This window comes from Perognathus longimembris, chromosome 21 (genome assembly GCF_023159225.1).
Source record: "Perognathus longimembris pacificus isolate PPM17 chromosome 21, ASM2315922v1, whole genome shotgun sequence".
Classification (NCBI taxonomy): Eukaryota; Metazoa; Chordata; class Mammalia; order Rodentia; family Heteromyidae; genus Perognathus; species Perognathus longimembris.
The window spans coordinates 26,530,588-26,602,676 of NC_063181.1; the positions used below are offsets into that span (position 1 = coordinate 26,530,588).

General features: G+C 40.2%; 1 protein-coding gene and 1 pseudogene across 1 annotated transcript; one reads left to right on the top strand and one right to left on the bottom strand.

The window, feature by feature from the left end:
* The first annotated feature begins 10,718 nt into the window (after nucleotides 1-10,718).
* Triml2 (tripartite motif family like 2) lies at nucleotides 10,719-29,439 on the top strand. The gene is given in 8 exon segments (XM_048330518.1): nucleotides 10,719-10,783; nucleotides 17,668-17,952; nucleotides 20,647-20,839; nucleotides 22,106-22,129; nucleotides 22,681-22,800; nucleotides 26,439-26,461; nucleotides 26,617-26,717; nucleotides 28,309-29,439. Coding segments are annotated over 8 exon segments (1,344 nt in total). The 3' UTR covers nucleotides 28,842-29,439.
* A 14,418-nt stretch (nucleotides 29,440-43,857) lies between these two features.
* Nucleotides 43,858-45,110, bottom strand: LOC125339511 (annotated as a pseudogene).
* Nucleotides 45,111-72,089: the final 26,979 nt, after the last annotated feature.

Genomic DNA, 72,089 nt, shown 5'->3' on the forward strand with positions numbered 1-72,089 from the left:
ACAGAGAAGTTCAAGATATTCTAGCTTGGTCCCTAATGGGGAGGCCCTTGTAAACACAATCTACATGGGAAGCTTAAATTGAGAGGCTTGTGATGCCTGGTCTGCCTGGACAGTGAAGTCCATCAGATTCTTTCTCAATGGAGGGAAACCAGATGCATGCACTCATGCCTTTGAGTCTAGCAACTATATACATGCAGATCAGCCTCAGATGCTTGCCTGCACGGGAAGTAAGACTGTATCCTAAAAAATAGCTAGTGAAACCTGGGTGCTGGTGGCTCACAGTTGTGATCCTAGCTCTTATGAATGCCATGATCTCAGGAGAAGGTTTCAAAGCTAGGTGAAGCAGAAAAGTCTGTAGGACTCTGACCTAAAATTAACCTGCCCAAACAGAAGTGAGCCTATGGTGCAAGTGATAGAATGCTAGCCTTGGGCCACAAAAGCTAAGAGACAGGGCTGGAAACGTAGCTTACTGGTAGAGTTGTTGCCTAGCATGCATGAAGCTCTGGGTTTGATTCTTCAGCACCACATAAACAGAAAAAAAGCTGAAAATGGTGCTGTGGTGGTAAGAGTACTAGCCTTGAGCAAAAGGAAGCCAAGGACAGTGCTTAGACCCTGAGTTCAAGCCCCGGACTGCGGTGGTGGGGGGGGGAGGTAAGAGACAGTATCAGGCTTTGAATTTGAGCCCCAGGAGGGCACAAAAGAGAGAGAGAGGGAGACAGACAGACAGACAGGCAGGCAGACAGACACACAGAGAGAGACAGACAGACAGAGAGAGAAAGAGAGACAGAGAGAAAGAGACAGAGAGAGGGAGGGAGGGAGGGAGAGAGAGAGGAAGAGGGAGAGGGAGAGGGAAGGAAGGAAGGAAGAATGAAGGGAGGGGTGAGGGAGGGAAGGTGGGATGGAGCAGGGAGAGAGGGAGGGAGGGAGAGAGAGAAAGAAAGACAGGAAGGAAGGAAGGAAGGGAGGGAGGGAGGGAGGGAGGGAGGGAGGGAGGGAAAGAAGTTAAAGAAGCTCAGTTGTGGCACTTAGTGCAAAGATATTTACAAATGGAGAAATTCAAAGTATAAGCCATAACTACAGATGACTGCTGAGCTGGCAAAGCATCTGGAGGAATAGAAAATGTGAGATTCATCAAGAAAACCTGAAGTTCTATATTCAGGATCAGAGGCCCTTCATAAAGTCTGTTTCCTATACTTTGTATATCATTGAGAAAGCCCCAACATCCTGGAAATTTCTACTTAGAGCGAAAAAATTTCACTATTCTGGGAAGAGAGAATGGAATTAGTGACTTTCTTCCAAATAATGATAGCCACAAGGTCAAGGAGAAGACTAATAACCCAGGGTCAATGGTTGTAGCTATACTTCACCGCAGCACAAATACCAATTTGCTCAAATGTGAGGCCCAAACTATATGAAGACCTGGAAAATATGGTAAATTCCTGCCTTGGGAAGCTAGCCACATGAAGGAGCCAGAAAAGTCCTGATTGAGAATACACACAAAACAGACAAGGATGCTCAGGGCCTGAGTTCAAGCCCCGAGACTGGCAAAAGAGAGAGGGGGAGGGGGAGGGAGGAAGGGAGGGAGAGAGGGAGAAAGAGAGAGAGAGAGAAAGAGAGAGTTAAAACAATCACAGAACATGGGCCTTGCCTCTCATATAAAACTGAACCAGAATACAGGCAGGGGGAATAGGGAAATGTAGGCTTTGAGGACTACAGAGATCATTTTCATTGCTAATGTCAATATTTTCCTTTCTTATGGAAGTATTGGTGGACTTTGGCTTTGTTTTTGTTTTTGCCAGTCCTGGGGCTTGGACACAAGGCCTGGCTCTTTTTTGCTAAAGACTAGCATTCTACCTCTTGAGCCACAGCACCACTTCTGGCTTTTCCTTTTTATGTGGTACTGAGGAATCAAACCTTCACTCATGCTAGGCAAGTACTTTACCACTAAGCCACATTCCCAGCCCAGTAGTGGTATTTGAACTCAGGACCTTGTGTTTTCTAGGCAGTTGCTCTACCAATGGAGACATATCTACAGCCTTCAATATTCTTCATGAACTGAGCAGATGAGAATACAGTTTGTCTCAATGTACTGTTACATCAAATTTTGGATATGTTGGCTTCAAGGTGCCCACATGCTATTTAAATAGAAATTTCTACTCAACATATATAATCTGAACATTAGTAGAAAGATCTAAAATAGATATTAAGGCATGACACCAAGAAAGCAACTAAAAACTTGAGACCATATAGCTTTCCTAAAAGAACTGTGTGTGTGTGGGGGGGGGGGGGGGTTGTATGAGCTCATGTGCATGCCAGTCCTGGGGCTTTGTCCCTGAGCTTTTCTTCTCAAAGCTAGCATTCTACCACTTGAACCACAACTCTACTTCTGGCTTTTTTTTTTTCCCTTTGGTAGTTAAATGGACTTTTCTTCCCAGGCTGGCTGTGAATCATGAGCCTCAGATCTCAGCCTCTGAGTATCTAGAATTATAAGCATGAGCCACTGGCACTTGGCTAGGGCTAGGAGAATATTTAGCATGAAAAGCCTCAGTTGTAATTACATCAAGCACAAGTGAAGTTCCAAGTTTACTTAGCTATCAAGCATCCTTGAAATTGTAAGACTGGATTAGAATATCAACTGTTGGAGTAGAAATAATATGTTTCTACAATGCAAAAATAAAAAAGAAAGAGCTGTTTCAGTAAAATGAGAAAATCACATTGCTTCAAACATAATTTCTTTCCGCCCAGTACATTAAAGCTTGGTTCCAAGTAAGAATATTTGAAGGTCAAGTATATTAACACTGCCAAGTGTGCAAATCATTTATATCATAATCCCTCTCCTACCATGATAACTGTGTACCTCACACTATTTTTGGCTCAGTTGAACTAGATAGTGCCTTAGAGATACTTCATTGTTCTATTGTGCATTTTGTTCTTATAACTCGACAGCCTCAACCTTCCAAAAATATCTACCAAATAACTTTCATTTATTGAAAAGCCAGCTCAATAATAACCACATAGATTGTACTTGCAATTTTTAGAAGTCTACGTGTCTTAGGTGTGTATATGTGTGCATGTTTGAAGGGTGATTATGGGGCCACTGACATATGAATAAGAGCTGATTCCTACAAACATGCACATTTTAGTAATTGTGTGGTTTTAGTTGTATAGTGATTATTTTGTTCTAACACATAGAAACCATTATTCTTAGACTATGACTTGGTAGAGTGTGAGGTGTCTTTGATTTTTTTTGTTTTGTTTTGTTTTTGTTTTTTGGAAAACATTTCATAGAGCAGAAATGCCTCTATATGAAGAAATACAGTATTCCCTCAAGAAAATAAGTCTAGGTGTAAAAGGCAAAAAGGCCAGTTGAGTATATTAAGAGCAAATGAAAATGCAATGTCTATTAAGTGACCTGCTTGTATGTAGTTAGGAGGGAAGGCTACTGTAGTCTTTGTGATTGGAAAGCTAGAAAGATTATGGGGTCATTGACATATGAATAAGAGCTGATTCCTACAAAGCCTCTGGTAAGATCCCAGTCAATATCCTGGCAGATGTTTCTGGTCATTATCAAACTTCAAGCACATCTCACAAAAACTGGGGAGAAAAATAGGGTGTGAGCTCAGAAGAGGGGTATGTAAAAAGCAGCATGTTTTCATATGTATGTGTGTGCACACGCATGTGTGCACAAACCAGTACTGGGGCTTGAACGCAGGGCCTAAGCATTGTCCCTTAGGTTTTTTGCTCAGGTCTAGAGGTTTTCCACTTGAGTCACAGTTCAATTTCCAGCTTTCTGGTGGTTAATTGGAGATCAGAATTTATGGACTTTCCTGACTAGACTGGTTGCTTTGAATCTCGATCCTGAGATCTTAGCCTCCTAAACAGCTAGGATTACAGGAGTGAGCCACCAGCACCTGGTCAGGCTGAAGTGTTTAGATTCTCAATGAACAACACTCCCAGCATCCTCAGGGCCTCTCTGTCCTGCAGGGGGTCAGTCACCAGACTTGACAGCTTCCAGAATTGCACAACCCAACTCCCCAATAAATCTCTTCTCACCTATCTACATGTCTGCCCTGTTGGTTCTGTCTGGAAAACACTGACTAATCCAAAATTACATAGTAAACAATTATTACTGTAAAAAGGTAGGCAAATTCAAAAGTCAGCCTGCCCAGATCTGTTGAATTCTCTAGGAAACTTCTCTTTGGAGATGCTTATACATGTTCATGCCATCTTGCCAGGTGACAGTGGGGACACATAACAATAGCACTGCTTGCTCATTGAAGGAAGTATGACCAGGCATTCATTTCACTGTCTACTGTGAACAGCTGTAGACACAAATAGAATGAATCATTTGTAAAATAAATACTTTGCATCTTCAAATGGCATTTCAGACAGTGGGTATAGTGATGCATGCACCTATAACCCAGGCACTTGAAAGGCTGAGACAGAAGGGTGTTGAGTTTGTGGCCAGTGTGAGCTACATAGCAAGAACGTGGGTCAAAAGAAAGAAGAGGATGGAGGAAGAAGTTGGGGAGGGGAGGAGGAAGAGGAAAAATGATAGTATGACTTTCAGCTCAGACAGTGGGTGCTTCCTTGTTGAAAATGGTAAATTTTTATTATTGGTCATGAAAGACAAACATTCAACTGAGTATATTTTCATTTTAGGTTAAATGTTCTGTCAAAGCTCTTCTAGGGTACTTTGGGTTTGGGTTTTGTTTTTGTTTTTTTGTTTTTGGAGACTATTCTCCTGATCTAATAAAATAATTTTTTGTTAGAACAGAATTCTTGATCTGTTTTTGGCATCCAGTATAAGATTTCTTGAAGGAACTGCTTGCAAAATCCATCTTTAATCCTCTTTCTTTCTCCCCTCAGGCCCTGAGAAGCAGTTCCCTGAGATAAGTATCTGTATTACTGTAGTTTGCTATGGCTTATATTGCTGTACTTCTCTACAGCTTCATACCACAAACTTAGTATCCTAAAACAATACCTATTTCTGGGCTCACAGTTCTATGGGCCTGGAGCCTAGCACACCATGGCTGGACGCACTGCTTGGGTAGACTAGGAGGGGAGATTCTTAGAAGTCTTCTCCAAAATTATGCCTACCAGTGTGTGTCCTGTATCTCATTGTACCTAAGGGAGAAATTGCTTATTAAAAGTGCCCCATGAAGGAAAGAAATAAAGAATAGAGATTTACAAATACCTTGCCAGGATAATTAACTTTCCCCTTGTGGTTGTAGGGCTTAAGCACACAGCAAGGGTGGTTAGAATGAATGAGAAGGATTCCTGATAAAGCACAGAAATGATGTCATCATCTTATCTAGTCTCAATTCACTATGCTCTTATCATTCTCTCCCCCTCCAAGCTTAAGGTGGTTCAGAGGGAAGGCAAGCCTTATCCACACAGAGTGTGTGCCTGGCACTTAACTTGTAAATACTCATTTGCCCCACCCCCTCCTACCCTCTCTCTTGGGAACTACTGGGGTTTTAGGTTACATATTCTGCAGCCATTTGTCCTTCGGATCAAATTATGTAGCAGCAGAAAATTTGAGTTCCTCATGTTTTTGATCAACAGTGCTGTCCTGTCTCTCAGCAGCATCCCTCTTCCCAAATACCCTACCATTATCACTACAGTGCAGTATATTGACATTATTTCAGTGTCAAGTGAATTAGCAGAAATAATACCACTGCTTTCACTGAAAACTGTCATCAAATGAAATTGTTACTAATTCCCACATTTTACTTACTGGCAATAAGGTATTTTAGCAGCAATTTTAGTATTAGATATTATTGACATGGTAATGGTCAGAGGAAATCAAGACTAAGCATTTAAGGTAACATCTCTATCAGTAGAAATAATACAACTATTAGGATTTAACAATATGCCTACCTAGCAAGTGCAGGGCCTTGAGTTTAATCCTAGGATTAGCAGAGAGAGACAGAGAGACAAAGAGAGACAGAGACAGAGAGACAGACAGAGACAGAAACAGACAGAGGCAGACAGAGACAGAGACAGACAGACAGACAGATACAGAGACACAGACCACAGAGACAGAGACACAGACAGAGACACAGACACAGATATAGAGACACAAAGACAGACACAGAGACAGACACAGAGACACAGACACAGAGGCAGTCACTAACTTAGTAATATGAAAGGGCGTTTATGTATTTGGCACATAATAAACTGTGATTAATAGATACAACCCACAATGTTCATGCTAAATTTATCTTTACTTCCTTCCTCAAGAGGGATGATGATCAGAAATTATTTGCAAATAATTTTTCTTGGGCATAGTAACAGAATTATTTTTAAGCTTGGAAAAATCTAAGCAAAGTTAGATATATATGAGCTATAAAAATCTTAGAAAAGAAGCTTTTACAATAAGTAGATTGGGAAAGCAGAAACTTTATTTTATTAGAAGTCATAAAATGTTTACTAAAATGATGTTTAAAGCTTTCTCTTAAAATATACTTAGGAAAATTGACTTTAACATATGTCCTTCACAATTTATCTACAATTTCATTTTTGTTTGTTTCATTTTAGCAGCTTAGATTGCTTGTTTGGCTGGTACTCTACCTCTTGAATTAAGCCTCCAGCTTGGCTTTTGGCTGGTTAATTGAGTCCCATGGTCTTTTCTGCCCTGATTAGCTTTGAACCACAATCATCTGACCTGGCTTCCAGTGAAGCTAGGATTCCAAGGCTGACCCATAGGTGCCCAGATCCAGTTTATTTTGATTTTCTTGATTACTCAAATATTCTAGATGACATCAATCAAGATCCATTGCATTTATAGTCTGATCTGTTGAACTGAAATCCCTTTGTGCAATTACTTTTTTTCAAAAAGAAGTTCTATAATTAGGATGTAGTTGAATATCTAAACTCCTAATATCTAGTAATATCTAGACTCAATAAAGGAACACTTGACAGTTCATGCAATATTTGATTTTGAAATACAGAAAGCCTTTAATGTCTCAAGTGAAATACTCTAAAAGTACTACTTATTTCCAAAGGTATTATTCAAATGGAGGCTTAGGGTACATGTGACGTGCATGTGCATGCAGTTGTATAATTTACTCCATGTCTATTAAAGTCCAGGGCTAATTGTAAAAAAATAAAATAATAGTCCATGACTTATGAGTGCTCAGTAGTTTATATCTAATGAGTATGTGATTCCTCAAATGAATATCTGATTACATTTAAATGTTCATCACTGAAGGTGGCCTGCAAGTTTCTCTGGAGATGCATGCCCTACTTCTAGTGTTTACTGGAACCATTGTAACAAGAGCAAAAAAATCTCAGTTACCACTCTAAAACCTCCCCAGCACTGCTGACAAACTAATCTTACCCAAACTGAGCTCTTAAGGGCCATGTAAAATTTAGTGGAAGGTCTGAGGTGTTAAGCCAAAGCTTTTGTTCACACTGCTTAAGAAAACCATTGGAGGTAGATCTGGAGTGGATTTCCCTCACCAAATTGAGAGAAGATAAAGAAAACCCACTTGTTCCTATTGTTTACTTCTTGCCATGCTTTATCACTTGCTTCCTCCAGCTAAGGCTACACAAGCAGAAAGGGGCTTTCTCCAGCCAAGGCTACACAGCAGAAAATTATATTTGGCCAGGGTGGGATTTAACAAATCACCTGTACTGCATTAAGTTCCAGAAAATGAGCACCCTGCTTTTTAAAATATATTTTTGGAACTTAAAGTTTTCTATTTGAATTAATTTTGCCAGAATAATACTTCCAATGGAATCTATTCATACAGCTGCTTTTTCTTTTTACAAAGTCAGTTGTTTGGACAGTCCCTTGTAACATACAATGCCAGTTGTCTTTTAACAATGAACTGCCAGGTCTTGAGAGATGTGCTATTTACCAGCAGTCCCCCCTCCACCATCATTTTTCCATTAGACAAAATTGGTTGTACAAGGGAGTTCCAATTTGACATGTCCATGTATGCATACAATGTAGCTTATGTGGCCTCACCCCTGCTATCACTCTCCCTCATCTCCCCTTCTCCTTTCCCAAACCATTTTCAATAAGCTTCACTGTTCCATTTTACCACTTGGACATAAACTATTGGGACCATACCCATCCACTCCTCTTTACCCTCTCTATTAGCAGTCCTCTTTTTACTAGTATCCCTAGCCTAGCATGCTCATTGTTCAAGAGTTACAAGGAGGTGTTTCACACATGCAAATACAGTAGTTTAGTGGGATCAGCCCCCTTGCTTACTAACTCTGCCCTTCTCCACCATCTCCATTACCCACCAGCTTTCAATGAGTAACTTTCTTCTATCTTCATTCACAGATGCTAATTTTCGAAGTGTGGAACAGGCTTGTCAACTCGTTTCACATGAAGTGTAAAGATAAAATTTATTTAATGATGGTAAGCAGCAAGTAGTTGTGTGTGCACACACACATGTGCACACACACACACATGTGTGCCAATTCTGGGTTGAACTTGGGGCCTGGGTGCTATTCCTTAGCTTTTTCATTTAGGACTGGCACTTCACTACTCAACTACAGATCCACTTACAACCTTTTGCTAGTTAATTGGAGATGAGTTTCACTGACTTTGAACCCCGATCCTGAGATCTGAGCCTACTCAGCCAATGTCAGGCTGCAAGTCTCCAAGCTCTCTCTAATCCCTTGATAACTTAGTTCCACTACTGAATGACTGAAGGAATAAATTCTTTCTAATATTATAGAGAAAAAGTGGTGCTTTGCAAATTTTAGGATAACAACTACATTAATAAAAGCTGAATATGTGCCTCATAGCCACAATTGTACAGTTACTCCTTTATTAACATGCAAATGACTGATAATAAAGCGGTATACAACTGCTTATTGTTTCCCACACCCACTAATTCATCTGCACAATCTTTATCACCACCCCGGGTGCACAAACTCTCATTTAGGAAAGAAATGTTCCTGATGGCTGAAATGGGTGACACTAAATCCAGAGAGGAAAGAAAGGCTACTCTTTCCAGAGAGAAATTTCACTGTTCTCCTGTGCATCTTCATACAAGCTCTCTCTCATACAGGACTCACAGACATGCAAAATATGGGACTAGTTTATTCCCATTTTGCAGATGGTGAAAAGAAAAGACGTTTTTAAAAAATACAAAGTGTAGAAAGCCAAGGCCAGTGGCAGAAATGGAGTGAGAGAGAATATACTAAATCTAACTTCATCAATTAGCTTTCCACAAAGTGAGAAACTTTCTGCTCTCAGAAACTACAGATTACAGCTAACGATAGCCTGTTGGTTTTCAGAATGAATTCACTTTATTTTCTTGGAAGACCGGGTGTCCCCGATGAAACCCTAGGTGGAAGTGATCTCTTAATGTTTCTTTTGAGATTCTTACCTAAGACCAATAGTTTCCCCGCCAAAAATAATAATAATAATAATAATAATAATAATAATAATAATAATAATAAAGTAAAAGCAAGCTGATTAGGCCAGTTGTAAATAAGAAGCCCAGATTTACAAAAGCAACAACTGATCTGCCCCCTGAGGCCAGGCATAATTGTTAATCCTTAAATGCACATGTAAAGGAAACAATAAAAAGGAGAAAACAGATGATTCAGAGATAAGGAAGTGAGCTAGTGAAAGGTAAACCCTGCTCCTAATGGATGGAACAGCCTGGGGCAGAGAGAAGCTGTCCTGGTGAATAATAAAAACTGGGGTCACTACCCCCACCACTCCTGTCACACCCCTACCCCTGTCTATCCCTCACTGAACCTGAAGACCGCAGATTCCTGCAGGTTGTAGACGAACTAGTGTCAGAAGTAAAAGCACAGCTGTTGTTTCTACTCTCAGGAAGCTGAGCATAGACCACTTGGGTGGTGAGAGCCCTGTGGCTAAGGAACATGATAGACCTGTTCAAGGTCCCTAAAGTAAACCTGGGCACTGGTGGCTTATACCAGTAATCTCAGCTACTCAAGAGGCTGAGATCTGGAGATCCCAGTTCAAAGCCGTCTGGAACAGGCAAAACTGAGAGCCTGATCTCCAATTTACCAGCAAGAAACTGGAAATAGAGATATATCTCAAGTGGTAGCCTTGAGGGAAAAAAATCTAATTAGAGTTCAAAGCTCTGCATGCAAGTCTTCAGATAGACACACACACACATCAATTCCTGCAATAGCCTGTGGCTCCATTTCTCTACCACTATTCCCACTCTAGAGCTAGAGCCCTGGGACCATACAAGTGTTCTGCCACTGAGCTAGCTATGCTTTAGCTCCTCACTAGTAATAGTGTATTTTCTTTGACAATGGTAGGAAAAAAATCACATATCTTTCAGGAGCTTTTAAATCAAAAGGTATCTATAAGACTCTAACATTTTAAAAATGATTTTAGCTCCCTGCAATATTACTCTAGCCATAGAAAATATCACATTATGCATTATAATGCCAATTTCAGTTAAATTAACAAAATGGTTGACATTTAACAAGGACAAGGAAGTAAGTGTTAGGTTTTCTAAAGTAGGTAGCCGGTAAAGGAGAACACCATGCGGTCTTCAGGCAGGAGAGAAAAGTTTATTTTGCTGACCTACTCCCAAGTTCAAGGTGCACGAGGTAGGAAAGAGAGCAAGCCACCCCGGGTTGGGGGGGGGGGCGGGGATGCCTTGTGTAGGGCAGGGATGGGGAGGTGTGGCCAGGATGTGACCTCAGGAAAGGGGGAGGCAATCGCCTCCAGGTATGTGGGTTTGGGGGATATCTAGGTAATGGGTGGAGACAATCAGGTTGGGGCATCTGCCTGTAGCCCTCAGGGAGAGGACCTTACAGTACGGTAATATATATAAATTTGGCATCAAATTGAAGCAGGACTGGTAGATGAGGTTTCTCAAATGGCCAGACTCACGTTAAAACCAGAAAGTAAACAAAAAATTCAGGTGGGCTCTCATCCCACTCCACTCCTGCTTAAAGCTAAGAGACTATAATGGGGTCCCCCCAAGGGAGGGAACCGCAATGTAATGGGGTCCGAGGGGGTGGGTATCCCCCATCCCTCCAAGAGTCCACCACTCAGGGACAGTCTCAAGTAAAAAGATGGATTTATTGGAGAAGTAAAAAGTATACTGACCAGGGGCTGGGAATATGGCCTAGTGACAAGAGTGCTTGCCTCACATACTTCATGAAGCCCTAGGTTCGATTCCTCAGCACCACATATATAGAAAACAGCCAGAAGTGGCGCTGTGGCTCAAGTGGCAAAGTGCTACACTTCAGCAAAAAGAAGCCAGGGACAGTGCTCAGGCCCTCTGAGTCCAAGGCCCAGGACTCACAAAAAACAACAAACAAACAAAGCCACCAGTGGTAGAGCACTTGAGAAAGAAAGAAGAAAAAAAAGCTCAGAGATAGCACGGGATCCGGAGTTCGAGCCCCAGGACTGGCACCATAAAGAAAAGCAAAACACAATAAGGGACATGTTGAATTGAAAACCTTTTGTAAGCTACTTAAAGACATTTAAGGTAAGATATTAAAAACAAAAAGTTAAATAAAAATAGAAATATACTTACTAAGAGGCTATGGTATTGCACAGGACTTTACGGAGAAACAAAATAAATGTAAATTATCAGACTACACCTTAGTTAGATTTTGTACCAGACTACAAAGAAACAAAATAAATGTTAATTACCAGACCCCACACAAGAATGACAGTATCTGAGATCTTGGAGGTGAGGCCAAGAAACACTGATAAACTAATATAGCTCTCCAAAATCTGATAGCCTTTGATGACTTACTACTTCTTGTAAACTACTTGAAAAAGCCCTCCATCCTCCACTCCTGCTGTTTCCCCTGAAGGGAATTCTCAGGATTAGAGATAAAAGTAAGTGAGTTTTCCTCAATATTTATCTATCATTAACTTAGTCATAGGTTTCTTCAAATTGCTAACTTGATTTTAGTACCAAGTCACACACACACACACACACACACACACACACACACACACACACGAAAAATTAAAGAAGGAAAAACAAAAAAAATTTTTTTTAAGTGGGATAAAGCAAGATTAAAATTTCAGTTCAGTTGTTATCCAGTTTTATTTTCTTCTGCTTTTGATGACATGGATATTTATTCTGTCCCCTGCCTTCTCTTTTAAGTTTCTGCTGGTTGATATAAGTTTGCTTTCATTTTTCTTTCATAAAATATTGTAGAAATATGCTGAAAATCTAGTTCATCAGATGTAGATGTGAAGAACCTGAGCAGCTGTTGCACCAATGTTGTGCCAAGTTGCAAGACCACCCCCAAGAAGACCACCGAGATTCAGACACTCCGAAATGCAAAAGCAAGGCAAGGGTTTATTTAACGAGCTGCCAACTCGGGCCTCGTCCTACCCACCGACACAGCGGAGGTTAGGAGGAAGCCCCGAGCTGTGATTACACAGGGCTTATAAAGGCAAAGAACAAGGTTACAACAATCAGCTGTGCAAGCAAGATTAGAACACAGGTACAAATCTGATTGGCTCAGGGTTCGATTCTAAAATGGGGTTCACGTGATGGGGCCTGACTTCAAAGTCTGGCACCTCATTTCCCCCTTTTTCTTTTTGGTACCTTGGGAGCCAATCATGGCTCCATTCTGTCCATTTCAATGGCTTGCATGTCTAGGGGATGATATAGAGGTAAGGCATGGGCCAGTAGGGCCCAATGTAGTAACCAAAGAGCCTGTCACCATTTCTTACAAGAATAGTCTCTGTACTTCTGTTTTGCATGCCTCTAGTTTATCCTGCCTCATCTTCCCCAAAACAACTCTGGTCCCTTGATTTTAAAGGGGGGCTGATGGGTGAAGATCATCCATCTTCTGTAACTTCTTCAGGCTGACTCAGGGGCGAGACCTTACCTAGCCAGGAACCTATAACCTTAGTCTCAGTCTTGAGACGAAGGCAAAGCGGCTGAGTTGGGTGCTTGGAGACCTCCCATGTTCCATCACGGTAGTTGTCATCCAGTGCAAAGGGGTCAGCTGGCCTGGCGTGGAAGCAATGAACCCAAGTGGCGATGCCGTCTAGGGTCCCTTCCACCGTGGTTCTTAGGATTTCAGTCCCCTGGTCTGAATAAATGGGGGGGGGGGTAGGGACAGAAGCAGAATTATATACATTATTTCAAAAGGAGTAAAGCCAAGCTGATAGGGAGAATTTCTTACTCTAAGCAGAGCAAAAGGAAGGAGTGACACCCAGTCTGCGCCAGTCTCTAAGGCCAGTTTAGTTAAGGTCTCTTTTAGAGTCCGATTCATTCTTTACCTGTCCTGAACTCTGGGGTCTATAAGCACAATGCAATTTCCAATCTGTCCCCAGTGCTATCCTCTCATTTGACAAACTTACCCTTACTAACCATTATCACAGATGACTGGCAAATTCCTGCCCAGTAGACAGACATGGGCACTGGAAAGGCATGCTCATGAACTATTCTTCTAGGACTTCCCGGCTTTAACTTTTGAAAGGCCAACAGTAGTGACTCTAGGATCTGACACCATCTCTGCCATCCAAGCAGTGGCTTACTGCCTCTGGATGCTCCATCACTTTTGTCCCAGGAGGAGTGACTTTCGACTTGGACTCAGGGCCTGAGTGCTGTCCCTCAGCTCTCCAGCTCAAGACTAGCACCCTACCACTTTGAGCTCCACACTACTCCGTTCCCAGCACTCTGCTGGCTGATTAGAGACAAGTCTCTCACAGGGACCTTTCTTTGCCCGGGATGGCTTCGAACCGCAGATTCAGATCAATGAGTCTTATAAGGGGCCACTTTACTCCAATTATAAGCAACAAGGTGGTCCACACAGAAGTAGTTTTTAAGCATGCTCTCTTACCTGGAACTTATTAAGGGCCAGTATTAGATCTTGACAAACTTGTAGGAATCACCTGTGTTTCTCTGTGGGCCTGCTGGAAACTGTTACAAAAAAACCTACAAAGAAGCTGGAATGGCAATTAAACATTTTGGTAGCCATAATTCTCCTTTTCTCACTTTGCAATAATTATTTAGGACAATTTTACTTCCAAATTTCTTCCAAAAGGCTACAAAAATAAAACAATTAATACAAAAGGAGGAAAACACACAGGCCTAAGAAAAGCTACGAGTTGGAGATCTCCCAAGCTGGCCCACAACCTCCTACAAGGGTGCAGAAGGAATGGACCCGAGTTGGCCCACAACCTCCTGCAAGAAGGAGTGGACCCGAGTTGGCCCACAACCTCCTGCAAGGGTGCAGAAGGAGTGGACCCGAGTTGGCCCACAACCTCCTGCAAGGGTGCAGAAGGAGTGGACCCGAGTTACGAGTTGGAGATCTCCCAAGTTGGCCCACAACCTCCTGCCAGGGTACAGGAGGAGTGGACCCGAGTTGGCCCACAACCTCCTGCCAGATAAGCAGAAGGAGCAGACCCAAGTACAAGGTGGGCGGGTTGAGTCTCGTTTAGGAGGTCCTCCTGGTCAGTTCCGGCCAAAAACCAAACTGACTCGCGCCCTACAAGCAAAAGCAAAACAGACAAACAGACAAACAGACAAATTACAGGACAAGACAAATGAACAGCGCTGTTTTCTTACCTTCGGAGTCTGGGATCTCGGGGTCTCTGGGGCTATCCCGGACGAGCCCCCAAATGTTGTGCCAAGTTGCAAGACCACCCCCAAGAAGACCACCGAGATTCAGACACTCCGAAATGCAAAAGCAAGGCAAGGGTTTATTTAACGAGCTGCCAACTCGGGCCTCGTCCTACCCACCGACACAGCGGAGGTTAGGAGGAAGCCCCGAGCTGTGATTACACAGGGCTTATAAAGGCAAAGAACAAGGTTACAACAATCAGCTGTGCAAGCAAGATTAGAACACAGGTACAAATCTGATTGGCTCAGGGTTCGATTCTAAAATGGGGTTCACGTGATGGGGCCTGACTTCAAAGTCTGGCACCTCACTATATATTGTAGCTTGGGCCTGACAGGGCCCTGAAGCTTCCTGGAATAACTACAGAACATGTCAATGTGAAGAGCCTGAACAAAATGCAATCTAAAATAATCAGGGTAGCCAGAGAGACTTCATTTGACCAGAGGTCAGTTAAAGTTAGAATGCTTTAGCCATTGTGACACAAAGGAAAGGTATTGAAGGGTGGACAGTGTGTTTTGTGTTCCAGAAATATAGTTAATGTGTCCCTCATAAATGAGAGTAGCCACTTCTGAGAAATAAGTTCCACTCCCAACAGGTGTGTGACTTAGGCCATAAACCTGCCCCGGTGACAAAATACAGAAGTGCAGAGATTCCAGGAGAAGAGTCAATAACCCCTTTGGGCAGTGAAACTCTCATAATGACCAAGTAATCAAGAAAGTGTCAATGACTTCTTTGGGTAGTGAAACTCTCATAATAACCAGTAATCAAGAAATAATAAGAAATACGTGAAGTTCCAGATGTCCCCATGAGTTAAGAATGACTCGGCGACACCCTTATGACCCAGATCATTTGTCTAAACCAATCATTTTGAACACTATAAGCTAGCCAATCACCTTCACCAGGCCCGTTCCTGCCATTGATTAGGCCAATCATTCTTAAGGATTATTTTATTATTTTCCCATGGTGTGACATGATTTTCTGTGTGATGATGTGACGCATGGAATGTTCCCCAAAACCCTATAATAACCCTGCTGAATGGAGGGAGGGTCGGGGCTCTCAATTCAGACCCGCTGCCTCGGTGACAATCGTGAGCCCAGGCTCGAGCTTGCAATAGAGACTCTCATGTGAACACAGCGGCTTTCGGCTCCTAGGTGGTCTTTGGGGACCCCGAAATCTGGGCATAACAGATGCACCATATCTGAGAAGCTTCATTCTGTTGGAGAGTGACTCACAAGTAAACCTGTTCACAGAAGTATAAAGCCACCTAGGTACCAATAGAAGAGTTTTTAGTAATAGGAAGTATTTCACATTAAATAGTCTGGTCAGGTCTCACAGTAGAAATAATATTTGAAACTGAGAAGTAAAGGGAAGAAAGAAAAGGGAGGTAGTATTACAAACACAGAGCTTTGCAGTCTGTGGTAGCAAAACAGAATCTATAGGTGAGATTAGAGGAGGGTGAAGGAGGGGCAGATTGCTGGGAACTAGGTAAACCATCTGGATCTTAATCTTAATGCAAATAGGAAGTGATTAGAAACACAATATGGGCCTTAAAAGAGTATTCTAGTCATTGACTTAGGGATTGGAGATTGTGGAGCAGGATTGTGTGTGTGTGTGAGTGTGTGTATATATATGTATACACACATATATACATAAACTAGGAAGGCAATAGCTGAGTTATTGGAAGCATGGCTTCCATTGTGTTTAGAGAATTTGGAGTTGAGATTCTAAGAATTTTTGTGTGTGTTGAGTGTTGTTTAGCTATCAATTGCAAATGAGTTCCGGTTCTAGGTAAAAGATTTGAATTTGGTGGGTGGTATACCGGTATTGACATCTTTACAGAAGAATGAGATCTCCTAGGGGGAGATGATAGGATTTAGGTAAGGGAACTCTTACGGGATTTGGGTAAGAGAACTCTTCCTTGTTGCCTTGTAAGCCTTCTGAGCCCTGGGGATTACAGAGAATTTAGAACCTACCGTAGGAGAACCGTGCTTGTCAGGTAAGAGGGAAATGTCTGGGATATTGATAGCTGGGCAAAGACCCTGCTCCTCCAGGCAGCAGAACAGGGTTAACTATGCTAATGTGGCTGCGAGAGCAAGGAAATCTGAATAGGTAACACTCTCTCTTCTCTCTCTCTCTCTCTCTCTCTCTCTCTCTCTCTCTCTCTCTCTCTCTCTCTCTCTCTCTCTCTCTCTCTCTCTTTCTTTTGCTAGTCCTGGGGCTTGAACTCAGGGCCTAGGCACTGTGCCTGAGCCTTTTTGCTCAAGGCTGGCACTCTACCACTTGAGCCATACCTTCACTTTTTGGATATTAATTTGAGATGAGTCTCTTGGACTTTACTGCATGGGCTAGCCTTGAATGGAGATCTTTAGATCTCAGTCTCCCCAGTAGCTAGGATTGCAGGCATCAGTCACCAGCACCCAGCAGGAACCAAATTTTTATTAACACAAGTTAATTGTGAAAAGGAAAGGGCTTCATTGTGATAATTGACCATGTCTATATAATATACCTTGATCAAATTCAGCCCATCTATATTCATTCTTAACCCTTCATGGTTTCATCCATGAAACCCACCAAACCTGTTAGAATCAGTCAAGCTCTGGTAATTTAAGTGTCAAAATTAAGGAGATACCTCAGACTTAGGTTCTTGTGCACATGTGCTAAGGAGGAGGAAGTACCTCCTTAAATTTTGTTCCTCTTCTTTAAGAGCTAGCTAAGGAATGTCTCACTTCCTGGGTCATTCTCAGTGCTATTAGTGTAGCCTTCAGTTGGTGTCCTCTGATCTGTACTGGCACTGAGCTTTCCACTGAGTACTGTTTTGAATGACTTAGGGAAAGACATTGGTCTATGCTGTTGCTTGTAATTAATGGACTTTTTTGTTATCTAGGAACACTGATGGAACTCTAGCTCTCCTTCCCCATGTGAGTGCACAAGTTTGTAGCACATGAATCCGGAAAGTGCTGACCTCGGCTGTCTGCATGTTGGATCCTTTTCTAAAGTGTGCCTGCTCTACTACCCAGAGAAAACCTGCCTTGGTAGCTCTGTTCATTGAACAGGAAAGCATTCCACATTAGCTGATCCTTAACTGGGGACACCAACCAGCTTTTCAAAACAGTCAGCTCCCCAGTCCCAGCACAAGATGAGGGAGGATGCCTATTGTGAGGTACATCAGGAACCATGCTGGCTGTTCTGTGATGAAGACCAAATTATGCTTTGCAACAAGTGCTTCCAGTCCCAGGGGCACTGCTCTCACCTCATCTGTGGAATACAAGAGGCGGCTGAAAAGTCCAGGAAGTTATTCCAGGAAATGCTGTCAGTGCTGAGGGAGAAGCTTGGAGTAGCTAGAAGCATCCTGGCTGATGAGCAAGAAAGAATGAAGATGATTCAAGTCAGTACTTATCTTGATGCTTGCGAGATAATTACCTGTAATGTTCGAAATCAGATAACATTGTAAACAAAGACAAATGACAAAGCAGGAAAACTTATTTGAAATCCATAGAGGGAAAAATGTTAATATCGTGACATATTAAAAAAAACTCTTCAAAATCAATAAGGAAGACATTAGAATTTCAATTGAAAAATAACCAAGGAAAGTTTGCAGAAAAGAATCTTTTTGTTGTTGTTTCCTTTCCTCCTTTTCGCCTTTTCTCTCTTTCTTTCTCTCCTTCCTTCTTTCTACCTATTTCTACTGAACATTTATTTTTGCAAACATGTTTTAAATATAACAAAGTGCTGGACTTTGCCACAGGTAAGAGAACTACAAATTATACTAAATTGGTAATGAGGTGGGCAATTGCCATCTTTTTTGGAAACAAAAAACAAAAATATTAATAACATTTTGAAATGATATAGAGGAATAAACCTCAGCTATACTCTCAAGTGGGGCTGCTTATAAATTGTGAACTCATTTAAAGATCAGTTTAAGAATGGCTACCTAAACTAAGGACTCACCATCTGTTACACAGAACTCATTTCTAATTTGAAACCATGTCTTTCTACTTAACTCTATTGTGCTCTAGGCATCTCAGATTGTAGGCTTTCTCTTCCAATTTTTAAAGAATATAAATGTCCGCTTGGGAGCTATAAAAAAGGAGAATTGCCTAGCAATATGTTTTCAGTGAATCCATATATATGAATGTGTGTTTGTCTATATACATATGGGTATGTACATGCACATAGTCAACCAGTAGCAAGGGTCCTCCATTTACAAGAGATTATGTGAGGGCCTAACTATTCAGAATTGGAAAAAAAGGAGCTTGACCTTATAGAATTTACTAAGTCAAGCCAGATGTAATCCTAGCTTCTCAGGAGACTGAAATCTGAAGATGGAGGTTCAAAACCATCCTGGGCAGAAAACCTCATCAAACTGTCATCTCCATTTTTTCCCCCCATCATGTGACTTGAGCTCAGGGCCTGAGCACTGTCCCTGAGATTTTTTGCTCAAAGCTAGCACTCTACCCCTTTTACCTGTTTGAGCCACAATACCACTTCTGTTTTTTGGTGGTTAATTGGAGATAAGAGTTTCACAAGCTTTTCTGCCTGGACTGGCTTTGAACCATGATCCTCAGATGTCAGTCTTCTGAGTAGCTAAGATTACAGGCACGAGGCATCAGAATCCAATCCCCCCCCCCCCCCCCCCCCGCCTTTTTTTAAGCCAGAATTGGTTTTCTGACTCAAGTATTAGAGAATAACCTTGAGCACATAACCTTAGGAACAGGTCCCAGGCCCTGAGTTAAAGCCCAGAACCAGTCCACACACACACACACAAAAGTAAAATAAATAGTGTACAAAAAGACAAGTGTTAAAATTTAAAATGATCCAGACATTGTCATCCAGAAAGTGGCATTTGAGAAGAGTTGTGGAAGTGATTCTTGGAAAATATTCTAGGCCAAGGGAATAGTCAAGTAAAAGACCTGGAGATTTTTGCATATATAGCTGCTGCTATGAGCAAGGAGAGACTATAGATGGATTAGAAAAGGAAATGGGAAGAAACTGGGAGCTAGGTACTTGTAACTCATGCCTGCAATCCCAGTCACTCAGGAAGCTGGAAATCTGAGAATCAGAGGATCACATCTCAAAACCATCCAGGTTAGGAAAGTCCCAATTCTTGTTTCCAATTAACCACCAAAAAGCTGGAAGTGGAGCTCAAACTGATAGAGAACTATCTATGAACTCTTCGGGGACAGTGGATAGTGTGCAGGCCTAGAGTTCAAACCAGCACAAAAATAAACAAGAAAGTAAGTCCAATAATAACTTTAATGGGTCCAACACATAACTTTAAACAAAAGAAATCACTGGCGCTGGGAATGGGGCTTAGTGGTAGAGGGCCTCATACATGAAGCCCTGGGTTCAATAATACATAAACAGAAAAGGTGAGAAGTGATGCCATAAGTGTTAGAATGGTAGCCTTGAGCAAAAGAAGCTCAGAGACAGTGCAGAATTCAAGCCCCAGGACTTGCCAAAAAAAAGAAGAAGAAGAAGAAGAAGAAGAAGAAGAAGAAGAAGAAGAAGAAGAAGAAGAAGAAGAAGAAGAAGAAGAAGAAGAACAACAACAACAACAACAACAACAACAAAAGAAAGAAATCCCCGAAAAGCTTGAAAATAGATTTCAGGATGGTAAATAATAAGAGCCGGGTGATGGTGACATAGTCATAAAAGAAATGATAAGTTATCAAGAGTCTTGATAATTTTCATTCCATTGAGATTCATAGGATTAAATGTATACTCTAAAATGACTGTCTATCTGTAGCTCAGACTTCCAAATGGAAGACTTTTATGTCCCATTCACAAATACCTCCTAATTTTAACTTTTGGATCTCTTTCTCTTTAGTCAGAGACTTAGCTTCCTTAGCATCCCTGAACCAATGAGCATTCATTCCTTTATCTACATTCTGTGTTTTAAGATTGTGTTGATATCCTCAGTGATTGAAAGGCCCCCTTTGGCCTTTGGATTTATATCTTTAAAAAAAAATCTCTCCCTTTTATTTTTATACTGTGATCAGAGATGTCAACAAGGTGTGGGTATGTGGCCATTCTGATATGTTTCACCTGAAAGCTATCATTTAATTTCTACCTGAGGAGGGAAGAGGAGCAGAATCTTAAAGAGATAATTGAGTGTGAATATGGGCTGAGGTTCCGGCTGTTGGCTGAAGAGAAAGAGCTGAGCTTGCTGAGACTGCAAGGATGCAGATTTGACTTGAACTTGAGAAAAGATAAGCAGAATCAACAGACTGGATTTTCCACTGAGCTGGAGAAGTCACAGGAAACATTACAAGTAAGATTTTTGAGAAAAATGTCTCATAATATTTAGGGAATAAGTGAGAGAAGACCAGAACATTATGTCAATTTTCTGAGTAAGATATCCAGTTCCTTATCCCAGATGTATTAAATATGTATATATACCCACCTAGCAATTCTGATTCTATAATTAGTAAATAGGCATTATTAGTACTGTTACAATATTACACAGCCTATATCCATCAATATGGGAGTCACAAAATAATGTTTTGGAATATGGGATGACTCTTTACCATGTAACCATTCTATTTATGAATTTATCTTCACATGAATATAAAAGGACATGAGTAAAGTAAAATATACCCATAAATTAATTTGTACCTTATAGTACTATGTTACATTGTAAATGTACTCACGGTGATATCAAAAGTCACAGATAAACTGGTTATGGCTCATGCTTATAGTCCTAGCTACTCTGGAGAGATCTGACAGATCTTGATTTGCGGCCAACCTGGGCAGAAAAGTTGATTAGGTTCCATCCCCAAATAACTAGCAAAAGGCAAGGTTGGAGGCATGGCTCAATTGTAGAAAGCTAGCCTACTAATCAAGACATGCAAGAGCAATAGCGTTTCTACTTGAATTCTACTAGCTCCTATGTAGTCTTGTATCTGCCATTTATCCTGTGACTGTTTCTTTTACTGAAAAATGGAGATAACAAGATTATCAATGGCCTCTAATTCATTAAATTGTTGTGAGTTTTCTTCTTCTTATTTTTTTTTGTAGTCCCAAAGAGCAAACGTAGGGCTTTAAGCAAATAATCTACAGAAAGTTAACTAAAAAATACCTTCTGTATTTGAAGTGGTCGATAAGTAGTCAGCATTATTATCACTCATGTTTACTGATAGCAAAAGATAGATACAATCTATATCCATGAATATGAATCATTTGTGCTATTCACATCAAATGGAGTGACTAATTTACCATGTACAAAGGAAACCATGGCTTTGTGCCTGTGAATAAAGAAAAATCACCAGAAAAATGCAAGTTGTCAGGTTAGGAATAGTGTATAACAAATCACCATTTGTTCTTTTTCTTAAATAACATAATTATGTACTCTTGTATTGAGGTGGAGTTTATTTGGAAGCATAAAAAGAAAATGGCTGTCAGTAGCTAAGTGTTTCTCATTGATTGATGTAAGTTTAATTAAATTATAATTTTAATTAATTCAGTAATGTAAGTATTAAACTTTCGGTGTAAAATGCCATAGCAGCTGTGTAACAGGGACTCAGGCTTGTAATCCCAGCTACTCCAGAGGCTAGGAACTGAGGCTCCAGGTTTAAAGCCAGCCCAGGCAGTAAAGTCCATAAGACAATTATCTCCAATGACTACCAAAATAAATGCTGAAGAAGAGCTGTGGCTCAAAGTGGTAGAGCACTAGTCTTCAGCAAAAAAGCTCCAGGACATCATGCCAGCACTGAGCTCAAGCCACAGGACTAGTACAAAAAATAGAGAAATAAATAAAATGTGACAGAAAAATGGAAGTGATGTCTTTGAGATGCATGTGGGTAATCTGAGTCCTAGACAATACGTATACACATCCATCTCAATATTAGAACAGTAAGCATCAGTTCATTCCCCAGGACTGGCCAAAAAAAAAAAAAAATAGAACTTGAACTCAGAACAGTAAGCATCAAAGATTTGAAGTCCTGATTCATATGGAAGGATTTCATGGACTTAACTGATGATTTCCTTTTCTCAGATGGCAGGAAGAGAAACAAGCTTGTGAAGACATGTCTGAACTGGGCAGTAAGCAAGGGCATCTGATGCTGAGTAGTAATAACGAACTGCTTCTACAGAGACTGAGCTGTTTGACCCAAGAGAATGACTAAACTGAAGGAGAGCGAGGCTCAAGTCTCCAAGCAGCTCTGCGGCCTCCAGAGGATCATCATCAGTGAGCTGGAGAAGCAGTGCGAGAAACCTGCTTCATCACTGCTCCAGGTACCACCCCGGAACCCCACTCAGTGCAGTGTGAGGAAAGATCAGGGGTCAGCACTTAGGGGCCCTTCCAGAATGCCAGGTCAGTGATCTTCCACCACACAGCAAAGCTCAGCAGATGTTTCCCCTGCTGCTACTAGTCCAGCCTTTGTGGGAAATAGTGGAGATATTTTACAACTTAAAGTGCTACAATCACATAATCCAGCAACCCCAATCCTGGGTGTCAATACAATAGCACCCTCCCTCCACTCCCCCAGAATAGAAGCAACTTAAGTTCCCATCATTTGATGAGCAGATTTAGAAGTGTGGTACCTTCACTCACTGGAATATTCTTCAGTGATGAAATCAGGCTGGGCCCTATTGGCTCACACCTGTAATTTTAGCTACTCAGGAGGCGGAGATCTGAGGAAAGTGGTTCAAAGCCACCCTGGGCAGAAAATTCCTTAAGACTCTTTATCTCTAATTAACCACTTGAAAACTGGGAATGTGGCTCAAAGTGGTAAAGCCATTAGCCTTGAGCAAAAAGAGTTCAGGGACCGGGCCTATGCACTGCGTACAAACCCCACAACCAAAGGGGGTGGGGAATGAAATCCTCTTATTTGTGACAATTTGGATAAAACTGGAGGTTGAAGCCAGGGAGAGAAAGATGAGTGCTTTTTCTCTCGTGTGGAATACGGTGGTCACCAAAGGGAAAGTTGACTGTGAGTACAAAATTGTAGGTAGAAAGAACAAAAAGTTCTAGTCTGATCTTAAACAGTGTAGCTACAGACAATGATAATATAGTACATATTAAAAAGATTTTTATTTTTGGGGGCTGGGAATGTGGCCTAGTGGTAGAGTGTTTGCCTAGCATGCATGTAAGAAGCCTTGGGGGCTGGGGATATGGCCTAGTGGCAAGAGTGCCTGCCTCATATACATGAGGCCCTGGGTTCGATTCCCCAGCACCACATATACAGAAAATGGCCAGAAGTGGCACTGTGACTCAAGTGGCAGAGTGCTAGCCTTGAGCAAAAAGAAGCCAGGGACAGTGCTCAGGCCCTGAGTCCAAGCCCCAGGACTGGCAAAAAAAAAAAAAAAAAAAAAAGAAGCCTTGGGTTCGATTCCTCAGTACTACAAAAACAAAAAAGAAATAAAATTAAAAGAGAAAAATATTTTAATTTTTATTAATTTAATAATTTTATTTAATTTCTAGTTTTTATTTTTATTTACTTTTTATTTAATTTATTTAATATTTAATTTTTTTCCTCTTTTTTTCTTTTTGAATTCAAGGCTACACACTTGTTAGGCAGTCACTTTACCACTTGAACTGTACCTCTAGACCTTTTTTTGTTCTGGTTGTTCTTGAGCTAAGGTTGCCTGAGCTAGACAAGACCAAAATCCTATTTTACATTTCCATAGTTGAAATGACAAGTGTGTACCACCAGTCCACCTATATTATTGGATGAAATGGAGTTTGTAAACTTCTTTGTCTGGGCTGGCCTAGAATTGCAATCCTCCCAATCACAGACTTCTGTGTACCTAGGATAGGAACTTGCCACCACCCCTGTGTTCGGCTTGAATGGTTTACTATCAAGCACTGATAAATGTGAGCTGGTTGTGTTAGCATATGCCTATAATGTTGGCTATTCAAAAGACAAAGATCAAGGAGCCAAAATATATACATACATGCATACATACATACATACATACATACACAGTACTGGGACTCTTATCTTTCCACTAAACTGGGCAAAAGTACACGACTGGAACCCCAGGAGGTAGAGGTAGGAAGGTGGCAGTTTCAGGCCAGTCCCCAATAGAAAACATGAGATTTTACTGAAAAATAACTAAAGAAACAAAGACCGAAAGCATGGCTTGAGTGGTAGAGCACCTGTCAAGCACTTGCAAGGCTCTGAGTTCAAACCCCAGTACCTAAAAAAAAAAAGAGAGAGAGAGGGAGAGAGAGACAGAGACATATTTGAGGAAATAGATTTAAGCATTACATTATGTATACATACATAGCTCAGTTTTTGTTTTTATGCATTGGCTAGAAAGCAAATTTAACTCTGGGAATCATTATAAATTGTTATAAAAGTATATTTAATGGAGTGCTACTTCCTGAAATGTGTTCTCATACTTTAAAATTATCAATAGTAAGTTTGAATTGATATTTGCTTCAATAGTCTCAATAATTAAACTGTGGTACATCTATACAATAGGGTAGTCTACAAACCATAAAAAAAAAATCACTTCTGTGGGTGCTAAAATAATACCTTATAATAATTTCATTTAGTGAAAAAAGAAAAATAAAGAATAACTTTTTCTTTGCATTTTACGGGAAAACTAATACATGTGATTATATAAGTACTTTCTAATACTCACAGATTCTTCTTTGGAAGAAAACAAGAGAGAATCCAAAATCACAGGCACAGTTACCAGGAGGTTTACTCCCAGAAACCAGTGGCCTCCCTAGAGACACAAGGGTGACATTTGTGCCATATTTTCTGGGGTTTGAATGTTTTGTGTGTCCCCAGGAATCTGTGTATGTATAATCATATATGTTGATGTCCTCACCCTGGAGAGAATGGTGTTAGGAGACAGGACTTTGGGTGGTGATTAGCTTCTGGGGAGGAGCTCTCCTGAATGATCAGTGAGATTAACACCCCTTAGATGCCACTGGAAGCCTTGCTCCTGTTTCACCATTGAGAGTAGACTTCTGCTAATTATAAGGTATGTAGTCTACTATTATGTTACCAAGTTACCACTTTTGAAAGACTACTTATATCCCTTTCTCAGGTCTATATTTGCCCAGTGATGGACTCATTTGAAAGCTCATGTCTTAGTCAATAAATTACTATTTAAAACACTTAAAATTATTAAATAGAAGCTCATCTCCCATAAACATGCTACTCAGAAGGCTGAGATTTAAGAATTGTGGTTCAAAGCCAGTCCGGTGGGAAAGTTCATGACAATCTTATCTCCAATTAACCAGCAAAAAGCCAGAAGTAGAGCACTGGCTAAAGAGGTAGAACGCTAGCCTTGAACATAAAAGCTTAAGGACTGTGCCTAAGCCCTGAATTCAAACCCCAGAACAAGACACAAATTGTATGTATATGGTTATATATTTTAAGAATGTATTTTGTAAACATTATATTTTGTAAGTATTGTATAAAGTATAAATTATACATGTATATGTTACTGTTCTTGTCATTGTTTTTAAAGCCAATTCATTTATGTTGATATCCTCACAGCAATTCAATTCTAAAGCCAAGCGTATTTCTGGATGTGGGCAGGTGTGACCCAATTATACTCAGCTCCTCGATTGGCTGCAACTATGGTGCTGGCCTAGTGGGCACCTCCATCTGCTCACATCTTACCATCCCAGCATAGAAAGCAAACAAATGTGCATTTCTAAACAATAACTGCTGACTAAGATGGTTAAAATGAGGTAGAGGCAAAATGTTTTGCCTAAGAATATAGCAAAAGCATTTTTCTGACATTTTCTTAATCCATGTTAATGTTTAATATTTAAGTTGGCTCTATGAGGCTGAAAACTCTTAACATTAATATTATCAGGGCAAATATTTTCATGGGTTTAACACTTAAAAAGTCTTGGCTCTGATAGGACACCCATAGTAACTTTGTTCCTTTTTCCTACCGAGAATGCAAGATATAATTTACAAAGGTAAGTTTCTATTTGGAGACACTGAATCTGTACCCAGAGTCTTTTGTATTCAACTTACATGGTTTCGAGATGTTGGGTAGGGATTGGCAGGGGGGGAGGGGGGGCGGTCTGTGGCCTGTACAAGTAACTGAGATCCTCATCTTTTTTTTCAATAGGAGTGAGTCACTATTGCTTCAGTCTCTAAATTCTGCCCATATCACAGACCTGAGTTCCTGCCAGATAAAAGGAATGAGCAAAATGCTAGCAGTGTTCCAAAGTAAGTTGACACATGTCCACATTGGTTGTTGTTTTTTTTGTTTTTTGGCCAGTTCTGGGGCTTGGACTCAGGGCCTGAGCACTGTCCCTGGCTTCTTTTTTGCTCAAGGCTAGCACTCTGCCACTTGAGCCACAGCGCCACTTCTGGCCGTTTTCTGTATATGTGGTGCTGGGGAATTGAACCCAGGGCCTCATGTATGCGAGGCAAGCACTCTTGCCACTAGGCCATATCCCCAGCCCACATGTCCACATTGTAAATACTTTACTGACCATCCTGCCACAGATGAACGTAAGTTCTAGGCCAGGCGACTATAACTCACATCTACAATCCTAACTAATCCCAAAGCTAGGACCTGAAGATAGTGGTTCAAAGATAGCTCTCTGTCCAATTATCCAGCAAAATTCCAAACATGAGGTGTGGCACAAGGGGTAGAATGCCAGCCATGATGGTGGCACTACAGTACACATATGATGGGGATTAAAACCATAGTCTCTTTGCATGTATAACCACTGAACTGCACTCCCTGCTTCTTTGTTCTGAAGATACTACTGTTTCTGTTAGTCTTTTAAAGATACTGATAGTCTAGAACTTGTCATTTAAAGATCAAAACATGTGGCTTGAAGAACCCACTCATTCCTGGATTAGATGTTGGAGGGATTCTGAACAAAAATTATGTGTGTGTGTGTGTGTGTGTGTGTATGACTTCTGCTAATAGTACCACTATCACCAACTGAAACAAGAGTACTATTTATTCACAGATATTGAAGATGAATTTGGAGTTCTATTTTGGCTGTGTTATGTTTGAAGTTCTATTTATATCCAACTAGTACCTGGCAGTTTATTGATGTAATAAGTCAGGAGGACATTGGAATTTAGGCTATGTAAGGTCTTCTCAAGAAGAGAATGCAAGTCATAAAAACAAGGAATGCATGGTCAAACCCTGAAAAATTACAATATTTGGGGGTTAACAGAAAAGTAAGAGAATAACCCAAGATATTAAAAAATACAAACACCACTTTGCACAAGTATAAAGAATCTCAGAGAGATTGGCTTTGGTTTGATTTTGTTTTTTTCTTGGAGGTTTCTGATTAGTTTTCTAGCCTCCGCTAGTGTGTGCTACTTTGAATTACTTAAGATCAAGTGAATGCTATTTACAGTTTTAAGAATTCATAGCACACTTGGAATATTTAAGATCAATATAGCGATCAAGTGACAGAAAAGTCATGGGTCAACTTTTTTATTAGTAGGTAGCAGTAGCAGGCTTAGGAAAAATCTTCATGGAAACAGGTCTGATCCCAGGTCATGTCTAAGGAGGCAGACTACTAGAGCAATTTTACAGACTCTGAGTTGGTGGGAGTTGTAAACCTCTCCTTGGCCCATTAGTTAGGTTGATTTTTTCTCTCTCAGTCAATTGTGCTCCTTTGCACCATTGCATTGACTTCATGGTTCCAGCATGTCCATTTCTTGCATCTCCTTCATTGTTCTCTGCCATGTCTGTGCCTCAGACTGTGCTCACCGACTGAGAAGTCCCTAAAAATGAGCAGCCATGTCTGATACTGACGTTCCTAACTGAAAATTTCTGTGCCTGCAGGACATTTAATGTTGGATCCTGAAACAGCTCACCCCTGCCTGGTCTTATCTAAGAACCTGAAAAGTGTGAGATTCCGAAATACTCGGCAGGATGTGCCTGGAAATTCATGGAGATACGACTTCAGTGCCACTGTGTGTGGTGCAGAGAGCTTTCCCTCAGGGAGGCACTACTGGGAAGTGGACGTGGGAATGGCTATCAGGTGGCAGCTGGGCATATGCAGTGCCACAGACAGAACGGTCAACAAGATGGAAGCCTCTGGAATTAAAGTCTTACTCATGGGCTCCATGATTGGAACCGAGTACACCTTGTGGGTCTTTCCTCCTTTAAAAAAGATCGACTTGGGGAAGTGAATGCACTGAGTTGGAGTATTTCTAGACTACAAGTATGGGGAGCTGGCGTTCTACAATGTGACAGAGAGTTCCCTCATTTATCATTTCTCAAACCTCTCCTTCCAAGGAAATATTAAGCCTATATTTGCACTTTGTATTTCAAATGGAGAGGTGAGTTCAGATTCTCTCACTGTCTGCCCTTGAAATGTTACGATTGACTCTTCATCTGTGAAATATAAGATCACAGGAGATCAGAAAGTCAAGAACAAATCTCTGAAATAATTTACATAAAGCCTTCCAATGTGATGCTCCAAATCCTTTGCATTGATGTGATTCCCTAAACCAGTTTAATGGAAGAGATATAATAACAATGCTATGAACTAATTAGAACAACAAATGCATGTGTATCACAAAAGTGAGAAGAAATAACAAGGGTCTGAAGTCCTTAGAACTAGCATTGGGAGGGACTGTAGACATATTTCTGGAGATACCTACAAGATTAAGTATATTCAGGAATAAAATAACTAAAAAAAAACAAGATGCTATGAGTGTATCTTCTAGTGCTGTATTGAATGAAGATGGTCACATTACTCACTGAAATAGCTTATTGCTAACAGTGAGTTTCAAGGCTTCTTAGCACTTACCCTTACATGTGGAGAAGAGTTATTTAATCACCCAGGATATTTAATCTGGATAGCAAGGAGGTATTACAGAAAATGTGAGTGTTTTAAATTTATTTTTTTCAAATATTTTCTATTTCTCTTTCTGATAAGAAAAACAAAAAATAAATTTGTTAAAAGAAGCCCAGTCTGCAAGTTCAATGTTTTATTATTTATTTATTTATTTATTTATTTATTGGCCAGTCCTGGGCCTTGGACTCAGGGCCTGAGCACTGTCCCTGGCTTCTTCCAGCTCAAGGCTAGCACTTTGCCACCTGAGCCACAGCGCCACTTCTGGCCGGTTTCCATATATGTGGTGCTGGAGAATCGAACCAAGAGCTTCATGTGTAAGAGGCAAGTGCTCTTGCCACTAGGCCATATTCCCAGCAAGTTCAATGTTTTGAAATACATAAATCATAGTATAATGGTGGTTTGATGGTATGTGAAGGATGCTCAGAGGAGTTATGTAATGTTAAGAAAAACTCCTTCTAGAGGAACTTTTATTTGAAAGGCATATTATACTTTATCTCCCTTATCTTTAATAACCAGAGTATGTACTGATCTTTTGTGACTCAAGTTTAGAGACTGAGAATGGATTTAATTGTCACAAAGCTGTTAGGTACCTACTAACATCAGTAAGACATGAAATTGGACATGGTGTCACACGCCTACAATTCCAATTACTGGGGAATCATGGTTTATATCTGGAGAACAAAACCAACCTAGACAAAGTGGTCAAGACCTTATCTCAGATGCAAAATATAAAGAAATGGGCTAGAGGTATGGCTCTATCAGAGGCACCTCAGCAAGTTAGAACCTAGTTTTAGTCCCTTTTCTGATATAAATGGAGAAGATGGAGGAAAAAGGGAATAATGAAGTCTAGGTACATAAAAACAAAATTCTGTTTTAACCTTTAGTCCTACTCTGGAGGCTGAGATCTGAGGATTGCTGTTCAGAGCTAACCCAAGCTGCAAAGTTCTTGAGGCTCATCTACAATTAATGACTAAAATACCAGAAGTTTAGCTGTGGCTCAAGTGGTAGAGAACTAGCCTTGAGGGGAAAATCTCAAGCACAGTGTGGCAAGGCCCTAGTTCAAGTTCCAGGACTACTGAAATAAAAATAAAACAAGCTCTGTCTTGAATCCTGTTACACAAAAATAGAATTCCTATTAGGACAGTAGATCACTTTTGTTTAAATTGCCCAAAGGTGCAAGGAAGTGAAACAAACATATTTCTACCTCCCTCTGTAAGTGTACTCTGGTAGGTCAGAGAAGCTTTTGAATGGACAGACTAAACTGAAACAAAAGGCAAATCAGAGAAAAGTGTTTCTGTTGACTCTTCTGTTGACTAGATAATTATAATATTGTTTATCTGCTACAGATATACTTTAAAATGACCTCATAAAAATGTTAACAACTTCTAAAATATTTCATTATTTTTAACCTCTAAACTTTTATGTATGTCAACCCCTGGTACCAGAAGAAACAATAAAGAAAATAGACAACAATTGTTATTATGTTCAGTGGACCTAGTCTTTTGTGTGGCTTGCAATTTTACATTTCAAAAGGTAAAGACAGGAGGTAGTGTTGTGGGCTAGAAGTATTAGGAAGCAAACTTTGGTGAACCTTGTTTGTAACCTAAGTCACAGGCCAGCCTTCATGCTACAGTCCAAGATTACCAATTAAAGGTTGTTTGATGAAGATGGCTTGTTTTTAACTGAAAGACAGTGTAGTTTGGCTGGGGGACTCAAAAAAAGAAAAAGTAAGTGACCTCATTGCAGTTTTTTTTTTTAAATCTTGTGTAACAAGATAAAAAACAACAAATTCATGGGAATAAGGGAAATAATTTGAAGTTTTGATTTGTTGGATTTCCTGAGTAGAATGTGATAAAACACTCTGTGGGACACTGAAATAAAAAACAAACAAACAAACAGAAAACACACAGGCAGGGAATGAGACTAGATGGAAATAGTTGCATTTTAGTAGTTGTCTTGACAAATTACCAAGTACTTAAGAGAATAAAATTTCTGCCCTGGAGAGAATCAGTTATGAGACTAAGAACTTACTGCCACATGGGCATATTTCTTATAGGCTTGCTATCCACCAGGTACAATTCCAAGTGCTTCTGTGACCTAATGTAGTTCTTTCAACTCTCAGAGAACAATGTCTTTCCTTAGTTTTGCTGAGATGGAACTAGAGCCAATATGCTCACAATCACCAAATAATAATACTTCAAATTCTTGAAAACCCAGTCTCTATTCACAGGTTGTACCTCCATAAAGCTATCCAAGGTCAGATGATGGAGGTTGCCTGGAGGGGAGGTGAAAGAAGCTGGAGGTTGGTAAAGATATGAACGTTAAAGCCAGATGGAGTAGCTCATACCTGTATTCCCAGCATTTTGGAGTTAGAGGCAAAAGGACTGGCCTGGGGTAGATCGTAAGACCTTGTCTCAAAAGCAAAACAAGGGGCTGGGGATATGGCCTAGTGGCAAGAGTGCCTGCCTCATATACATGAGGCCCTGGGTTCGATTCCCCAGCACCACATATACAGAAAATGGCCAGAAGTGGTGCTGTGGCTCAAGTGGCAGAGTGCTAGCCTTGAGCAAAAAGAAGCCAGGGACAGTGCTCAGGCCCTGAGTCCAAGGCCCAGGACTGGCCAAAAAAAAAAAAAAAAGCAAAACAACAAAAATTTTAATAGTTAAATTTACATTTGACGGAAATATTTCTGTAAAATGTTTCTTAATTTATTTACATTTGCATAATAAAATTTTAATTAAATACAGGTTAAAACCTTACTTGAATAAGCCCTTTTCCCCCTCTGAGTATTTAATGAGCCTTGTGTTCATCCTAAGACACAGTCTAATCAGCTAAAGATTTCCCTGTAATTGTGCTTCTTGTTTCAGGTAGGAGAGCTATGGCCATTCCTAATACCTGTTTGGGAAAGGGAGTGGGTTAGGGGAGGGAAGGGTCCCTTGTGCTGATCTCTGCAACTCTTGTCATTGTTCTTTGTCAAGTAGAACTTCTATAGCTGAAAGCTATTCTGATGAGATTCAAAATTTCAAATAACAATGAAGTTTAGTCCAGGAGCTTATAGACAAGTGAATTCTCTTCCTTTAGCTGATGATTGCTCAAACAGAAAAAGTAAGTTCTGAGTGTGTAATGCACTGAGGACTTGAAGGAGGAATATGATATACTTTACCTCCTTAAAACCTCTTTCAAGATGCTTATGCACATCCTTCCCTCCTGACCCATGTTTTTTATTTCAATTTGCTCTTGGAGTGCAGTTGCATTTATGTGGAATCTTGGTCAAGATAAATTGCTTAATAAAATGAAAATTTATTTCCTCAATTTAATAATCTTTCATACTTCTAAATTATTACATTAGCCTCCCTTCTTGACTTCAATTAACTCACCTTGGAGCTATTAAAAACCAAGCTGTCCTCTAATGAAGGCTCTTAGGCCCACATTGTTCTGTTCTCTATCAATTTTTCGACATGTTTCTTCATGGGTTCAATCAGAGCCAACTGAATTTCTCAGGTTGCTAACCTCTTAGGAGTCCCTGGCTTTATGTAAATGTAGAGATCTGACTTAGATGATTCATTTTGAAATCATCATTGACTCCAAATTTGTTTTGCTCTCATTCTATGTTAAATCCATTAAGATTTTTTTCTTTCTTCTAATCACGTTAGTCCGAGCTCTGTCATCCATGTCAATTTCTTTTACTTCCTCTTCCATCTCTTCTACTCTTGCCTTCTTCAGTCAAATAATCTCAGAGGAAGCCCTTCCCTAGATATTCTCCCTAATTTTCCCTCTCACTCCATAACCTCTTACCTTGCATTATTACCTTTATGGCCTTGAGGATTGCCTGAAGTCATGTTTCTCATTTAATTTATTTACCTTCCTTTTATAAACTCCATGTTTTATAAACTCCATGTGCCAAGGGCTTTGAATGAATAGTAAACAAGACAACCAACAAATATTCATTAAGCAATCACCATATGCCAGGTATTTATTTTACAAGAGAGAACAAAACTGATTCCTGACATTAATAAGCAGATAAACCAGTTTGACTTGAGAGCTTTGATGTATAATTTGTCTAAGGAAATTTATCTAAGGAACTGTTTGTTTTGTCAAGATGATAGATTTTTAATGTAATCGACTTCTCTAGCTTGTATATCTACAATATTTCATCATGATCTATAGGCCATTATGTTTTACTGATTATGTCTCCTGAATATTTGAAAATAAAAAATGTAGGGATTACCAAAATGATGGTGAAAGAACATTTCCAAGATCACAGCAACAGCTAGCAGCAGATAAAACCAAAGATAGGAGATTTCTTAAAAAGTAAATAGAATTTATTATGTGATACATGTTTGACTATATCAAGTTTTATAGCCCCATAGGAAAATATAGAAATGAGTTTTCATTTGGTATATAAAAAAGAAAAAAAAATCTAATATAGAAAAAAATGAGGTAATTACAATCCTCATTTTAAAAACCTAAGTTGCTGATTAGTGAAGAGCATATTTGCTGAGCTCCAGGTATTTCTGGTCACATATGAAGTAGAAAATGATTTTATCAAATGCTATGATACAGTATGATCAAATGATTGTTGAAGGGAAGTTGACTGTAGAGAAGAGATAGTAAATATTAATCCTCATTTCTTGTACCAGGAAACTAGATAATACCTAAAACTGAAAAGTTAAATCATCATGCAAATTCAAGAGGGAACTAAGATGAATACTCCTTACATCTACAAGAGAAGAGGATATGGTTTTGGATCTGTAATTTTGCTTTGATTTTTAATAATATACCAGATAGTGTTTTTTGATCTATGTAAAGTATGTATATTTCTTTTGTAAAAAAGTAAATTTAATTAAAAGAATGAAGAATGGGTAAATGGTGAGCTATGTTACTTTCAGACAACCAAGAAAATTTAAATGTCAAAAGTTATGGGGAATATTAAATTATTTCTATGACAACTATTATAGGAAGGTTTTTTTTTTAAGGTTTTCTGACTGATATATTATAAAAATCGTGATTGTCATATAAAAATCTAGCAAATGGAATCATATCTCAAGTGGTAGAATACCATCCTTGAACAAAATGCCATGTCCATGAAGTTCTGAGTCAGGACCCCAGTATCAGTGTGTACGCGCACGTGTACACATGCACACGCATGCGCACACACACACACACATAGAAAAGCAAAGAGGGAAGGAAGGGAGGGAGGGAAGGAAGGAAGGAAGAAGAGAGGGAAGGAAGGAAGAGAGGGGAGGGAGGAAGAGAGGGAAAGAGAGGAGGAGGGAAGAGAGGAAAGGGATGGAGGGAGGAAGAGAGGAAAAGGAGGGAAGGAGGGAGAGAGGAAAGGAAAGAAGGGAGGAAGGACCTATACACTCTCAGAGAAAGAGGAAAAAAGGGAAACCACTGAAATAAGGAGAAAAAAAAAAACAAAAAAAGGCAAGAGAGTAAAGACCCATGGAACTCTTCATAAATGATTCAATCTTCATTAAAAAAATAAATCAATAAACATGTAATTGCTGTGCTTATAGAAGTTGGCACATATGAGAAACTTCATAAAATAAAAACAACATACTATAGAAAAATATTTTCTAAACAATGCATTTAAAAAAAAAAAAAAGAAGAATGTATGAAGATCTTCCAACTTGGCATTGGTCCAAAGCCTACCCAGTGATGGATTTTGTCCCCAGCCACACTAACATGTTTGCTTTATCTTATGCTTAACTGAAGACTTCCATTGCTAGGCTATTTGCCATTTAAATAGCTGCAAATAAGGTGGAAACCGTAATTTGAATATGGATGGTGAGAATTATCTTGAAAAATTTTGTAATTTAGTGTGTGTGTATGTGTGTGTGTGTGTGTGTATGTGTGTGTGTGTGTGTGTGTGTGTGTGTGTGTGTGTTGGTCCTGAGTCTTGAACTCTGGGCCTGAATTCTGGCTGGTACTCTATTACTTGAGGGACAGTTCCACCTTGGTGGTTAACTGAAGATAAAGTATCCCACAGATTTTCTTTCCTGGGCTGGCTTCAAACTGTAATTCTCAGACCTCAGCTTCCTGAGTAGTTAGGATTACAGATATGAGCCATGGGCACACAGCCTTATTTTGAATATTTAAAATTGATAAAAGGAGCAGCTTGTGAATAGTTTGTAAATAAAGGGAGTAATCCTTTGGGGTGATAGGTTTGACTAAGGTACCCAATGTAACAGAACAATGTAAAAACAAATCTGGGGGCTGACCGTATTTTGTTCTAAGAGCACAGATACATTCTACTGACAGTTTCTAAATATGGCAGGCCCACACAACTGTAGAATTCTTATTCTTTTATTACTTAGTAGTTGTCCAAAAAGATTACTATCCTATAAGTCAGGTTATAAGTACAAGGCATCTTGATCTGTTTAATCCCTGGCATTATTCTGTTTTCCCCCTCTTGTCCCTACCCTCAAGTTAGGGTAGTTTAATTTTTATATAATGTATATTGAACACAATGAGTACATTTGTTCACCTTTCATCCCACCAGGTGTATGCCCCCCCCCCAAAAAATTATGAAAATTTATTTTCAGGCCCGCAGCCTGAACTCAAGCTGTTAGGCCACACACATTCTGAAGACTGTAGATAGGAATTCATTCTTGACACCTCAGCCTCTGGGACTTTAGGAGTAGCTGCTTATGGCTACATGACCTTCTCCTACTTGTTCTCTTCTGCGTCTCTGCTTTAAAAAATTATTGTTATTATAAAGGTGGTATACAGAGGGGTTACAGTTATGGAAGTCAGGTAATGACTACCTTTCTTTTTGGATAATGTCACCCCTTCCCTTGCTCTCTCCCATTTTTTCCCTCCCATCCCCACCCACAAGTTGTATAATTCATTTTCAACACAGCGTCTGTCTCTTATGAAAACAGTTGTCATTAGATTTAATGCCCACCCCACATCACAAATGACTTGCTTTTTAGACTAATTACATCTGCAGGGACTTTTTGGCCAAGTAAGTTGTGTCAACCTAAATTAAGTTGTGTCAACCCAAATTAAAATTAGAGAGACATTCCCTAAAGATTCATTTATTTGAGAGAATAGCCTACAATGAAGTCATGAATGCCACAGGAGACCAGAAGGGTATTCAGGAAGGTTTAGTCAAAGGGAAGCTATTAAAGGGCTTAAAAAAAAAAAAAAAAAAACCTAGAGATTTACAGGAAGCCCTTGTGATACAGGGCTTATTGTCCTTGGAGACTTGAGGCCAGAATTGGTGGTAAACCACACTAAAGGTGGTACTGACAGTGTTCGGCTTAGACCCTCCTGCTTTTTTTTGGGGGGGGTACCCCAAATATCTGTCCTCCTGCCTCAGCCTCTTTAGTTTTAGGATTCTACCGCAATATGCTATTGCTGCACTGGAATGAATGTTAAGGGTAAACTTTGTTACAAAAATCTGTGTGCAAGAGGAATGCAAAGCATGGGTGCCTGTAGGACACAAATCTCTCTGTAGGACTCGGGGAAAGTTCTTGAAACGATATTTAGCACAGTCAGGCAGCCAGGTGCCTTTCTATTGATTACTTCCTACTTCACTTTTGTCTGGGTCTTACCAAACTGATTTCATCTTGTTTTCTTCAACTTTCATAGGCTCCACTCATATGTCTCAGGAATTAGAAAGTGGCCATGGCTTTGGGAGGCCACCACCCAACTTGCTATAGGACCTAAAGCTTGGAAGATAAATAATAAAACATTCACCAATTTTTCTTATTTTTTTTTTATATGCCGAGGATCCACTTCAGTGACTTGGGCATGCTTGGCAAATGGGGAAAGGCTGATGAGTTAGTTCTAAACACTAATTAGGTACAAAAAATTCTGGAATGTTTTTGTACAATGCAGATACTATGGGTAACAATAACATAGTCTACATTTCCAGCTGCAAGAATTTGGGCTGCATAATGCTTGAGAAAATAGGCAAGTTTCACCTAATTTAAACTTTACCCAATATACATAGAAATATATATGCATTATTTTTGTTCTTTTGAATCAGTTCAAATAAATAATTTAGAGAATTCACTATTCACTGTGCATACAAGAAACTAAAAATCTAGACAGCCATAGACCTCAACGTGGAATCTTGAAGAATTATGGAAAAAACACTATTAGCAGGACACAGGAGAAATGCTTATTTCTCAATCACCATGATGGTGCGTGGAAGGTGGAATGAGAGACCGAAGAGCTTAAAGAAGTCCAGGAGAAGGATAGTTTTTATCTAAAATAATTTAGATGCTTCAGAAAAAGTTTACCTAAGCAAAAGATCCAACCCCATAAAGTCAGAGAAGAAAAGGCCAGCTTGAATGGGAAGTTTCCTAGAATGGATGCGTATAATTGCACATTGGTATGTGTAAAGATGAGACAGGAAGTAATTAGAGTTCCTCAAACATTAATGTGCAATGAATCATCTGGGGCTCTTGCTGAAGCATTGAGTGATTGCACAGGTGTGGGATGCGACCTGCCCTTCTGCATTTGTCTGTTGTTCTGGGGCTGTGCTGATACAGCTCAACCCCACTGAGGAACACTGACTCAGAACAGTGACTTGAAATCCTACAGGGGTGAAGGGCAAAAGAAAGAAACAGAGATCTCTTTACCTGTTGACCAGAGTGTCGGAAAGCCTTTCTTCCCAAAGGAATGCTGTTAGATAGAAATAAAGGGTTCACACCACACCTGGCTCTTGTGTACTTTTTACTTGCTCATCTCTGGTGGACCCCAGGACCCCACTAAATTGGTCAAGAGGACATGGACTAGATTATAGTTGTAATTTTATGCATTAGTGATTGGGTCAATATCTGCCCATAGAGTATGTCCCCTAGTTCATCGATGGGAGAATATGAATGAAGAATCCACTGTGAAAAGGTAGTAGGTGGATGGAAATAAAGTGTTGGGTTGTTTGAATAAAAATAAATAAATAAAGGGTTCATTATGGCTAGATCTTTTGGAATTTTATTTTAATAAAATTGTAAGAACAAAAAAGCAAGTTATTAATGCTGATCTTCTGACTTTTCTATTCCTGTGTTAACCTTTGAGAATCATGCACGTGTGTGTGTGTGTGTGTGTGTGTGTGTGTGTGTACATGTACGTATGTGTGCCGATCCTAGGTGGGGCTTGAACTCAGGACCTAGTCTCTGTCCCTGACCTTATTTGCTCAAGGCTAGCTAGCACTCTATCACTTGAGCCATAGCTCCACTTACCGCTGTTTGGTGTTTAATTTGGAAATAAGAGTTTCACAGACTTTCTTTCCTAAACTTGCTTTCAATAGTGATCTCCAGATCTCAGCCTCCTGAGTAGCTAGAATTACAGAGGTGAGCCACCAGCAGCTGGATGAGAATAAGAATATTCTAGTGGAACATGGGCTGGGGATATGGCCTAGTGGCAAAGAGTGCTTGCCTCATAGACATGAAGCCCTGGGTTCAATTCCCCAGCACCACATATACAGAAAATGGCTAGAAGTGGCACTGTGGCTCAAGTGGCAGCCCAGGACTGGCAAAACAACAACAACAACAAAAAAAGAATATTCTAGTGGAACAGTATAATAGTACAACAATCTTGAGAAATTATCCTCCCTCTGGGAAACATGGTAAGGTTGTCATGGGCACTGAGATCTATTTAGCTCTTGGAACAGCTAGGTGTAAACAGAATTAGCAAAACTGATGGAAAATATGACTTTGTTCTACAGAGATGGAATGACTTATAGACACAATTTTACAGACTAATAAGAGATCCCCTCAGTTTGTATTTGATTTGATTTTTTCCCTGTATGTACAGACAAAAATTTCTTAGCTATAATTTGCATTTCCCTACCCTAGGACCAAACACATAAAGCATTCCCATTGTAGTACTAGAATATATACTCCTGGAAGATAGAGTAAAAATCTAGCTTGCATTGTATTAAGTAAAATGTGAGGAGTGAAGAATGATTAGTACTGTCTGGAAAACTTTGATTTTTCAGGGTTGCTCTCTGTATGTGGAGGATATAAAATGTGCTCACAAATACATTAACAATTTGAAGGCAGCTATATTTGTTTGTTTTCTTTGTGCTGGTATTTGGGCTTGAACTCAGGGCCTGGGCACTACTTCTTAGCTGGTGCTTTACCACTTGCGCCAGAGCTCCAGTTGCAGCTTTTTTCCTTAGTGGTTAATTGGAGATAAAGGTCTCACAGAAAATTCTGCTCAGGCTAGCTTTGGATCATGATACTCAGATCTCAGCCTTCTGAGTAGATAGAATTGTAGGCATGGGTCACAGTGCCCAGCTGTTTTTATTTTTACTTATTTATCTATTTATTTATTTTTAATGATTTTTAAAATTTTTATTGTTGTTATAAATGGGTTACAGTAACATAAGCCAGGTAAAGAGTACATTTCTTTTTGGACAAGGGCACCTCTTCCTTTACTCTCTCACAGTTTTTCTCTCCCACCTTGCCCACAAGTTATATACTTAATTTTCAACTTAGTGTCCAGTGAATACCTTTGCTATACTTGGTCACCCTTTTCCCCTTCATTTCTGTGCCTCCCCTTACAGGCCTAAAGACATATAAAGAAACAGAATGAAAACAAAACAAAACAAAACAGTAAAACAACCAAAAAATCCCCTCATTTTCATTTCCTAGAGTTCATTTCAATAAATATTATTTTGTGTGATCAGATACATATAGGCATTTGCCCTTCTGTTCTTCTCCTAAGAATATCCTCCATTGGTTTCACTGTGTGTAAATGCTTAGAGACCTGTATAATTTGTTATGTCCCAGTATTTTAGAAAACATGCACCATTTGTCTCTTTTAGCTTGGCTTACCGTACTTAATCATGGTTTGTTCTAGATCCATCCATTTATTTCCCTGTGCTTTTATTTTTACTGACTCCTAGTAATAGGATAGAAAATTTGGATTGACTACATGAAATTCTACCACCTGGAGATAAACCATTGTTGTTCACATTTTATTATATTTTCTTTCAACTTATTCATATATGCTTATAGATGATTTATCTTAAACTTAAATTGGAATGAGAATATTTAGTATTTTATTTCCTGTTGATTTTATACTATATTTTGAAATAAACATTTTGTGTCAATAGAAATACAAATCATTGAGATATGTGGCTTAAATTGCTAAATCCTATTGGCTATAAGTGGATTATTCAAGCTTTGAGTCAATTCAGTTATGTTGTTTATAAATTTTGGTTATCTGTACATAAGGTAGAGAGTGTAAACTAGTTTCATATATAAATACTTCTTACTGGAAGTGGTAAGAGAGAGAGACCCTATTGTACCTGCGGAATAGGTTATAAATACAATAGTGAGGAAAATACTTGCATTAAAAAGCATTACTAGCTGGGTGCTGGTGTATCACGTCTATAATCCTAGCTACTTAGAAAGCTGAGATCTGAGGACAGGCAATTAATTGTCTTCAATTAATCACCAAAAAAAAAAAAATCACAAAAAACAGAAATGGAGATGTGGCTCAATTAGCCTTGAACACAAAATCTGAGACAGTGCCTAAGCTCTGAGTTCAAGCCCCACCCAGATTTGGCACACACATACAAATACACAATTACCACTCAGTTACTTAAAGTATAGCTGGGCACTGGTGGCTCACACATATAATCCTAGGTATTCAGGAGGCTGAGATCGGATAATGATGGTTCAAATCTAGCCCAGGCAGGAAAGTCCATGATTCTTTTATCTCTAATTAATGGCTCAAGTAACAGAGCACCAGCTTTGAGCAAAAAGACTTAGTATAATGCCCTGAGTTCAAGCCGCAACACACACACACACACACACACACACACACACACACACACACAGTGTATTAAGTTAAGCTCCAGTGGCTCTTACCTGAAAATCTTCTCTACACAGCAGACTAAGATCTGATGACTGAAGTTTGAAACCAGCCTGGATAGGAAAATTCATGAGATACTTATTGTCAATTAATTATCAAAAAGCCAAAAGTAGAGTTGTGGCTCAAAGTAGTAGAATGCCAGCCTTGAGCACAAAAGTTTTGGCACAATGCTCAGGTCCTGAGTTCAAGCCCAAGGATCCTCAATGAATGAATGAATAAATAAATGGAAGAAAAATGTCTATTAAAATACCAAATTCAGCTTGAAGAAGTCTACAAGGGAAGATTGTTTGGTGGGCCTACTGTCAATGCACACTTTACTTCAGAGCCACATTGCCCAACATATTACCCAGTACCCTCCTGTGGCTATTTGAATTTAAAGCCATTAAAATAAAGTGAAATGATAGCCAGGTGCTGGTGGCTCATACCTGTTATCCTTAGTCACGCAGGAGGCTGAGATCTGTGGATCACACAGTTCAAAGCCAGCTTGGGCAACATGAAACTCCTTTCTCTAATTAACCACAAAAAGCTGGAAGTGATCTGGGTATTGATGGCTTATTTCTGCAATCCTAGCTGAGATTTGAGTATCTCCAGCCCAGACAAGAAAGCCCAAGAGACTCTTGTCTCCAGTAAACTACTCAGAAAAGCCAGAAATGGTGCTGTGGCTCAAATGATAGAACGTTAGCCTGGAACAAAGAATCTCAAAGACAGTACCCAGGCCCTCAGTTCAAGCCCCAAATTGGCATATACAAAAACACAAATGTTGCAGACCCTGGGGTAGCAGGAGCTGGCAAGGTATGAGCAAAGGCTCCACCTCCATTGACTCCAACCTTCAGAGCTGCAAGTACTTTCCCTTTTCTTCAGTCTCTGAGGTTCCAGGAGCTGGCAGGGTGTGAGCAAAGGCTCCACCGCCATTGACTCCAACCCTAGGGCTACAAATATTTGCCCTTTTGTTTTGGGGAAGTGCTTCTTTCAGCTTCTGGGTCTGGGGGCTCATCTGGGGAGGCTTGGTAGACAGGGATTGATTGAAATAGAATGAGGAAGGATGCCTGCTGTCTGCACTTCCCCCCTCCCCCCAATGGGTCCTAGGACATTATGCAAACTTGTAACAAACATAGACGGTGTATGTCTCCTTCATCATCAATCCCCTTGCCCCTTGGAACCCCTGTTTGTGCTGTGGCTGGCCCGCAGCACGCGCGCACACACATACACAACTATGAGTAGTGGGGATGAGATCTTTTTAATATCTAAGAGGAATTTAAAAATAGAATGACAAAATTATCTATGTCAGTAAAAAATTTTAAAGTTCTCAAATCATAAAATATGTAAGAATTAGCCAGTAGTGTGAAAATTTTACAGGGAAGTTCATAGTTAACTTTATTTAGAAGATCTTAAAAATCTAAAGACAAAATTACGTTCCTAAACAGAGCATTTGCTATAGGACAAATACCAATTCTCATCTAATTTGTAAAGTTATTCCAAACATAATCCCTTCAGGAATTTCTTGGAACATACAAATGGGTCTCAAGTATATATGGAATAATAAATGAGTGAAAAGAGCCAATAAAAACTATCTAAAAGAAAAATAAGATGGGAAGTTCCTGCCAGACAAATACAATAAATTATTCAATAAAGTAGCTGAGAGAGTTGGCTATGAATTAAGGAATAAATTGTATAACTTCACCTAGTATTAAATCCCAGATGGAGTAACGTCAGATGTACAAACAAATTATTGCAGCAGTGTTAAAGAGACTGCATGAGTCCTATAATTTTGAAAAAGAAAAAGCAACATTTAAGTCCTAGATCTCATTAAATACATGCCGATATATTTTTGTCCAGGAAGACTTAATGCTTTAAAATTTTATTCATAAGTCTGTAAAATGAGATTGAAATATTTTAAACTATACAAAATTACAGGGGAATGGCAAATTAAGGAAAGGGTTCTGGTAATAGGAGTGTATATAAAGAGCTCTAACAAACCAATAAGGAAAAGATAGAGTCCAATACAAAGTGAAAAAAAATTTTCATAGGTATTTTCCATAGTATAGATTAAAAATATGGGGGCTGGGGATATGGCCTAGTGGCAAGAGAGCTTGCCTCGTATACATGAGGCCCTGGGTTCGATTCCCCAGCACCACATATACAGAAAATGGCCAGAAGTGGCGCTGTGGCTTAAGTGGCAGAGTGCTAGCCTTGAGCAAAAGGAAGCCAGGGACAGTGCTCAGGCCCTGAGTCTAAGGCCCAGGACTGGCCAAAAAAAAAAATTAAAAAAAAATGCAATACATATGCATTGACCTCCAGTAATAATGTATGGTATACAAGTTAAAGTACTAAGAAGAGTACTGTTTGGAGAAGGGGAAAGCGAGCTTGACTGAAATACAGTATGAACATGGAACAGTGTAACAATGGAATCCTCCTCTTCCTTGATGAATATATGCTAATTTTAAAAGAAAAGCATAATTTTTACATATTAAAATATTGGTAATCCCTTGTTTTTACAGTATGAACAAATAGGCCTTCTCATAATCTCATCATGATAGTGTATATGAATACCATTTCTATAAAGAACAACTTGAAAAGCTTCGTAGTGCATTTGTTTTGGCCCATCAAACACATTTATAACTTTTAGCTCATGGAAATAATTAGGCATGTATCATGATTTTTTTAATTGATAAATAACTTTATTTTTTACATATAAAGGCTGAAGAAAATTCTAATGCTATTAAAGAAAACCAAACATGTCAATTGAAAAGTACAGTTCACTGTACTCATTAAATACTATTTATAAAGTTTCTAAAATACAACTTGAAAACATCCAGCATGCTTGTTTAATTTCAGTACAATGGATTCAAGACCAATAATACATGTTACATGCATCAAGGTTAGATTACAAATTATCATAGTCATCATTGTAGTCATCATCACATTTTCTTTTCAACACATTTGATGACTCATTGGTTGTATTTTGTGACACCATGTTAGTGGTCATAAGAATGTTTTTCGAACCAATTAATGACAGATTGATCAGATCATTCTGAACTACTGATGTTGCAGGAATTGATGCTTTTACAGCAGGGGTCTGAGGAGCAGGCATTTGTACTGTAAATCTTTGCCCTGTTAGGGACACTGGAGTCCCCACTTTAGTGGAAATTGACGTTGTGGGGTTGGTGTGCCCAGGGTGGGAGTACTTGTTCTGCTACTGACCGAACAAACACTTAACTGTGGAACCGTTATACTTCCTGCAGGAGTAGATGTCTTTCTTTCTTTTTTCTTTTTTTTTTTGGCAAAGATTTAAGCCTATAATTTGGAGCTGTTAACAATATCTATCAGGTGGCAATCTAGGACCTGAATACGGTTTGATCAATGGAGAACGGGTTTGACTTCTTTGCCTTGTAATATCTAACAGAAAATCTCTTGGAGGAGAAGTGAAAGATTGGTCAGCCCGACACTGGACGGCCAATCGTACATCATCTGCATCAACAGTGGCTTTCTTAGCATGGCTTGACTAAATCTTAGTATCATCTAGAATTGTGGTCACATAACGAAAAGCAAACTCTAACATCTGCTTTATAACTCTTGGCTCATACTCTGTAATCCCCATATCCTTCAGGATTTGTGCCATCACCTGTGCATCTTTCGGCATGCTCTTGGGAGAAGCCATCTTGCCAGACTCCATGATATCCCGGTGATCAGACTTTTTTAGCTAAATCACCCACACTAATATACTTCAGTCCTGATCTTGAGGCAAGTTCTTTGCCTAGTGTGGTTTTTCCAACCCCTGGTGTACTCAGGAGGCTAAGAGCTAAATATCAGGGTTCAAGGCGGGCCAGGGAAGGAAAGCACGTGACTCTTACCTCCAGTTAGCCGGCAAAAAGCCAAAAGTGGAAGTGGGGCTCAAGTGGCAGAGCGCCAGCCGGTGAGTAGGATGTTCAGGCGCCACATAGTTTTCGCCGCGACGATACCAAATGATGATATGTTATATAAAGGGACAATGTCAATAAGACAATGCGTAGGTAAGTTATGAGACATTACATGCCTGATAAGCAGTGGACAAATTATCTGGAGGTAGAGAGCTGGGTAGACAGATGAAACATTACTGTAATGTATTTTAAATGATAAGATCAACTAAGAGGGGGGAAATGGGTTTAGATATACTGACAACTCAGGGTGAAATAATTTACAAGGATCATCACTTTTAATTCTGAGAACCCTGATTGTTTAGTACATAAAAACATTTATTGCAAATATATTTCCTCAGTAAGAATTTGCCTTAAATGCACAATAAGGTAGTAGCCAAAACTCTGGAGGAATAATTTCCTTTCTTTTATGCTTCAGTTATTTTTCAATCTTTAATGAGTTTATAGTCTTTTCATTTTCTTCCTTTTATGGAATTCTCAAGTATCTCAAAAGTGGAGAGAAAAGTAAAATGGATTCTCCTATGCCAACAACATAGTCTCTGAACATTAGCTCCTTGCTTGTCACGTGTCCACTGTGGCTCTGCTTACATCGTCCTCCTGGGAGCCCCAGGAACTCTACCCAAGAATAGTTCAGTGACTAGTTCCAAAGACCGCCAAGCTGCTCTTCTCTGCATCACTTTGCCAATAAAATAAAAGTTCTATTATTTTATTGTCTATGCCTCAAAACTTATTTTAAGCCAGGCACCCATGACTCATGCTTGTAATCCTTGCTACTCAGGAAACTGACATCTAAGGATCAAGGTTCATAGTCAGGTGGGGCAGGAAAGTCGGTGAGACTCTTATGTGTAGTTAATCACAGAGAAAAGCCAGAAATGGCTCAAGTGGTAGAGTGCTAGCCTTGAGCAAAAGATGCTCAGGGAGAGCACCCAGGCCCAGAATTAAAGTCCTGGACCAGGAAACAAACAAAACAGCAAATTTATTTTGCGGGTGTAGATATGGCTGGCCCAACTGGCAGAGTGCTGGTTTAGCAAACAAAAGGACCAGAGTTCGTAATACCACATGAACAAAAAACAAAACAAGGAAAATGGAGGTGTGGCTCAAGTGGCTGCACCTAAGCTCCCAGGCCCTGAAATCAAGGTTCTAGAAAAGCAAGTGCACACACACACACACACACACACACACATACACATACACACTTTAGTTTTGCTCTCATTCTTTGTCTATACAATGGATATAGCACTGACTTTTAATTATTATTTACTTACTAAAGTGCATTTCAGCTGTCAAGTTTTCACTAACAAGTAGTACTGCATTTTTCTTTGCACAATGACCTTTCTATTTCTTTTCCTTTTTCTCTTGTTCTGCATACGTGGATTACATCTTTCAGATCGAGTCCCATGAATGAATAATTGGATATTGATTGATACTGGATATTTTCATGTATGGCAATCTATGCTCTGAATTCCCAGTGGTTTTTCATTTCACACAGTTTGGAGGCTAGTTTTACCAGTTTAAGAGGTAATGGTGTCTGGTCCATCCTGCCTCACTGTTATTCACCAGCTATTACCTTTCATCTTCTCACTCTCTCTGCTGCAGCAAACCCTACCTTATTTCCCTTGTTCCAGTATGTGGTGCCCACAGTTCAATGCAGCCTCTCCCGTGCTATTGCTTTTACCGAGCCTGTCCTTTATAGATTATGCCCTTAGCTCCCTCTCTTGCTTCTTTAACTTAAGTATTCAATAAAAATTTAGCTGGAAAAATTCAAGGTAGAACACCCTGGGTTTATTTTCGTGTTTATTTATTGTAACCAATATATAAAAACATACAAAATGTACATATGAATGAGGTGCTAGGTGCTGCTTGCTTACATATATACATTGTATAATGTGTTAATTACGCTAAACCTATTTATCTCATGAAATATAGAAAGCTAATTCTAAAGTATACATGGAAAAATAGCAAGAAAAGTTTTAAAACAGAAGGGTATTCTATACCAGTTATCAGCCTTGTGAGATAATAAAACAATACAAACAATAATATTAAAATGGAGCTACCACAGAATAAATATTTTAAAAAATGGGTCATCAGTGGGACAGAGAGAATCCACATTCAAGAGTTTAATACCGGAACTGGGGATATGGCCTAGTGGCAAGAGTGCCTGCCTCATATACATGAGGCCCTGGGTTCAATTCCCCAGCACCACATATACAGAAAATGGCCAGAAGTGGCGCTGTGGCTCAAGTGGCAGAGTGCTAGCCTTGAGCAAAAAGAAGCCAGGGACAGTGCTCAGGCCCAGAGTCCAAGCCCCATGACTGGCAAAAAAAAAAAAAAAAAAAAAAAAAAAAAGAGTTTAATACCAATAATGGTGATGTTTCAGTTAAAAGCAAGGAAAGATATTCCTGTCTCCTATCTATATTAAAGTCAATGCCAATGATCATATATTAAAAGAAAACACATATATTAAAAAAAATTTCCTGTCCTGTACTTGGTTTGAATTCAGCATCTCAAACTTGCTGTGCTTGATTTTTGGCCGGGACACTACCACTTAAATCATGTCTCTGACCCTGCTTTTGCTTTTTTGTTTGTTTTTGTTTTTTGTCTACGGTGGCTTTGAGCTATGATCCTCAGGATAGGTAGGATTACTGGTGAGCCACAGTTGCTAGTAGATTATTTTTATATGATTACCTTGTATCATACTCTTCAAAACACATAATAAATCAAATTGATTTAATCTATAAAATAATGAAAACTTTGTATAGGTAAAAAAATAAAGATAAATGATGAATCAAAAACAAATGCACTCAGTAAGACACTGTGTTGAAAATGAACTACACAACTTGTGGGCTAGGATAGGAGTTGGAACATTGGAAGAGTGAGATAGAAGAGGTGACATTGTCCAAAAAGAAATGTACTCATAAGCGGGGCACTGTCACCTGTTATCCTAGCTATTCAGGAGGCTGAGGATCTCCATACAAAACAAGAGTGGCCAGAAAACTCTGTGAGACTCTTTGTTGTTGTTTTTTTTTATAAATTTATTTGTTTATTAATTGAACACAAATTTTTTGACAAGGTGTTGTGCAAAAAGGGTAGTTACATAGTAGGGCAGTGTGTACATTTCTTGTGATATCTTACGTCCTGTTTTTCTATCTCTTCTCTAGGTCTGGTAGACATATATACAATATACAATGTATCAAGAACATGTACAGTAGCCACGTGTCCACACCCAAGAAAGTTTGCCTAGGGCTTTAAATGTAATGTCGATTTTAGACCATATGTCGACAGTGTCTTATATGAACGTACATACATAGCTTTTGAGCTATTGTATTCCCCTGAGAGGTCAATTTTTGACCTTTATATGTTGAGTAATTGTTTGGTTTTAGTTATATACTGTTGGGTCGCTGCCCCAATTCTGTGGGGAATACTATTTGACAAGCAGTTTTTGGTTTTCTGTGAGACTCTTAAGGCCCAGAAAACCATAAGTGCCATGTGGCTCTAAGTGGTAGAGTGCTTGCTAGCCTTGAGTGCAAAAGCTCAGGGACAGAAACCCTGGCATTGAGTTCAAGCTCCAAGACTGACGGGACGGGAAGGGAAGGGAAGGGAAGGGAAGGGAAGGGAAGGGAAGGGAAGAAAGGAAGAAAGGAAGAAAGGAAGAAAGGAAGAAAGGAAGAAAGAAATGTATTCATTACCTGATTCCAGTGAAACAGCAACTCCTCTGTATATCATCTTAGTAAAAACAATAAAACATAAAAAAATACAGACTTCATAATATGGAGAAAAATCTCAATCTCTAAGAGGGTTTTTTTAAGTGAATGGAAAAAACAGGAAATCATGAAGAGCATAGGAGAATTTACAGGAAAAAAATTAAGTCTGGGAATGGAATTAAACTCAAAATATAATAACTGCAAATATTAAGTTATTAAAAAACTCTATATTGGGTGTTCTCATTTGATGGGAAAAAGCAGATGTCCAATATGTCTACACATACATTATCACAACCATCAGCCTACATTGGCATATACCATATTTAGGTGGATTTATAACATACTTTTCGAAATACAAAAATAATTGACAAAGTGATTACTGCATTTGTAGGTGGAAACTAGATATCTAGAGAGACAGAGAATGACTCTGTTTTATATAATTTTTAAACTAATGTCTTTTTCAGCTACTCAGCAAATATTTTAAGTATTTAATAGTAATTATTTATTACGTGTATTTACTAAATACTTGTATAGTTGGTAGATATAAGGTATTCCATACCCTGAAGCTATTATTTTACATATGTATATTATAAAAATGTAAAGCTCATAGCACAAACATAATTTATGTAATATAGATGAATAAATATTTTATTTCTCCCACAAAACTTATAAAATAACTACTTTAACTTTATCTCCTTTTCAAATCTAAAATTTTATTTGTATAATGAAACATTCAAAGTTAATAATTTTACATCCTTTTTAAGTGCAAGTAAGTATATTTTATTATAATTTTTTAATGAGACTGGTAAATCTTAAAGTTAATAAGTTAGACATGAAACAAAAGATGCTAGAGTCTGGGCATTAGAATTAGAAGTTTAAGAATAAAAATTTCAAATTTTGATGTTTAAAAGTTATTACAAGCTGAGTGCTAGTGGCTCACAGGTACAACTTTTTATTTATTTATTTATTTTTTGACCAATCCTGGGCTTGGACTCAAGGCCTGAGCACTGTCTCTGGCTTCTTTGTGCTCAAGGCTAGCACTCTGCCACTTGAGCCAGAGTGCCACTTCTGGCCATTTTCTATATAGGTGGTGCTGGGGAATCGAACCCAAGGCTTCATGTATGGGAGGCAAGCACTCTTGCCACTAGGCCATATTCCCAGCCCCTCACAGGTACAACTTTAACTACTCAGAAGGCTGAGATCTGGAGACTCAAGATTCCAAGCCAGCCCAGACAGAAAAGTCTTTGAGACTGTACCTCCACAATAACCAGAACAGGCCGCACTAGAAGTGTGGTTAGGTGGTAGAGCATTAGCTTGGCAAGAAAGGTGAGCAAGAGCCCCTGAGGAGAAGCAGGAGGAGAGAGAGGATAGGGAGGAGGGAGAAGAATAGGAAGAGATTATTATTCAAGAGGTATAGGGATGTAAAGGATGTAATTGAGGAATACACTTAATATATATGCAGAATTTCATCAGTTCTTTCAATAGATTTTATGAAGCTGAGTAAGTAGGGAGACACTAAGTGAAGTAAGTGGTACAAACACACCCCAAATCCCAATGACCTAATCTTGAGTTTGGAGGTTTCAAGGACAGTCTCAATTATGATCCAAAAACTGTAAAATCTTGCTGACTCTGAAGCAGAATGTAGCAGAATAGAAGAGGACATAAAATGTAGATTTATTTTCTTTGCTGCCTGTTTTCCTCCAAGTGCTTTTTTTTTTTTTTAAGCGGTACTAGAATTTCAACTCAGGTCCTTGCTTATAATAAGCAGGCACTTAAACAAATAATTTTATTGTTATTATTAAGGTGTTGAACAGACAGGTCACCATCACACAAGTCAGGTAATGGCTCTTTTTTCTTTCTTCCTTTCTTTCTTTCTTTCTTTCTTTCTTTCTTTCTTTCTTTCTTTCTTTCTTTCTTTCTTTCTTCTTTCTTTTGGACTATATCACCCCCTTTGTTTGCATTCTAGGCAGGCACTGGAACACTGAGCTATGCCTTCCACCTCCAGATGATTTTGACTTGTGATTAGAAATAGCTCAGAATGACAGTCAATAGCTAGAGGAAAGCAGACGATCTGGGTTTGAAATTCAAGTTCTAGTTTAGCTCACACTCAGGGTAACAATCATTATCACGATGAAACACACAGAAAGACTGAATTTTGAGGCTAATCCCTAGAAAGGCAGCCATTCGGATAAAAGAGTCAATGAGTGGACGAAAGAGGGAAAAAAGAACAAGCAAGAGACAAAGAAAGGGGGAAATGTCGCCTGGTGCTAGAGGCTCACACTTGTAATACTAGCTAATGAAGAAGCTGAGATCTGAGGATGAAAGTTGGAAGGCAGCCTGGGCAGAAAAGCTCATGCGATTTTATTTCCAATTAATCACCAAGTAGCCAGAAGTGAAGCTGGAGATCAAGGGGTAGGGCACTAGACTAATGAGACCTTGAGTTCAAGCATCAGAATATTAAAAAGAGAGAGAGAGAGAGAGAGAGAGAGAGAGAGAGAGAAAGAAAGAAAGAAAGAAAGAAAGAAAGAAAGAAAGAAAGAAAGAAAGAAAGAAAGAAAGAAAGAAAGAAAGAAAAAGAAAGAAAGGAGGGAAGAAAGGAAGGAAGGAAGAGAGAGAGGGAGGGAGGGAGGGAGGGAGGGAAAGAAAGAGAGAAAGAGAAAAGGAAAGAAGGAAAGAAGGAAGGAAAGAAAGAAAGAAAGAAAGAAAGAAAGAAAGAAAAAAGGAAGGAAGGAAGGAAGAAGAAAGAAAGAGAGAGAGGGAGAGAGAAAGGGAGAAAGAAAGGGACAGAGAGAAAGGGAGGGAGGGAGGGAAGGAAGGGAAGGAAGGAAGGAAGGAAGGAAGGAAGGAAGGAAGGAAGGAAAGAAGGAAGGAAGGAAGGAAGGAAGGAAGGAAGGAAGGAAGGAAGGAAGGAAGGAAGGAAGGAAGGAAAGAAGGAAGGAAGGAAGGAAGGAAACTGAGGCTCGAAGAATGGGATTGTAGGTAACTGGGTAAAACAGTGCAGGGTGAAGTGAAGAAGCCAGGAAAGGGGAAAAAGTGAAATGCTGGTTGTGATACTATTTTAGAAGTGTTCTGAGCTAAAAGGCATTTTGTTAGAAGTTATATAAGTAGAGAACAAGACAATACAAGACAATAAAAAGATAAAATAGAATGCAGTTTATTATGATGTCCAGATAGAGATGGCCTAAGAACATTGTTTCACAAACCTCTTGAAGCTTACATCACAGAAGTTATTAAAGTATCTCCAGTTGAATGTGCTTTGTGTTGTATCAGGAGGTTTAAAAAGACTAGGAAAATATTCTATATACCAATCCTGCATTTAATATGATTATTCTCCATGCTCTATTGAAGTAAATTTCCATTTATTTTATTCAGCTAATTGCTCCATTTTCACTTCTGTGACGTCTCCCACAAGAGTAGTTTCCTACTGCTAGAATGCAAAGTATAAGCAGATATAGGCATCTTCGCCTTTTCATTGGAATGGAAATTTGCTTTTTGTGAAAACTAGATTAGATGGGCAGATGAATTCTGTTATGTTAAGCCATAAGGAAGTGAAAGGAACATAGAACTTTTAAGTGACTTTCTGTTTGGTAAAATCTACATGAGAGAGATTGTGGTGAAGCTCCTTTTGGAAGCACCATAAGGACATTCGATCTGTTCTTTGGCTTTTCAGCCCTTGGGAACTTGGGGGGCATTATTGGGCATCTATGAAGGTCAATTAATGTAGCATTTATGTACTGCTAACTCCAAGAATCAAATCTGTTGATAAGAGAGGTTATACTTGCTAAGTTATACTTGAGGATTGTCAGAGATAGGCAACTAGGTTGCTTGTTTATTCTATGTATGCAATCAAACCAGCTAGCTATAGTGACAAGACTGATGTCTCATGAATATATGTGGAGGAAAAGCTAGCTTACATCGTTCCTGAATGGAATGGATATTAACTTTCTGTTTGAAAGACGGAGCCTTATGTTAATTGGGGAAGATGTTGAAAACCAAAGGGCAACAAACCAGTCTCTCTTTAACGGTGAAATGGTTCCAGGGTGAAAAGCAGGGGCCACCAGGTACCGAGGAAAGCACTTTGTAAGCAAGACCAGTGATACTTGTGTAATTTCTACTGACTTCCACAAGCCTGTGGCTCATTATGTGCTTCCCCAAGGAAAGGAAGGGCACAGAGCATCACTGGGAAATAGAAAGAGCAAGCAAGTCCTTCAGGCTCTCCAAGGGTGTCGTTTACAAGAACATACAAACAGGAAGGTATGTTTGCCTGAAATTAACCAGCTGTCAGTACATGTCTGATCTCAAATCAGCGACTCTCCATGTAGAGTAAACTTAGGGGAGAAAAGAGAAGAAAAGTACCATGCATGTGATACTCTTGGTAGATAATGTTTATTTGGAAATAGGAATCTTTTAGGCAGTGGTGTACTACAGTTGTTGTTAATGATGGGTGCTATTCTACAGAAATTATTTCCCTGAAGAATGTGAAGTTGATTTTGTTAGTGGCAGTTTGCTTTCTTTTCTCCTCCTGTTTTTGTTGTTACTATGGTTTTATAAGAAAAAAGTATACTGCTTGCTCCGCAGTACCCACTATTTCAGTGGAAAATGTCAAGATATTAGCATTTCCCTGCCTTTGTCCAAAGTCTGGTGCACATACATCTATACAACTTTGTTTATGTATGGTATGAATTGTGAGTCTGCACACATAAGTATGTGTGAGTTTGGGTGTATATGTGGGCAGAGAGAAAAACTGTACTAATGTGGCAAAACTGATGTCACCAGTTGGTGATTCTAGAATAAAAGATGCATGCCTACGTTAGTTTTCTGAGACTACCATGATAATATACCTAAGATTGAGCAGTTTAAAAACAGGGCAGGGGTGACATTGTCCAAAAAGAAATGTACAGTTTACATGACTTATGTAGCTATAACCCCTCTGTACGTCACCTTTTATTAGTAATAAAAAATATAAAAAACACACAGTTTAAAAATTGAGGAAGAGCCAGGTGCTGGTAGCTTATACCTGTAATCCCCTCTACTCAGAAGGCTATAAGATCTGAGGATTTCTGAAACCATCCTGAGCTAGAGACTCTTATCTCCAATTAAGCACCAAAATAAAATAAAATAAAAAGTTACTCATGAGCTGTTGCTCATGAAGTAGAGTGCTAGACTTGAGAAAAGAGGCTCAGGGACAGTATCTAGGCCCCAAGTTGAAGCCTCAGGATTGGCATTAAAATAAAACCAACAAAACAAAACAGAAAACAAAAATCAGGTCACAGGCAGGACTGCTTTCCTGAGCTTGCTTCAGTCTTGGTTCTTGCTGCTTTTGTGCATTGTTGTGTTGTGTCACCATGATGACAAGTTTTCTGTTCTTACACGGCTAACAGTAGACTGGATTAGTATCATCACAATGGCTTCCTTTAAAAAATCTTAATCACTTCTTCAGTGGCTACCATCAACTATAATCACATTTTGAGGTTAAAGTTTAATACTGCAGCATATGAATTTCAGAGGGCCTTTGTTCAGCCCATCTTATGCGGTCCACACCAATGGGTGTGCATTGGGTTATTTGAAACTTTTCTATGGGTTGAACATTCACAAAGTAAATAGCTGAGAGGAAAAAAAAAATAAAGATTTGCTCGGTCTCCACAAACGTGGCTAACATCCAATTATTGTGAGAGTCAAGTACCTCAGCATGTGCTTATGGCTTAAGTTACTTGGGCAAGCTGTACAAAATATTATAGGAGAAATTTTCTTTTGTCGTTTTTTAAACACAGAGGCTGGGCTGTGTTCATCAATTTCAATTTGTCAGAGGGTGAGGAAGGAAGGAAATTAATTCAATACTAACAATCCCCCTCCCCACACACAGACATTACAAGCATCCTCAAAACTGAAACAGTTTTGAAATTCAAAATGAAAAACTCCCATTATTTTCCAAGAAACCATTACTTCCTCATTAACTTATTAAGTGTAATGTCTCATTGACAAAAAAATATATTAGCAATGTGACACAGGAGAACCTTATCATACTGTTAGCTGTCACAATCTTAGTCTTCAGGTTTTTTTTGTTTTTAGGCATTTTTATGTAGAACTTTTTTCCTATTATACTTTAGCTATGAATTAAATGAATATCATTATATTCACCTTTCATTTCCAATTCATCTTGATAGTTTTCAGTGCTAAGGCTTTTCCCCCTCAGGCTGTGGTTTGTCGGGCTTTATAATGTGTGAGCTTTGTCAGTGCTTCCTGCAGGAGAATGTGAAGGCTCTGGAGAAAACCCAGCATCTGCAGAAGGCTCTAGTGATTCTGGGGATCAATGTTCAGTCCTCCCAGAAGTGAACTAGTGCTCTAACATTAAAAGTGCCATCATTTAAAAAAAAAAAATGACAGAAAGCAGAGATCTTAACTTCAGTAGGAGACATGTTCATTCAAAATCTCCAGATACCACTCCAATTGCACATTTCATGAGCTCTCTCATTTTTTTCCATGTATATAAAAGTTTTGATACTCTAGGAAGCTCAGAGGAATTTGACTAAATTGCAAATACATCTTTATTACCGGATTGCTTTCTCAAAAGTATTCTTTTCTGAATAGATTTTAGATTATTCTTGAAAATCTTTTGGAAATAAAAATATAAAGTGAAAACTCACATATAATACTTTACCTGGAGACAGAACTGTTGATATTTAACAAAAGTTCTCAGTTGATTGTACTCCTTTCCCCCTTCCCCCTCTCTCCCTCCCTCCCTCCCTCTCTCCCTTCCTCCCTTCTTTCCTTCCCTCCTCCCTTCCTTCCTTCCCTGTCTCTGTCCTTCTCTCATCTGTCTGTCTCTGTCTGTGTGTGTATTTGTCTCTTTTTCTTTGCCAGTACTGGAGCTTGAACGCAGGACCTGATGGCTGTCCCTAAGCTTCTCTCAAAGTTGATGCTCTACCACTTGAGCTACAGCTTATACTTTGTTTTTTTGTGTGTTTAATTGGAAATAAGAATCTCACAGACTTTTCTGCCTAGTCTGGCTTTGAACGGGAATCTTCATTAGCCTCTCGAGTAGCTAGAATTACAGACAGGAGCCACTAGCACACAGCTCAATATAAACCAGTTTTAAAATAAATATTGTAGAAGTGTGTGTCGGGGGGGGGGGGAATCCTTCTCCCTTTCTCTTTAAAAAAATTTGATTTTAGCTGATAAACTCAAGCAAATCACAGATGCAAGTAAGATAGGAAGAACTAAATAGCTGGCTCTTGAAGCAAAGTAGGATGTTTAAATCCTATGTGCCTGATGGTTTCTTTAGTCTGTCTAATAAATTAATAATGTATGCTTCATATTAGTTATTGAGTGTTTCTGTATTTATTAGTGGCAGGTTAGGCAAACATCCTGAAAAGCACAAATGTCAACTAAAGAATGTCCAGAAAACACAATTTTTAAAAATTTGTTTATGATTTTTAATTAAAAGTAACACCATTAAGTAGTTGTAAAAAGGGGATTGGATTCAATATGTCAGTTCATTTTATAAGTAGAACGCATCTTGACCCATGTCATCTTTTTTCATAATTCTTCCTTATTTCTCTCAACCCCACTTATCCCCTCATGTTTCCTAGTTCAACATTACATATATACATTGACTATATTTGCTCATTCTTCCTTTCTCCATACTTAACAGAATTCAACAACTAGTCAAATTACACCTATTAATGTGGCATGAGACCAGTGTTCAGTAGCTGTGTAGCAATGGACAATGTAGTTGTTAGGAAGGCTCGCATCCCTACAATCTTCCACCATCATTGCAAGGGGAACTGTGTTGTCTCCCTCTTTGAAAGATCGCTATTAGCATATGCTAACCATACAAGAGGGGGTCTCACTTTGACTCTCCATGCATGTACATGATGCATTCCACTTTCATTTCCCCCATCAATTTCCTTTACCCTCTTTTCCTTTCGAATATGATTTTAACAGGTTTCAAAGCTGAGGATCTATTTTGACCACATTAGCCATTTTCCACCGTCCTTAGCCCAACCCCCCTTGCTACTGCAAACTCCTTCAACAGCACTTGTTTCTCTTTCCTTTCCCCCTTAACCCCCTATGAACAAAAGCTTGTCTGCAGACTCCTTGTGCATGTATATATAGTTACAGTGTATCTCAAAATTATTCATCCTCTTGCTTTTTCCCTCTCCCTTCCCTTTCTCCTAAGCAATCCCATATTCAGACTCAGGTTCTATTTATCTATCTATTTATATGTGTGTATTTACATATACACATGTTCTCTTATTCTTAGATTAAAAACAAAAACAAAAATGCCCACTCTGCCACTGACTCTCCCACTGTCTTTCTCATCACTTGAATGCACTTCCTGCCCATGAAATCTGCCTGAAACAGTATGTCTTGCTCATGGAGTTCCCTATAAAGCAGCATGAAGTTTTCTATAAAGAGGCCTAACAATAGTCTAGCCAATGACAGTCATGCTGGAACAAGCAAGTGTCACTCATGAGGAAGTCTCTGAAATCTCACTTGGTGCATCGTTTCCCATCTGCCCAGTTCACAGGTTTAATACTATACCATGTCCCAACTGCAGATTCTGCACAGCACTTGGGCACAGAGTGCTCAGAACATGCTCAGTTGGTGGTGTTTTCCCCATGGAGACCCATTGATATTCACTGATACACTGACTCCTGTACTTACCCTAGGTCCACATTGTTCTTAAGGCTATAGCTCACCCACCGTACTCCATGGTTTCATTGGAAAGACTAGCTTGCAGGATACTATGGCCTATGGTTAAAACCACAGCAATTTTTATTCTAATCCTGGTGACTACCTATGATATTTCAAGATCACGGTCAGAGTCCACAAAATTATACTTCATCTTTAGAGGAAAATAACCACATCAATTTCACACACCCCATCCCCAAGAAAAGGGGTTTTAAAAGGGTATGTTAATTCTTTAACATACTTCTTACCCAGGGAATGCACATATAGAATTGTTTAATGGTAGGAAAAATAGGCTATATAAGTAACCACCAGATGTGGAATCACAGTAAGGAGCCTGTGAGAGGGCAGAGGGTCAGATAGGCAATAAAGAACTTTAGGGAACAGATTATGAACACTGGGCCAAAACAGTAATCTAATCACCCCCTCCTCTCTCTTTCCCTTCCTCCCTCCTTCTCTCTGCAAATAAAAAGCAGAGCAAAACAACAGAAACCCCAGTGTTATCACTGAAACTTAGAAAAATTGGCTGTGCACAGTCTCACCTTTATGTGACTACTGGGTGCCTATTGCTGTACAACAGGCATTCAAAAACTTTACGGCACAACGCACAGTTATTTTTTGAGTTCATCTTTTCTATAGATGAGATCTGTTTGTGTTGAGATGCTCGGGATAATTTCTCCTACCCTTTATGGAGAGGGTCATTCCTGAGTTTCTGTTGAGTTGTAACGCTGACATCAGCCATTAGACTGGCTAGGGGCTACTTGGCCTAGATTGATTTATTAGCTTACCCAACAGTGGTTGCCTGCTGCCTAGGGAGGCTCAGTTCTCATGGTCTCAGCTCCCTGGTCGCATCCTCTAACAAGACGAACCAAATTTGTTCACACTACTGCAGGACTCCAGAAGCAGTAAGTATTAAATCCAACCCAAGCATGTTTCCTTGCTTTGTTTTAGGTCTCTTCTTCATGTGTGCTGATTCTAAATATGTTAGCAAAGGCAAGTTCCATGCTGTCAGGTCCAAATTAAGGTATAGAAAAATAAACTTCATGGGGCTGGGAATATGGCCTAGTGGCAAGAGTGCTTGCCTCGTATACATGAGGCCCTGGGTTCGATTCCTCAGCACCACATATATAGAAAATGGCCAGAAGTGGCGCTGTGGCTCAAGTGGCAGAGTGCTAGCCTTGAGCAAAAAGAAGCCAGGGACAGTGCTCAGGCCCTGAGCCCAAGGCCTAGGACTGGCCAAAAAAAAACCAAAACAAAAACAACAACAAAAAAAAGAAAAATAAACTTCATCTCGTGTGTGTGTGCGCATGTGTTCAGGGTTTGGGACTTGGGACTGCACTTTTTTGCTTAGCTTTTTCACTCAAAGCTGGGATCTGCCACGTGAGCCTCAGATCTAAGCTTCCTGAGTGGCTGTGATTACAGGGAGCATGAGACACAAGTTGAATTGATTTTTACAAGTACTTAATCAGTCCCTCCCCAATCTGCAAATTGTTTAGGAAAATCTTGCATTGAATTGTCAGAAACAAAAGGAATAAGAAAAAGAACAACTGATGCCAGTAGCTCAGGCCTGCAATTCTAGTTACTCAAAAGACAAATCATAAAATCTCAATTCAAAGCCAGCTCTGGCAGGAAAGATAGTGAGACTTTAATCTTATATTAACCAGGAAAAATACAAAAGTGACAGTGTGGCTCAAGTGGTAGAGCAAAAAGCCAAACAAGAGCACTATTATGGGGTTCAAAATGTTACAGGGTTCGAGGGAGAGGATTTTCCTGTCCCTCCAGAGTCCACCACTCAGAGACAGTCTCAAGCAAAAAGATGAATTTATTGGGGAAGCAAAAAGCAAACTGACTGGCCAGGGAGGGACGCAGCACAGACTCGAGAGCTGAAACTACGACCGCTGACGGGCTGACCTGGCAGGGACACAGGAGCTGCCACCGTGCCCCCAAGCAGTCATCAAATTGGGGTTTATAAAGGTAAAAGCATAGCATAGATGTAGGAGCTTGACGCAGGAGGTAGAGCATGCAACAAAGCAAGTGTGGCACAGATGTAGGAAGTTGACACGGGGTAGTGCAAGCAACAAACAAGTTAAACAAGCCACTTACAGAAGCAGAATTTGGGGGTCAGGTTGACCTAATCTACTGCCCCCAACATTTCCTACCATGTTTCCCTAATCAAGATGGAATCAGCTATACTCCCTACAACAAGCTCAAGGCTCTGAGTTCAAGACTCCACCCCCCCACCACAAAAGTAAATGAATGAATAAAACACGAGGAAGATAAGAAGAAATGAAAATTAAACATCATGTGAAATCGTGGTAGGATTCTGGAATGGAAAAAATAGTAAAATAGAATGAAGTATATAGTTTTATTAAGGTAACATGTCAATATTCATCTTTAGTTGTGACAGTTGTTCCATCATAATACAGAGTGCACACATGAGGGGAAACTGCTGTGGGGGGATATATGGAATATTTTTATTCTCTCTCTAACTTCATTGTAAATCAAGACCTATTGTATAATTAAAAGTTTACAGTTAGCTGGGCTTTAGTGACACATGTCTGCAACCTTGGCTACTCAGGAGGTTGAGATCTGGGAATCATGGTTCTAAGCCAGACCAAGCAGGAAAATCTGTAAGACTTATCTCTAATAAACTACTCAGAAAAGGCCAGAAGTGGTTCTGTGGCTCAAGTCGTAGAGTGTTAGCCCTGAGCTACAAAAGCTCAGAGATAGCACCCAGGCCCTGAGTTCAAGCCCCTGGACCAGCACACCACACACACACACACACACACACACCACACAGATTTTACAGCCAATTTTGAGAAATATCACCTTTGGCAGTATTGAAACCACCATGATCTCTAGGCTATGTAATCTTAAAGAATAACTAGTGATCCAGGCACTGGTGACTTGTGCCTGTAAGCCTAGCTACTCAGGAGACTGAGATATGAAGACTACAATTCCAAGCCAGCCTTGGCAGGAAAGTTTGTGATACTCTGATCTCCTATTAATCACTGGAAAACCGAAAATGATGCTGTGGTTCAAAAGCAGTAGAGCTCCAGCCTTGAGCAAAAGAGCTCAGGGATAGTGCCCAGTCCCCAAGTTCAAGCCACACAACCACCACCACCAACAAAAGGAATCACTAGTGAATATGTAATTATTGACAAACTGTCATTATGCAGCATACAACTGTATTGAAAACTAAACAAAAGCTATCTTAGATTAGAAATACAAGGATATATTCATGTTTTAGTTCTGAAACAGTTCACTTCTCAAGAACTAATATGTAAAATTACAAAGGAACAAATAGTACCTTGACAGGGCCGGTGCTCACACCTAGCTTCTCTGGAGGCAGAGATCTGAGGATAACAGTTCAAAGCCAATCCAGGCAGAAAAGGCCCCAGGAGATTCTTATCTCCAATAAACTCCCCAAAAACCCAGATTGGTGCTGTGGCTCAAATGGTACCGTTGCTAGCTTTGAGCACAAAGAGGCTCAGGGACAGGGCCCAGGACCTGAGTTCAAGTTCCACAACTGACAAGGAAAAAGCAGAGAGGCATGGCTCAAGTCAAAGAGTGCCAGATATGAGGAAGTAAGTCAAACAAGAATGAGGCTCCTGAGTTCAAGCCCTGGTGGCAGACATACAGAGACATTATGATTGTAAACTATAAAGGAAATCTGACATCATGAAAAGACATAGGAATGGAAGATAATATCTTTCCTATGTCATATTTTGCTGATCATTTCCCGTCTGGGAAAACAGGTTAGATTTAACAAAGTTACATATTTTCCTTGTGGCTTTTGAATAGATTAATGTAAAATAAAATTTTCTAAACCAATTTCAGTTTATCCAAATTACATTAATGGGCAGGAGAATGAGTAACTGAGAAATTGGCATGAAAATGTATTTACTTTTCATTGTAAACATTTTGTGTCTTTGATTTCATTATTTGGTGTCTTTTAATTATTTTGTGCAGGCACATATTATACACTCCCAAAATATTAATTAGCAGTTGGTTGTATTTGGAAATAATATTTATTGCTAAAACTCTAAATATGGGTGAAAAAATATCTTCCCCTTTCAGCCAAAAATGACAAGACTTGAACAGGTACACTACATAGTCAATGACCAGGTAGATTAAGTTAGAGAGCAGGATGCCTTGTTATACCTGGAAGAATTCCAAAATGGACAGCACTTTTACATCTGACTCCTGCCAATGAATACCTCCAGCTCCAAAAAGCCAGTAATAATAAAACCAGCTTTAATCTAGGAACTTTCCATCATGAAAATGAAATACAAGCAGAGTAAGAAAAATGTCTTAATTGTATGCTTGCACAATTAAGTAAAACTTCAAGAATGTATTTTATATTCTCAAGGCAAAAATGTGTCCAAAAAAATCATGTAAATGATGGTGGTCTCTGAATGGCAGATTAATACACATCCAGGTTTCATGGGCTGTGCGGCCATAGGGTTTGGCCCTTTTCATTAGCTTTTAGATGAACAAGGAACACTATGACCTGGAAGATTTTCCAAATTCTTCTAGATGTGATTTTTATTTATCCCCAAATTTTGAAGACCTTGCAGAAAACCTGTTGATGGGTTGTTGTGCCAAGTCGCGAGACGACCACCAAGAAGACCACCGAGACTCAGACGTTACAAAATGCAAAAGCAAGGCAAGCCTTTATTCAAGCGAGCTGCAACTCGGGCCTCGTCCTACTGCCCACCGACACAGTGGAGGTTAGGAGGGAGCCCTGAGCTGCGATTACACAGGGCTTATAAAAGCAAAAAACAAAGTTACAACAATCAGGTGTTCAAGCAAGCAAGATTAGGACACAGGTACAAATCTGATTGGCTCAGGGTTCGAGGTATTCTAGGGGTGGTCAGAGTTAAGCATTCCCAGCGGTTAGAGTTCTAGACCGACTGGGCCCAAATGGGCTTGTCCTGGGTTTGCTCACAGGGCCTGCTTATCTCAGGTTCACATGGTAAAGTGGGGTTCACATGGTAAAATGGGACCTCACTTTAAAGTCTGGCACTTCAGTGTAAAAAGCTACAATTCTTCTCTTAAGCAGCTGCTGATATATTGCAGTCATATCTCCATCAAAAACTAACAAGTGAGGAGAATGAGGATGAATCAGTTCAAAGGGCTGTATCTGTATAAAAACAGAAAATAAAACTTGTTGAAATTGTTTTAAGAAGGGCAGAGGGGAAGAAGAAAGAGTAATTGGGTGGGGGGGGGGGGGGCTGGGAATATGGCCTAGTGGCAAGAGTGTGTGCCTCCTACACATGAAGCTCTCGGTTCGATTCCCCAGCACCACATATATGGAAAACGGCCAGAAGGGGCGCTGTGGCTCAAGTGGCAGAGTGCTAGCCTTGAGCGGGAAGAAGCCAGGGACAGTGCTCAGGCCCTGAGTCCAAGGCCCAGAACTGGCAAAAAAAAAAAAAAAAAAGAGTAATTGGGGGAAGGGCAAAATTGATTGGGATATATCGATACAAAATATGTTACAAGATTTCCCTGTCTATACAATTAATGTATGCTAATCAGAAATAAAAAATAAATTTTGAAAAGGAAATTTTAGTTTGGCAAGGAGTCCTCTAATTTCTCATGACTTGGTTCGTAAAATAAGAAAATCTTGTAGGAATCTCACTCTTTTCTAAGTTAAAGTTTCTACATATTTGTAAAATATTAGAAAAGAAGTAGATTTTATTATCATTTTTAACAAACTCTTTCATTTTACAGATTAAAAATAAAACAACAAAAGGGCATGAAAAAAGAAAAGAAATACTCAAAATCAGCCAGGTGCCAATGGCTCACATTTAAAATTCTAACTACTCAGGAGGAAGAGGAGCCAGCCTTAGGAGATAAATCTGTGAGACTTTATCTCCAAATAACTAACAGAAAAGCAGAGAAAATCCAAGTGCTGGTGGCTCACGCCTGTAATCCTAAAAACTCAGGAAGCTGAGAGCTGACGGTCACAGTTCAAAGCCAGAAAAGGTCCTGTGAGACTCTTATCTCCAAATAACTCCTCAAAAACCTGAAATAGCTCTGTTGCTCAAGTGGTAGCTTACTAGCCCTGAGCACAAAGAGGCTCAGGGACAGAACCCAGGATCTGAGTTTGAGTCTCACAACAGACAAGAAAAAAAAGCAGAGAGAGAGGCATGGCTCAAGTCATAGAATGCCAGGTGTGAGTGAAGTGCCAGACTTTGAAGTCAGGCCCCATTTTACCACGTGAACCCCATTTTACCACGCGAACCCCACTTTACCACGCGAACCTGAGATAGGCCCTGTAAGCAGACCCAGGACAAGCCCATTAGGGCCCAGTCAGTCTAGAACTCTAACTGGGAATGCTTAACTCTGACCACCCCTAGAATCAAACCCTGAGCCAATCAGATTTGTACCTGTATCCTAATCTTGCTTGCTTGAACACCTGATTGTTGTAACTTTGTTTTTTGCCTTTATAAGCCCTGTGTAATCACAGCTCAAGGCTTCCTCCTAACCTCCGCTGTGTCGGTGGGTAGGACGAGGCCCAAGTTGCAGCTCGCTTAAATAAAGCCTTGCCTTGCTTTTGCATTTCGGGACATCTGAGTCTCGGTGGCCTTCTTGGTGGTCGTCTCGCGACTTGGCACAACATTTGGGGGCTCATCCGGGATAGCCACAGAGACCCCCGAGACCCCAGACTCCGAAGGTAAGAAAGCAGCGCTGTTGATTTCTTTTGTCATGTCATTTGTCTGTCTGTTTTGTTTCCTTCTTGAGGACAGCCGTTCTGACTCGTATTTCTTGAAGGGGTTGTTGAAGCAGACACGCTTGTATGGCAATCCTGGAGGGACTGGGGACGCCCCAGACTCTCCACCCTTGAAGGGGGACCCATGGAACACCGCCTTGAACTTGGGTCCACTCCTTCTGCACCCTTGCAGGAGGTTGTGGGGCAACTTGGGGGATCTCCAACTTGTAGCTTTTCTTTTTCTCAGGCCTGTGTGTTTTCCTCCTTTTGTATAATTGTTTTGTGTTTTGTAGCCTTTTGGACTGAACATCTATCTGATCAGAGCTATGGGTAACATTCTATCTTGGGGACCTCCATCTAGCCCCCTCGACTTGACCCTAGCTCACTGGAGGGAGGTCAAGGAGATAGCTCAGAACCAAGGTGTGGCCCTTAAGAAGGAAAAGTGGATCACCCTGTGCAAGTCAGAATGGCCCACCCTTGGGAGAGCTAATTGGCCACCTGAGGGGAGCTTTGACATAGTTAAGATCAGGACTTTACAAAGCCTACACCCCTCATTCAGGCTATCTAGACCAGATTCCTTATATAGACACCTGGAGGGAACTCGTTGACAGGGACACTCCAGCTTGGGTTTGGCCTTTCTTACCGACTCCTTCCTCCACTCCTTCCCCTACCCCAATACTCGTTCCAAAGACACAGGATGACAAGAGAGACCAATACTGGCCATTTTCTGCTAGTGATCTTTACAATTGGCGTGCCCAAAATGCCCCCTTTTCTGAAAAACCCCAGGACTTAATTTGCTTGTTTGAAACTATACTTTTCACTCACCAGCCCACTTGGGATGATTGTAGCCAGCTTTTACAGGTCCTTTTCACCACTGAGGAGAGGTCGTATCCAAGAAGTGGCCCGGAGACTTATCCCTGGCCCCACCAGAGCACCCATCAGTAATCCTGCCTTGATTGACACCTATTTTCCTGAGACCCGACCAGCATGGGACTACAATACAGCTAAAGGTAGGGAGCGACTCCTTGTCTATTGCCAGGCTCTGCTAGCAGGTCTCAAGGCGGCAGCTCGCCGACCTACCAATATGGCCAAAGTTTATGATATTAGAAAGGGAAAAAGTGAAAGTCCGGCAGCATACCTTGAGCGGCTTGTGGAAGCTTTTAGTCAATACACCCCGTATGATCTTGAGACCCAGGAATCTGCTCAGATAATTATGTTTGCCTACATAAATCAAGCTGCACCAGACATAAAGTGAAAGTTGCAGGCTCTAGACAGGCTCGGTAAAAAATCTACTAGGGATCTAGTAGCAGTGGCGGAAAAGGCTTATAAGAGAGAAATAGGAGAACAAAGACAGGAAAGGAAGGACAAAGAACGTGAAATTGAGCAAGAAAAGAGGAACAGAGTTGAGGAAAGGAGTTTGGTTAGAATTTTGGAGCAACAATGCAAGGACCTCAGGGATATCCTGACCTCTATGCAGGCAGGAAACTTTAGACAGTCCTCCTCTCCAAGTAAGGAGCAGGAGCCCAAACCCCAATCAAGAGTGGGGAAGAATCAGTGTGCCTATTGCAAGGAAGAGGGGCATTGGGTCAAAAACTGCCCAGAGCTAGCCAAGAAAAAGGAGGAAAAACAGAAAGTAGGATCAAGAGTGTTGTCAACCTTAGAGATGGCTGAGGACAGTGACTGAGGGAGTCGGGGTTCAGATCCCCTCCCTGAGCCCAGGATAACATTGAAAGTGGAGGGGAATCCAGTCATGTTCATGGTAGATATGGGAGCAGAAAATTCAGTATTACTAGCCCCGAGAGGGCCAATGTCCACTAAAACAACATGGGTCCAAGGTGCGACGGGCACTAAACCCTACAAATGGACTACTCGAAGAACAGTGGACTTGGGAGTGGGCCAGGTAACCCACTCGTTTTTAGTCATCCCTGACTGCCCCTATCCATTACTTGGACGTGATCTCTTAACAAAAATGAAAGCTCAGATACAGTTCACAGGCTGTGGGGCTTCTGTGATGAACTCAAGAGAAAAGCCTGTTAGTATACTAATAACTAGCAAGTTAGAAGAGGAGTATAGGCTATACCAGCATTCCAAGCCTGAGTCTCCGGAAAATGAGTGGCTACGGTCGTTTCCCCAAGCATGGGCAGAAACTGGGGGAATGGGACTGGCAAAACATTGTCCTCCAATCTTTGTGGAACTCAAAGCCGGAGCTGACCCAGTAAGAGTTTGCCAGTACCCTTTGTCACTAGAAGCAATGAAGGGGATCACTCCTCACATCAGAAAATTGTTAGATTTAGGAGTTCTGAAGCCCATCCAGTCAGCCTGGAATACTCCACTGTTGCTTGTAAAAAAGCCTAATTCCAATGATTACAGACCAGTGCAAGACTTGAGAGAAGTTAAGCAAGTAATGGACATTCATCCAACAGTCCCAAACCCATATACCCTGCTATACCCTGTCACCGAGCCATGTATGGTATACTGTGTTGGATCTAAAGAATGCCTTCTTTAGCCTGCCCTTAGCCCCACAGAGCCAAAGCTACTTTGCATTTACTTGGCACGATCCTGAAATCAGGATAAGCGGTCAATTGACCTGGACCAGGCTGCCTCAAGGATTCAAGAATTCGCCTACCATCTTTGATGAGGCGTTACATGAAGACCTGAGTGAGTACCGCTCCCAAAATACTGGAATAAGTCTATTGCAATATGTAGATGATTTGTTAATAGCCGCTCCAGACAAGAATAGCTGTCTAAAGGGAACAGCTAGGCTCTTAAAGACTCTTGGCAATTTGGGCTATAGGGCCTCCACTAAAAAGGCACAAATTTGTAAATCTGAAGTCACCTATCTGGGCTTCATATTAAAAGAGGGCAAGTGTTGGCTGTCAGATGCATGTAAAGAGACTGTGCTAAAAATCCCTGTGCCTAAGTCAGCCAGACAAGTCAGAGAGTTCCTGGGAACAGTGGGTTTTTGCCAGCTGTGGATACCTGGGTTCACTGAGATGGCCAAGCCTCTATATGAAGCCTCCAAAAACCTCCCAGAATTTCACTGGACTGAGCAGATGCAAAAAGCCTTTGAGGCAATCAAGGAAAGCCTTCTAGAAGCCCCAGCCTTACGCCTACCTGACATGAATAAACCATTCACATTGTTCGTGGCTGAAAAGAAAGGAATAATAGCTGCAGTAGCCCTCTTGGTAAAAGATGCAGATAAGTTGACTCTGGGACAGAAGGAAAGACACTAAATATCTATACGGACAGCTGGTACGCTTTTGCCACTGTACACGTCCATGGAGCCATCTACCAAGAAAGGGGGCTACTGACAGCCAAAGGAAAGGCCATTAGAAACAGGCAGGAGATTTTAAGCCTCATCCAGGCCCTATGGGAACCAGGAAAGATTGCCATTATGCACTTTCCGGGTCATCAAAAGGGAGTTGATTCGGTGACTAGAGGGAATAATCTGGCCGACCAGGCAGCTAAGGAAGCAGCCCTCCAGCCCAGAGCAGAAGTATTGACTCTAGTAGACCCAGGGCCATGAGCTTTGCCTCCTGTACACCAGTACTCCCAAGAAGACTTGGAGTAGATAAGGAAATTCCCATGGCCCATAAAACCCCGGACAGAGAAGGAAACAATGACTGGTGGAAAACTGGTGAAGGGAAACTTATCTTGCCACAAGGGCTGGGTAAGGGGATCCTTAAAAGAATCCACCGAGCTTCTCACATGGGAACCCGAAGAATGCAGGACTTGCTCCAATACTCCAAAGAGAAAATTAGACAAGGAGATCAACTTATTGAAGATATTGTTAAAAATTGCAAGGCCTGTCAGCTTACCAATCAACAAGTTAAGCCTATCCAAAAAAGCATGACTAAAGGAGCTCGCCTCTGTGGAGATAGGCCAGGCGTGTTATTGGGAAGTAGATTTCACAGAAATTAAACCTGGAAAATTTGGATACAAATATTTGCTAGTTTTATAGACACCTTTTCAGGATGGGTGGAAGCCTATCCAACAAAGCATGAGACTGCGAATGTAGTGGCTAAGAAGATCCTGGAAGAAATCCTACCCAGGTATGGCTTCCATCCATCAATGGGTCGGACAACAGACCGGCTTTCATCTCAAAAGTAAGTCAGGGAATAGCCGCTGCACTGGGGACAGATTGGAAATTGCATTGTGCTTGTAGACCCCAGAGTTCAGGGCAGGTAGAGAGAATGAATCGGACTCTAAAAGAGTCCTTAACTAAAGAGTCCTTAAAAAGAGACCTTAACTAAATAGGCCTTAGAGACTGGTGCAGACTGGGTGTCACTCCTTCCTTTTGCTCTGCTTAGAGTAAGAAATTCTCCCTATCAGCTTGGCTTTACTCCTTTTGAAATAATGTACGGGTGCCCCCCGCCCATTATCCCTAGCCTTCAGATGAATTGCTTGCTGATTTGGATGATGCTGAATTTTTGTGTAAACTTGATTATTTGCAGCTCATGCACAAGAAAATGTGGCCCCAACTTAAGGCATTATATGATTCTGCTTCTGTCCCTACCCCCCATTTATTCAGACCAGGGGATTGGGTGTTCGTCCGGAGGCATAACCCCAAATCCTTAGAACCACGGTGGAAGGGACCCTATGTGGTGCTACTGACTACTCCCACTGCCCTTAAGATAGACGGCATCGCCACTTGGATCCATTGCTCCCACACCAGGCCAGCTGACCCTTTTGCCCTGGACGACGACTACCGTGGTGGAAAATGGGAGGTCTGCAAGCACCCGACTCAGCAGCTTTGCCTTTGCCTCAAGAAAAGAAAGTTAGACTGAATATTGTTATAATTTTCTTTTTGCCTTCTTTCCTTGCTACCCAGGCTAATGTTGATGTTATTTTGGCAGCTCACTCCCTTATTTTAGGTAGTTTTGGGCTTGCTCAGGAATACGGATATAGCCACCCAACCCTTAGAGCACAGCTGAGAAGTATATGTATTATTTTGTTGCTTACATTTGGATACTAAACACTATACAGCTAATGGTAAGTCTGTATAGCTGAAAGTTAATTTTCAGTTTGCAGTAATCCTGCAGTCCCTTGGTAAAGTAAACTAAGGTTATAGGTTCCTGGCTAGGTAAGGTCAACGCCCCTGAGTCAGCCTGAAGAAGTTACAGAAGATGGATGATCTTCACCCATCTGCCCCCCTTTAAAACCAAAGGACCTGAGTTGTTTTTGGGAAGATGAGGCAGGATAAACTAGAGGCATGCAAAACAGAGGTACAAAGACTGTACTTCTGAGAAATGGTGACAGGCCCTTTGGTTACTACTTTGGGCCCTATTGGCCCATGCCTTATCTCTATATCATCCCCTAGACATGCAAGGCATTGAAATGGACAGAATGGAGCATGATTGGCTCCCAAGGTACCAAAAAGAAAAAGGGGGAAATGAAGTGCCAGACTTTGAAGTCAGGCCCCATTTTACCACGCGAACCTGAGATAGGCCCTGTAAGCAGACCCAGGACAAGCCCATTAGGGCCCAGTCGGTCTAGAACTCTAGCTGGGAATGCTTAACTCTGACCACCCCTAGAATCGAACCCTGAGCCAATCAGATTTGTACCTGTATCCTAATCTTGCTTGCTTGAACACCTGATTGTTGTAACTTTGTTTTTTGCCTTTATAAGCCCTGTGTAATCACAGCTCGAGGCTTCCTCCTAACCTCCGCTGTGTCAGTAGGACACAGGCCTAGTAGGACGAGGCCCCGAGCTGCGGCCCGCTTGAATAAAGCCTTGCTTTTGGCTGGGAATGTGGCCTAGTGGCAAGAGTGCTTGCCTCATATACATGAAGTCCTGGGTTTGATTCCCCAGCACCACATAATATAGAAAATGGCCAGAAGTGGCACTGTGGCTCAAGTGGCAGAGTGCTAGCCTTGAGCAAGAAGAAGCCAGGGACAGTGCTCAGGCCCTGAGTCCAAGGCCCAGGAGTGGCAAAAAATAAATAAATAAATAAATAAAATAAAGCCTTGCTTTTGCATTCCGGAATGTCTGGCTCTCGGTGGTCTTCTCGGTGGTCTTCTCGCGACTTGGGCATAACAGTGAGCAAGTAAGCCAAACATGAATGAGGCTCCTGAGTTCAAGCCCTGGTAAAACACACACACAATTATAATTGGGTCTATTTTAAATTATTATCATACATTAATTGTATGAGAGGTAGATGTTTTATTATGACATTTCCACACAAGTAAACACTGTACCTAAATCACCTTTACCTCCTCTGGGAGATCTTGCCCTGCAGGAGATGAAGGGACCTCACTCTGCTCTGGTTCCTGCAGGTGCTCTACTTCCAAGCTCAGCATAATGATGTGAGCTCTAAGTAAACAGACGATAGATGGACACAAAGTCTCTTTCTACAGTTTGTTTTATTCAATATGGTTGGAGAAGGAAAGGCCACTTTTCAAGGCAAAGCATTCTTCCGTTGTTCCAGCAGGAGATGAAACAGGGAGATGTTCACATATCTTGCTAAAGAGATTTTGCCTTTTGCTTTTTAATCATCTTTCTGACTTCTTACATTATTATTCATGACCATATTGATTTTGAGAATTTGTTTAAAAGTTATTATGTATCTTTACTAATAATATCCTACACATCTTCAGTCACTCAAGGAAGTACCAGGATATTATGTTATTTAGAAACTATATTTAACACATTCAGCTGTCATAGAATTCCTATCAATACATTGTTTTAAATTTTCTCAGAGGAATTGCATTACCAAGTAATCCAATATCTCACTTGACATTAAGTATTTTTACTTGGGCTTTATTTGTATGTAGATATTAACTCTTACTTTTTTTTTTTTTTTTTTTTTGCTAGTCCTGTGGCTTGAACTCAAGGTATGAGCATTGTCCCTGGCTTCTTTTTCTTGTTGTTTTTTGTTTGTTTGTTTGCTCAAGGCTAGCACTCTACCACTTGGGCCACAGTGCCACTTCTGCCTTTTTCTATATATATGGTGCTGATAGTTTTTTGGTTTTTTGTTTTGTTTTGTTTTGTTTTGTTTTTTTTGGCCAGTCCTGTGCCTTGGACTCAGGGCCTAAGCACTGTCCCTGGCTTCTTTTTGCTCAAGGCTAGCACTCTGCCACTTCAGCCACAGCGCCACTTCTGGCCGTTTTCTGTATATGTGGTGCTGGGGAATTGAACCCAGGGCCTCATGTATATGAGGCAAGCACTCTTGCCACTAGGCCATATCCCCAGCCCGGTGCTGATAGTTTTACTACTCTAGGGCTTAAAGGATTTCACCTGGGGAAGATCAAGATGCATTGTATTCATAAACTGATTCGTTAAATAACTATTCCTTTGCATAACTGCTGTAAAATAATAAAAGATAATAGAGAAATAAATGAATAAATAAACCCACTGGAAAAGGAGACTTTTCTAGTTTAATTCCTTAGCACCAACTCAAATTGTAAAAATCATCTAATTTTGACCTGGGCACTGTTGGCACTTATCTACAATCATAGATACACAGGAGGCTGAAATTTGAGGATTGCAGTCTGAAAAGCCAAAATGACTCCATTTTCAGGCAGCCCCTATTTTGTTGATTGTTTAAACTATGAGTAGACTTGTTTGTGCTGAAACTGTTGAGATGTAAATTCCTTAAACAAAGCTATTTTAAAGCCACCAAGCCCCACTCTGTGCCTGTAACCTTGGGCCTGCACAAGCTCTGAGAAATGGCCATGCTAGCCAAAGATAAAAGGCACTGTGAGCCCACCCTGGCTGCCAAAATAGTCCAACTTGCAGGACAAGTTATCAGAACCCAGACAGCCGAGAGACTGTTTTGATAACCTCTGCCCACCCTGGAATGTTGCCACTAGCCTAGAGCCAATCAGATCTGTAAACACCTGGTTACTGTAACTTTGTGGTTTTTGCCTTTATAAACCCTGTAAGATTTCAGCTCGGGG